At 39.0% G+C, this 71046-nt stretch overlaps 6 protein-coding genes across 7 annotated transcripts; all 6 read right to left on the reverse strand.

Moving 5' to 3' along the window:
* Positions 1–4383: 4383 nt before the first annotated feature.
* Positions 4384–16497, reverse strand: tm7sf2 (transmembrane 7 superfamily member 2). Its single transcript, XM_061055669.1, has 11 exons — positions 16358–16497; positions 14665–14747; positions 13426–13622; positions 12714–12768; positions 12075–12269; positions 10894–10997; positions 8585–8704; positions 8333–8501; positions 8165–8245; positions 7795–7917; positions 4384–5276 (listed from the first exon to the last, which is right to left on the reverse strand). The coding sequence occupies exons 2-11, from the start codon at positions 14735–14737 to the stop codon at positions 5116–5118; spliced, it is 1278 nt and encodes a 425-aa protein (XP_060911652.1). The 5' UTR covers positions 14738–14747; positions 16358–16497; the 3' UTR covers positions 4384–5115.
* A 243-nt stretch (positions 16498–16740) lies between these two features.
* Positions 16741–23836, reverse strand: vps51 (VPS51 subunit of GARP complex). The gene is made up of 11 exons (XM_061055667.1): positions 23387–23836; positions 22583–22712; positions 22354–22500; positions 22024–22243; positions 19732–20650; positions 19352–19567; positions 19169–19252; positions 18941–19075; positions 18724–18845; positions 17800–17887; positions 16741–17723 (listed from the first exon to the last, which is right to left on the reverse strand). Exons 1-11 carry the CDS (start codon positions 23564–23566, stop codon positions 17463–17465), a joined length of 2502 nt encoding a protein of 833 aa, XP_060911650.1. The 5' UTR covers positions 23567–23836; the 3' UTR covers positions 16741–17462.
* Positions 23837–24131: 295 nt separating this feature from the next.
* On the reverse strand, positions 24132–37040 carry frmd8 (FERM domain containing 8). Its single transcript, XM_061055670.1, has 11 exons — positions 36895–37040; positions 35659–35751; positions 35370–35537; positions 34755–34856; positions 32419–32477; positions 32109–32275; positions 29510–29725; positions 29285–29408; positions 29023–29172; positions 28154–28385; positions 24132–26902 (listed from the first exon to the last, which is right to left on the reverse strand). Exons 2-11 carry the CDS (start codon positions 35747–35749, stop codon positions 26790–26792), a joined length of 1422 nt encoding a protein of 473 aa, XP_060911653.1. The 5' UTR covers positions 35750–35751; positions 36895–37040; the 3' UTR covers positions 24132–26789.
* Positions 37041–39294: 2254 nt separating this feature from the next.
* Positions 39295–44019, reverse strand: rom1a (retinal outer segment membrane protein 1a). The gene is made up of 5 exons (XM_061056275.1): positions 43906–44019; positions 43444–43677; positions 40482–40912; positions 40113–40359; positions 39295–39747 (listed from the first exon to the last, which is right to left on the reverse strand). Exons 2-5 carry the CDS (start codon positions 43591–43593, stop codon positions 39541–39543), a joined length of 1035 nt encoding a protein of 344 aa, XP_060912258.1. The 5' UTR covers positions 43594–43677; positions 43906–44019; the 3' UTR covers positions 39295–39540.
* Positions 44020–51557: 7538 nt separating this feature from the next.
* Positions 51558–60467, reverse strand: si:dkey-273o13.3 (filaggrin-2). The gene is made up of 8 exons (XM_061055671.1): positions 60323–60467; positions 59606–59868; positions 55807–58774; positions 55322–55350; positions 54893–55054; positions 53826–53892; positions 53584–53688; positions 51558–53228 (listed from the first exon to the last, which is right to left on the reverse strand). Exons 2-8 carry the CDS (start codon positions 59821–59823, stop codon positions 52434–52436), a joined length of 4344 nt encoding a protein of 1447 aa, XP_060911654.1. The 5' UTR covers positions 59824–59868; positions 60323–60467; the 3' UTR covers positions 51558–52433.
* A 3173-nt stretch (positions 60468–63640) lies between these two features.
* On the reverse strand, positions 63641–68294 carry zfpl1 (zinc finger protein-like 1). 2 transcript variants are annotated; one of them, XM_061055672.1, is made up of 8 exons: positions 68134–68294; positions 66908–67020; positions 66706–66817; positions 66283–66476; positions 65218–65296; positions 64937–65131; positions 64689–64812; positions 63641–64575 (listed from the first exon to the last, which is right to left on the reverse strand). In XM_061055672.1, the coding sequence occupies exons 2-8, from the start codon at positions 67007–67009 to the stop codon at positions 64389–64391; spliced, it is 993 nt and encodes a 330-aa protein (XP_060911655.1). In that variant the 5' UTR covers positions 67010–67020; positions 68134–68294; the 3' UTR covers positions 63641–64388. The 2 variants fall into 2 exon arrangements, with proteins under 2 accessions (XP_060911655.1, XP_060911656.1); XM_061055673.1 differs by having other exon boundaries at positions 66908–67015; positions 68134–68291.
* Positions 68295–71046: the final 2752 nt, after the last annotated feature.

Consider the following 71046-nt stretch of genomic DNA (forward strand, 5'->3'; position numbering starts at 1 on the left):
AAACAGTAATACCAAAAGGATCACGTCCAAGTTTCTTATTGCCTGGATGTATGGGGTCAGTATTTTTCCAGACTGTGTGAGGAGTTCTGCAGATGGATGCTCTGCCAACTTTAGAGATGTTCTGGAGGAGAAAAATACATTTTATAAGCGAGAATAATAAGTGGTCCATTAGACAGAGTACAGAAGTAGAAGAGTCCCATCGAAGGCAGCTGTACTTAGAAGTGGTTTCAGAGACATTCACATGAGCCTCTTATAAAGGACAGAAATAACTAAATTCCCTGAAAATGCCTCAATGATGTGAAAAGAGCTTCTACTGGAGAGGTAGCACAGAGAGGATGATGGTCTTTCATTATTGTCTGCACTCACATAATACTAATATATCAAATTATAGAGCATCCAATGCATAACAAAACTAACACAGCAAGATATCACTTAGAAAAAAAAGTCACTGCAGCTGTAACACACCTACATGTTTCTGCTTAGTAATGTCTCTGTTCTTCTGATATTGAGTAAAAAATGCTGAGTATGTCTCTGAGGCGGCTCAGAGACTAATTTGAAGGTTCTGTGAGGTTTGCGAGGTTATCCCTTGTCAAAATAATGATACAGACAGAAAACAGAGCAACAACCAGGCTTCAAGCTGTCGTTTCCCCTCTGTTTGAAAAGGACATTTCATTCCCCGCTGTCACCATGGAAACTAAATTGTATTAGAGATTCATCTTGACTCACTCTGAGGCAAAACAAAACAAAACAAAACACACAAAACAATATTCAAGGTAGCTTTCGATAATTGTTTTAAAAATTCACATGTAAAAAAACAGTTTAATCTATCAGTGTCAATAATAGCTCCAATGCGTCCATGTACGACACCTGAAATACACACACACACACACACACACACGCAGACACACACACACACACACACACACACACACACACACACACACACACACACGCAGACACACACACACACACACACACACACACACAGACACACACACACACACACACTCACGCAGACACACACATGCACACACCTACACACAAACACATGCACACATCTACACACACACACCCAAATGCACACATGCGCGCACACCCACATACACACACACACACACACACACACACACACACACACACACACACACACACACACACACCCACACCTAAACACAAAGTCACAAATACAGGTAATTGCAGCACATGCATCTGTTTCTCGTTCTGTCTCATCCCACGGTTCACACCGTTCACACTCTTCATCGCGGCTCTTCCTCTTCCAGCACCCTCCACCACCATAATTGTCTCAGCTCCACTCCCCTCCCACGTCTGTGCTCTCTGAGAGCTGTTACCATGGAAACTGGCTACAACTGATGGGCCTTAAACGTCACGGTTGGCATACACAATTGGCAAGTGCTTGCACGCGCAAAGGTGCATGCACATACTCACACACCATACACACTAACACAGTTCTAATTGTTAAGCCCATGCACACACATTTAGCTCATTCATTATTATGCAAGGCACTCTAGGATGTTGCACATTATTACAGCTGTGAAGACAGGCACAGGCATAGGAAGATAATATTGCATATTAGGCTAATGCACTGTCAGGCTTTCTTTGCACAATGCCACGTCAAAAAAATACAAAAACACAGGGGGGGGGGGGGGGGGGGGACTATTAAAATTTAACAAAAGATTTAATTACTAAAAGGAAGTATAGTTGTGCAGTTTGCTCACAGAGTAAATCTAGTGAACATTTTTTTTAGATAATTTTCCCTTGCAGACTGAATAAATTAAGATAAAAAATTACACAATCATTTTTGCATATCTGTTTTGACTGGGCCAGTTTCCATTTTGTTGTTATACAATGAAAATGTTCCAGTCAAAGTGTTGCTTTTTTTTAATTCCTGAGAATAGAGAGAAGCAGATGTGATGTCTTAACAGAGCTCGTTGTGTCCAAGAATTTGTCAAATCTGTTCCCACGTATGTTTTTTATTTGGACTGTGGATCGCCTGTCCAGTCAGAGCGGTGACCGTGACACTTCTTGACTGTCAGCTGCTGTCTCATTTATCAAATCATAAATGTTCTTTTTACTACAAACCAAGCTCATTTTCATTATGTATAAAAATCAGTGCATCTCATTTGTCAGATGAACAAAAACTCCTAAAACAAACTAGACAATGTGACCTCCAAAATTGTCTTCTCCAAAAATAAAACCAAAACAGTTAGTCCATCTAATATCTGTATTTCTCATTTGTCATCAGGGTTGTATTTAGTTTTAAGGATAATTTAAGATGAGTGGTATTGGTGTTTTTGAAATATGACAGGTTCAATGAAAGGTTTTTAAGATCAAATCACAGTAAATGTTTAATGAATGAGGCCCTGAGGCTTCTCTTTGTGCTTAGTAATGATCATGACAGGGTCTAATTTTAACTCAGACTACTGAAATATTGATCAAAACCAAGGTCAAACTTGAGAGACTGTTATACTTTCCATGAGTAGAAAAGGTCACATCAACTTTTCTCAGTAAAACCATGAACTAAATATTGATGCAGTTCAGACAAGAATGTAATTTAGATAACACTAAATGAATAAAAAAATACATCCTGTTGGTTATAACACTTGGGATTTGGAGTTAGTGTCATTTTCTTTTAAAGATGAATGAGGATCAGAAGCCCAGGGCAGTTAAGTTGGATCAGTGGTAGAAAATGACTCAAAATGAATCGACTTTAAATTATCAGTACATAGATTCAAGTACTCAGTCAGTGACATGAAGTGTGTTTTATGGTCAAAAAAGGATCAAAGTAAAACTATGTACTCTGTGTTACTGTATTATTTTATCAACATATATTTTAGATTTTTTTTTAGATTGCTTTCAAGATAAGTTTTTGAAACTTGTCAAAGGTCAAAATAGACTTTCAGTTTTTAAAAAGTGTTTTTTTTTGTCACTGGATTTTATGTTTTTTGTTTATTTGAATAAGTACGGAAGCGTATTGCATTCATGTGGGGAATTTTTTTTTTGCCTGGTTTCTTGTTATAACGAGATCTTTTCTCGTAATAACTAAATCTTTTCTCGTAATAACTAAATCTTTTCTCGTAATAACTAAATCTTTTCTCGTTATAACAAGATCTTTTTTCGTTATAATGAGATCTTTTCTCGTTATAACAAGAAACCAGGCAAAAAAAAAATCCCCACATGAATGCAATACGCTTCCGTAAATAAGGGACAGTGTACAAACAAACATTAGTCTCAGTAGAGAAAAGTTGCTTTGTACCAGATTTAATTAACTAGCTAATATCCATCTGTTGTCCCTGGGCAGATGATGGCGACAATAAAATACAAATCAACCACTCATGCACGCACACAGGCATGTAGTAGTTGTAGTAGTAGAAGTAGTAGTAGTAGCCACAAATCAAATGACTTATCTCTTATGACACCATAAGATAACAAGTTATCACACTTTTTTCTACACATAAATATGAGCAATAGCTTGAGCTGTAAAACAAAGTATACACACACCATACACAAAACCACACACATATATATATACTGTATATATACTGTATATAAGCTTGTGTTTTTATGCAGCCACCATGTAGACAACAATGTGGATATACAAGTAGATTCCCAATTAGCACTCAGCATATGAAAAACAACATGAAATAGCTTGAGTGCTGTGTAGGCGAGGTCAGAGGACGGCTGAACTGAAAAATGGGCTTAAAGGTGAAATGAAGGTTTATAATTGAAAAGTGCAAATTTAATGCATCTAATGTTCAGACAAACAGCAATGCTCACTACAACAATATGTTAGTATGACAAAAATGAATATTCTATATAAGTAACAGAACATCATGTAAGATATACTACTTAGAGAGCACCTTTCCAAAACCATTTTCTCATGTTGACGCATCAGTCTGTTAATAATACGCCCACCTGTCAACTCCACGGTGAATCAACCTGCTCTGATGCAAAGTCTCAAGAAGAAACATAGCTTTCAGTCTGACACAGGAATATTTTACTGAACTAACACTCCCTTCATATCTTTTGTTCCTTCAGAGTCATTTGAAGCACTGTGTTCAAAGCTGAGGCCTGACAGACGTTAAAAGAGCCCAGAGGCTTGGTGAGCTACTGCTATTACGACCTGTGTGCTGGGGGAAAAAAAACACTTAAACAGGACGACGATAACAAATTGGAAAAGGTTATTAAAAAACTGACACAGCTATTAGCTGCCATCTCCACAGGCTGTGAAGATGGCAGCTCAAAGCTACAGTGATAGCTGCTCTTTCAGCTGTCTCCAGCATACTTCCAAAGACTGAGGTTCAGATCTTATATAATGGACAAAAGTTTTTTCTTCACATTGAATGAATGACTCCAGAGCTCCCCCTATATTAACCAAACTTTATTTTGTTACACACAATGCTCAGAGGTACAAATAACTGTCTGAAACTGTTATTAAGATGCATGATTTAGTGCAGTTTGTAGTTTTTATACATCCTTCTATCCATCCATTGTCTACACTACTTATCCTGTTAGGAGAGTGGGGGGCTGGAGCTGATCCCAGCAGTCAAAAAAAACAAAAAAAAACAACCACTCACTCCTTAGCAATTAAACGTCCCAAAATGACTTAACGAGTTCCTTTTCATCCTCAGGAAGAACATGCAAATTCCAAACATAAAGGCTCCTGTTGGCTGCTATTTTATATATTTATTTCAAATGTAAAACATAGAAAACACAAAACATCACGTACAACAAAAACATTAAAAAATGCCACTGAATTTTTTTTAATTCAAAAAAGGCACTAATGTTTGTATGGAAATGTATTTCAAGAGATATTTAAGATACTTTTTCAAGAAGTTTTTAAAAGAGTCGAGACATGAAACATTATCTTCAGATGTACTACAGCTGGAGCCTTTAAGCTGTGAGAAAACTGAATGAGGGCAAAAGGCCATGCCGGCTCATTATTCCCACAGCCTAATAGTTTCCTTGTTTCATTTTAAAGTCACAATGAATTAAAAATAATGATCCTCCAAGAAAGAATGTTCTGTTCAAGTTATTGCTAAGTTTTTTGGACTTGTGTGATAGTTTTGGTCCCATTCAACTCCTCTGCTGCGTTGCTCAGTAAATATAAGGGAAGATCCTGTAGGGCACCCGTCTGCAGTAGGTCTCCCATGCTAGTCCATATTTGGCCCTGCACTGTCGCTCATCGCGGTCCTCTCTGTGAATCAGCAGGACGGTGAAATATATAACGTAGAAGTACGGCAGGAGATGTGAGAAACCTGAAGAAAAGAACAAACAAGCAAAGACTGTTAGCAGGACTGAAGCATTATCAAATGATCAAAACAGAGTAAACATCGTCTTTTTACAATTGACATCGATGCTCATAATGTGTATGACATCAAAAGCTCTGTAATAGTTGTATAAGCACCTTGGATCTACAATATGTATGGGACAACCAGCTCCAAATAAAGCTTTTAATGTTCACACAGTTGAATCATCTCAAAGGTAATTTTTCCAGACTGCACTTTGACTGTTTCTGAAAAAAAAAAAACCTTTTTCTCCAGTCATTGTTCCTTCAGTCAGAGTCTTGATGTAACCACTGTTCCACTTTGGCAGAGCAGCTTTCATCAGTCCTGAACATGTCAGCATGATCGTTTCCCTTTTCAGTGCATAATTCAGCAGTTTGTGACATCTGCAGCAGTAATTATGGCAGAAACTACAGTACATCTCTATTACAAAGGCAGCGAGAAGCTTGAATACCAATGAGCAGAATGTGTCAGCGCTAACAAAAGTCTGACAGTCACAATTTAAGGGAGTACGCTTTGAAAACATATAAGGCAGCTTACAAAAGAACAAATAATGGAGTGTTGATGTCTTTCATTGCTTATTCTAACGTAACTCCATTCTGTAAATCCCCTTAGCTTTTTGAGTCTCTTTAGCCTCTTTTAGCTATTTGTTTTGGTTCTGTCTCAATACTCGGATACTATCTCCCTGCTGTCCGAGGCTGCTCTTCAAGTATAAAGTCTCTGAATGACCCCGTGAACAACCTGCACGGTGCAGACACGGTTAATGGCAAATATTTCAATCAGAAGTCGGTGGAGACCCAAAACAGAGCTAAAACTGAGCAAATTCTTCACTTATAATAACCAGGGCACCACAAATACAACTCAAAGACAGTACTGCTGTCATTCCATATATACTGAATGTAAAAATGTAACAACTGTCTACTTTATACTTTTCCATATTAAGGTGATCCAGTAAGTCACTGGGCCTTATTCACCAATATCTTCTTAAGAATTATGTTACGAATTTTCTTAAGTTGTTCTTAAGAAGATTTCTAAGAAGACTCTCCATCAGACTCTCCAACCTTTTTACGTAATGACTGAGTTGTTTGCAGCTGTGTTCTTATGTCTTTGTGTTTGTAAGTTAAAAGCACATAAAAAAAACACCCATAAAAGGGCATGAGTGCGGGGCCCTAAAGACAAGCAGAAACACATGCTGGTAGCAAAAAATAGCGTTGTCGAGATGAGGGCTGAAGAAGGCGCCAGCAGAGCAGCAGACTCCTAACAGTGAAGAAACTTTATCAGTTGTGAAGTGGAGGTACTTCTGCTAAAGGTCAGCAGCAAACAAGCTGTTTTATTCAGCAGTGTGAGTAACAGTTACACAGGAACAAAGAAAAAAGACGCATGGGATGCAACACACATCCTTAATATTATTGAAGTGTCTTGTTATTTATTTTAAAAGACCACTCTGATTTTTATGATCATCACAATATTTATGAAATATTTTATAAATTATGAAACAAAATATTGTAATGTAAACCTTAACATATTATAAAACTGAAGTAGTCATTTTGCCTGAGCCGGGTCAGCACTCAAATGAATGTAGAGTCAGAGTGCTCTTGAGTGTTCGTAACTTCTGTTCTCACCCGAGAACAAATCCCACATAAGAAAACATGTGTGAATCCCAGAATCTTCCTAAGAATTTAAGAACAAATTTGTTACCCAAACTAAAGCTTCTACTCTTGGTGAGAGGTTGTGTGGTAGCTAAAGTTCAATAACAGGTAGCCATGCTGATCATCTTCACTCTAAAAGGGACTATGAATTAAAAAATGAACATCGAGCTGTATTAAAGTAGACTTGAACCTTGCTACTGAGCCAAAATCATTAGAACAATGTTACCTGAGTTCATTTATCAACTCAGAGATAGTGTCATTTTTCCGTAGAGGTCTATACATTTTTCAATTAGAGGAGTCGCCTCCTGCTGGTGGTTCAAAGAACTGCAGTTTACGATTCTTGCACTTTAATTCATTTCCCAGACCTAGATGCAATGGGACTCCTTATGTAAGTATTTATTGATAATAAGTCCTTATGCTATTAGTAAAGCCGGCATGCCTATGTTGGACCTTAAAAAAAATCACATGCCTTTCAGCATCGAGCCTTTGTCAGGGAGTCTCCCTGAGGCTACCAAAGAGACTCCCTGGAAAGAAAAGCATAGACACTGGTTTGGGTTTTTTGTAACTAACTTTCTGCTTGTTCCCCTATTTACTAAAGACCACACACTAATGGACTTTATGTCCATGAAGCACTACTATAATTCCTTTCTTTTTCAAACAGTAAAAATGATCTGCCTCACGAAGCCATTCTGGTGTGGACCTTTAGGGTTATATTAAGTTATTTCTGGCATCTCTTATCTATGACCTCATCCACTTTCTCTAATGAGAGTTCATTGGTGTTACAAACTGTCGCTGCGGCCTGCTTGCAAAACAAGCTGTGGGTGGCTGTAAAGCTGTCTTACCACATGGCAGAGACCAGGCCAGGGCCATCAGGAGGTCACCGAGGTAATTAGGATGACGAACCAGACCCCACCAGCCGGACACCAGCAGACGTTTCCCTGTTGCTGTGGCGATGGTCTCCAGTCCTGCAGGGAGTCATGGGAAAAGAAGATGTTTCAGAGTAAAAATTGCAAGTCACGTCATATCAGCTCATCTTCTACCACTTCACTCCTTCCCTTACAGAGAGGAGAGACATTTTGATCCTCTTAACACATGCAGCACTAGTTCACTTTCATTGTTAACAATAAGATAGGAAAGAGTATAAGCAAGATCATTTGCTTGACTAGAAAATACACAAGTTAAAAGACACAATAACATTTTTAGAGTACCCACTTGCAACACTTGGATGTGTAGGGTCTCGTCTAAACTGGTTCTTCTGAGAGTTGGATTTTCTGAAAATATAGTATCCAATACCTGAGGGAAAAGAGAAAACTGTAGCATCTCCATCTTCAACCATGAGTCACAGCATATTACAGCCTTAAGAAAAAGAGATCTTATTACCATTCAGTGCTATTATTACTGCTGCTCCGAGTGAACTCAGGGTCTGTGGGTGCACGACCAGGAAGGCAGCCTGCAGGCCGTAAGTGAAGGGGACCCAGGCCAGGTCACCGAAGACCAGCATGAAGCCGAAACCATCATGCACAATGTCCATGGTTGTCAGAACAGCCTCCTGTTTTAAGCACAACAGAGGTTAAGGAAGAACACAGTCAAAATGGATACAAGGACAAAGATGCCTCGTGGGGGAAATCTCACCTCGTTCCACAGAGCGTCCGCCACATACAGAAGCTGGAAACTGTTGACCAGAATCATGGCGAGTGACGGGGATCCTCTGAGCTCCACCTCCTTCATCAGCATGCCCAGGTTTATGACCAGCTGAGAGATAAACAGGAGAGGTTAATGCTGTCAATCATCACTCACAAAGTGGAGAGATTTCACACTTATTTCGAGTATTGGTAGCTACATTCACTTTATGTCTGACTTGAAAGGTCAGCAAAAATGTCACAACGGCACTGTGTGGCCTGATAAAAACTTTCTGTGAACATATTTTAAAAAAGCCTGACACTTAAGACTTACATAACTAAAACCAGCAAAGAAAATAAAGTTTGTTCACATCATTTCACATATTAATTGTCATGCACACTCTAATAAAATCCTTATGTCAAATCAAACATAAATCCAATTCGACAGCTCTGCCACAATTTCAAGTTTTGTAATTCATGGTTGAGTAGAAGGATTGTTGGATGTCTATAAAGATTACTGTAAAGAGTTCGTTCTACAGACGCTTTATACTGTATGTCAAGTGACATGAGATTACTTATGTTGTGATTTGGTGCTATAAAAAATATAAAGTGATTGTGTAGTTTTGTATTTAGTAACAGTTTATTTAAAGGTGTTTCCCTGTACAGTATGCAAGGTTAATAAGCTGCACAACATTAAGAACACTTCCATATAATAAAATAGGGTTCATTGTCACCTTTAACTTTGACTTAAAAACATAGAATATAATTTATATAATATATACTTCTCCTAACACATTAATAAAAACTTAAGATTACAAACATTTGTAAAGGTAATTTATGACAGACCTTTTTCATTAAACTGTGTTCTATTACACAGCTGTATCTAAATGAGTGGCAACTTTTTGAGCATTTAGTAAAACATTTTCTATGAACGCTAAAATAACGTAAGCATGTTTCTTTACCTAAAAAACACCTGACCACAAAGTTTCCCATCTGGTAAAGAAGATTTTTTTGATGTATTAATGACTTGCATGTTGGAGAGGTTGTGATGGAGAGAGAGGGGGTTTTGATGCTTTAATAAAAGATCAAATTTGTTTGAAAAATCAAAAAACAAACATCACTGCAAGTCGTGAATAACTCAAAAATAAGCCTAGCATAGTTTGTGTACTTTAATGTGTAAATATTATAAAAGTCTACATGACTGTATTGTTAAACTATTATTTTGCATTACATATAAACCAAGAGAAGTTGTTATGTCTCTATCGAGTTGTAGACCATCATACACTATTCACAGTAACATGACCAATGTTATATATAATACTATCTCAATCCTATGATCTTGATTTATATAAAAAACAAAAAGGCCATTAAAAAATACAATTTGAAACTTTTTGGGGACCCAATTGTGAGATGTTGAAAGTAAAAAGTAAATAGTTTTAACATTCAACAGGAAGCCCAACTCTCCCACACACTGTCTGTAGTCAGTTGGTGGGAGCTTTTTCTGTCCTCTCCTACGCACCTGGCTTTTAAACAAACCGATGTGAAAAGGTTTGACTCTTTTACTGTAAATTTAGATTGAAAAAAATGTAAATTAGGACACATTACAAGTCAAGTGTGACTACATAATTTCCCTGCCTTTCTTTTTGTTTGGGTTTTGTATGTGTAGATAACGAGAAGCTTATTCTCTCTTCTTATTTTATGAACCTTCTTTGTTTCCATCACTGAAAGTTTTTAATTTGATCTCGTTTGGTCTAATGACTCAGACACATATTATCATCAACATCATTGTTTTCTAACAAATGTCTCAGTGGGTCAGCTCATCAGGAAGAGTTCCTGATTCTGTGTCAAAGAAGAAGAGTCATGAGAGAGCAACACCGCCCCCTGTTGGTGTGTTTGTGTTCTCAAACCAAAACTACTGACTAGTACTAACATATCATGATTAATACTTATTAAATAAAATATAATATTGTGGCAAGAAACAGATCATAGCTTTAGAGGAATCAGCTTATTCTTTAAATAATGTTGTGAAATTGATTTTATTTTTGTTCTGTCCAAGTTTTACATACAAATGAAGTCCTATTGTTTTACTGCATGTTTTTCCTTGTACAGTATGAGAATAGCACAAGTTGAAATAGTTCACATTTCACAATTTTAATTATAAATTAAAGGAAAAAGGTCATCAATTCATAAAATATTGCTCTTGGCCCTGGCTCAGCAACAGTTCCATACAGTGCACAAACATACTGTATATGAAAAAACATTTTTTTCTCAAAGTCAAACAGAAATATTGAATGAATTGATTGTAACTTCAGGTACACTCACCCAACCGATCAGACCTGGTCTGAGTTCACAGAAATATTTAAGGTCAAAGTTTCCAATCCGAGGGTTGAGCTCCCGTCCGATGAAGAAGTCATAAAGAGGATTTCCTGAACAAAACAGAATGAATGAGTAAAGCATCATGTTTGATGGTGACTGAAGCATGTTATGTCATGACTTTTAATCACACTCTAAATAAAATCATGTATTAGCATTCACTTAGTTAGCAGCTAGCTGCCACATATTTGTTGTAAAAAGCTGTTTAAGAGTTTTATGAAATCTACAGATAAATCAGGTGTTTTCTAACTGCAGACATTGTGCCATGTCATTCAATGAAAGAATAGCTCTATCAGAATCTCTCAGGTTTGGAACAGAGCCAACCTGTCTGCATGATACAGTAGTGTTAGTTTCACCTGTTCTTTTTCCTGAAATCAAAAGTCACAATCTTTTCTTTTATCCTATCTTTGAGTATTTGTGACCTGAAGGTCTAAATTGATCCTTTGCATATATATTTCCCCTGCCCGTCTCTGCTCTTTACAATTAGCATGCAGATACAATGAATGCTCATTTTATCCAGATATAATGCTGACAGCAAAATATCATCCTAACATTTACAATCTAGCACATAATCCAAGATCAACAAATTAAAACTGAGGCAGATGAGGATAAACGGTTTGTAGATTTTTTTTGCATGTAAGCCTGCCTAAAAATGATTCATAGGTAAGATGTTGCTTTTATTATTCATACATGCATGTGTCAATTTTCTACTTCAGAAAGGTTATAAATCATTGACTGAGGCACCAAGGAGAGCTGATTCTTTGTATGATTTCATTCTATAAACATGTTGTACACCTTGCCAGTTCTGTCTTTCCACAATATGGGTTGAATATAATAATCAGTGAGCAGGAGCTTGAATCATAATTCTGAATGCTCTCTGTTTTCCACCTTTCAGGTACAGTGGGGCACAGCTTGCCGGTGTAGCAAGGTCAGATCACTTAAAAGTGAGTGTTCAGTTGTTGCCTGATACCTGCAGGCTCCTGAAGAGCTTAGCTGTTAGATAATTACCCACAGGAGTACCAAAAATCCTCCAACAAGCAGTAAAAAAAGCCTCAAAATGCACAGTACACCTCAGGTAAGAGTTTTAAACAGTCTTTTAGAGGGCATTCTTCCTTTAATGATGTGTTCACCTGTGTTGCCCCCCAAAGCGAGAGCATGAGAAGGAGCCCAAAAGGAGCGGATGTAGAGGTAGATGGAGAACAGGAATGACACTGTTATTGCACATATGGCCAGAGGCACCAGCAGCTCAAACAGATACCCCAGAGGAGCCCCGAGCCCCAGAAACAACATGAGCAGCACTCCGCTGACGCACAGGCCATGAAAACCTGAGGGAGACAAACAAATAGAAGTAAGTCCTGCAGCCTGGGGGGGAGATGAGCTGACTGAGGCTGGTCTAAATAAAGGTAAAAGATACAAGATGTTAAACTTCAGATTATATAACTCCAGTAAACTCTCACAAGAGGTGAGTAGGCCAGTAAGTTAAGGGCCTAAATATAAAGAGTATCAAAATAAAAAAGGCATAACAGTGAAGTACTAAGCGAAGAATAAAGATATAACACTCAAACTGTGGTAAAAGTCAAACACAGGATTATCACAGCTATCCTAACATTAGTTCTTAGAATTACACTGTAATAGAAAATAATACTAAAGAGCACCATTATCGTCTACTAGAAGTTCAAGTGAAAATCCCACTTCAGATATCTAACTATTCAAATTGTGCTTTCGACACATTTATATGAACTAACAGATGTAAATAAAACACAACAGACCATTTATGGGATACTTGAGACGTTTTCCATCTCTCAGCACTAATCCTTCAGACACCTGCAGGGGAACATGTTGAACATATGTTTTATGTTTTTACTTTTTATTATCAGAAAAAAGTCATACTTTTCTCTAAGGTAATGAATTAGGTCTTATCTTATTATCCTACTAGCAGGTATAATTTAGGTAAAACGTCTACTAATAAAAATTCTAGTCATATCTGTATGAATATGCACATCATATACCTTATACCTTATATATATGTATTTTGTTGGTGGGGACGGCCTACTGCTATCATATCATCTATTTTTTATACAGTCTATGGTTTCCACCTGCGCTTCTAAGGAAAGTAAGACAAGCTCAAAAGGGATTTTTTTTGTTATTATCCCTTGTGGCCACTGTTCAGCAAATGTTTTGTAGTGCTTTAATAACACATTTAGTCATTTTTATCTCCATTTATTTAAACAGCACTAACACTATGATGACCATATTATCACAATTCCATTGAAAGCTGACAGACGACCTTTATCTCTAAATTAGTATTTACCATGACCCAGTCCTTCATCATGCAATCATGAATCAATGTTTAAAAAATGATTCCATGAATGGTTGTATCTCCAAACAGCCTTATGGCCCTAAAAAGTCTTCCAGAGGCATCTTAACTGTGTATTAGAGTAACTTTAACATGCATCAGGCCTACGAACATGCGTAATGTACCTTTCCTAGTGGCATCATATAGAGAAGTGCATGCAGACCGATCCAGCCCAGCAGAATCACAGGGGCCAGAGGGTCCCACAGCTGCTCAGTGGAGGGGAGGGAAGGTGGCCACTGGAGCACACTGGCCTCAGGGGATCGACTCACAGAGATCAGGAAGAGCACCGTCAATGGAAGAAAGATAGGAATGCACACAGCACCTGATAGACGATTACAGATAAAAGTAAGACAGACTGGTCAGGTTTGGACAACCTGGCTGACATTACAGGGTTTAAATTATAGAAAAACATTAAAGCAGCATCCCAGTGATTTACAAAACATGTTTAATAACAGCATAGTTGTAAACGGAGTAGATTAGCTGTCACTGCCGGTGAAATAAAACCTGGCTGTTCACTTTACTGTCTGATCAGTATTCTGCTGAGAGCTGAACTGTCAGCTTCAAAACATGATTTCACTTTTAAAATAAGTGGAGAGCAAATTGGCTGTGATGCTCAATTTAAAGAAGACAGCAGGGGATAAAGCACCACAACAACTTCACACACACACACACACACACACACACACACACAAACACATAGAGTCTGTGATGCATTTCTTCTATTATTCCATGTCATGTCTACAATGTAAAAGCCTACTTGGTGGTTTTGTTTGATTGTCAATTAGAGCTGTAATGAGCAGTCCTGCTGATGGCGTTCCTGCTGTGAAACTAGTGATCTTGTCTGCAGTGAGTTTTGTTATCTTATTAATTTTATAGTGACAGCAGCTTTATGAACTACCAGAATAGTGGCATTTAACAATTTTATGGAACAATACACGTGACTGTGTCTGAATATTATTCCTAGTAAATTAGTTTGAAAGCTCTTTTGTATGCTGGCTGTTAATGTCACTCTATCTTTTTTCTTTTGTTAAACTTGCTTGTTTTCAGTACGAAATACATACTGCTCTTTAACATACATAGCTTCAAATTTACCTTGGATCTACATTAGTTTAAAAAAATAAAATAAAAAAACATTGCGGAGACAAGAATTTAGACTCTGCATTTTAAATTAATAACGGATGAATTAAGAGCAAATAAGATTCACACGCACCCAGATAATAAGTGCACCAGTAAAAGACTGCTTATCTACTCATTCAAAGGGAGCCAATGTGAAAGCAAATGTTGCTGCAGAATGTGGAGAAGATGTTAGGTAAACGTCAAAATATTTCACATAAAGAAATGGAGCCTGATCTGCTGTTACTCACCCAGGGTTCCTCCAAATTCCCTCTCTGTGTCATGAGAAGATTTGTGTTTGAGCGCTTGACTGTTGGGCTTCATTGTTGGGCTCCTGAGAAAATATGAACAAATCAGTCAAATAAACGCATTTCATAAAAACACTGACAGCAACAAAGTCATTTAGTTCAAATGGCATAAGACAGACTAACTAAGCATGCTGATTATCTTTTATCCACACCATAAAATACAAACATTTTCAATTATAAACCTTTCACTGTGCAATTATCCTCAGTGTAATCTCTAAACTTATTGCAATACAACTTTGACTCTTAACATTAGCACTTAGAGCCTTAGTGCTAATATTAGCAGTCTTATGGTACAAATTGTTTCAGCATGATCTTTAACCTCAACGCATGAGCCTAATCGCAAACAAAGTGAAATCTTTGTGAATAGCAGTGATGCAGAATAAACAGTAGTACATTTACTCTCTCTCTCTCTCTCTCTCTCCACACACATATATATATAGTTCTATACCATGAGCACAACTTTGAGGTATCTCTGCTTTAAAAAATATATATTTATTAATCACGACATTTTATACTTCACTAAAAGATATAGTTACCAACCAGTGTCCTTTATTTAAAGCACAAAATATTTGGCCAAGTCTTAACATTTATTATGATGCATTATTATCCATTAAAGGAACTTCATCATTGGTGATGTTTGTCCTCCTCAGTTTGGGTCAGTGCAAAGCTGCTTGAATTGATATGAAGTAACCAAATTGTACAAACAATGATCTATACATTTGAAAGAAATATTGAGACACCTACAGTCCAACAGGTGATAAACTATACAAGTAAACATTGCAAGGAATCTGTTTTTTTTTTAACATGTTACAACTAGTCCACATTGAAAGTGAGAATGTAACGTTACATAATGTTTTCAGTGAGGATGTGATGTCCCCTCTCTTACATTGAACTAATAAAAGCATGCACTATTATTGCATTGTTCTGGCCTTCTATTATTATTATTTTTTTAAATAAACATTGAAATGAAATCTGTTCCTTTTCATACCTTTGTGTAAAGTAGTTTAAATTATTATTTACAATAATAACAGCAACATTGTGAAACGTCTTTCGTTTTACCTCCACTTACTTTAAAAGTAACAAATTAGAATTTAGTTTTTCCTTCAGTCTAGGGAGAAATAATGAATCTCTCTGTCTGGCTTTTCAAAACGTAATATAGATATTTTGAGCAGGAGTACAGCTCCTAAAATACATAATAACACTACCTTAATGAAATTCTACATATAGCTGAACACATTATGACAAAGAAAAACCTGACAAATGACACTGATACGTTGATATATTTATAGCCTACAGAATTGCAGGAGAAATAGCTCAGTGATGTCTCAGGTTCAATTAAAGGTTTGGTTTTTACTGTATATTTGACCAAATGAATATGTGCCCTTATACAGTATTCTAGTGAAAAGTTTGTGTTATTGAGATTGTTATCGTGAATAAGAGACAAAGTTCAGGTCAAATTGCTTTGAGTGTCTGTGTCTGAGTACAGCGACATTTCTATTATGAAACATGAGAGGACGTTTACCTGCCGATGCTAACATAACCTGAGCGCGAGACACATTTAACAATACACTGCGTATTTTAAGAGCACGAAGCTGTTTGTCTTTATATGTATTTACAGAGAGATACAGTATCTTACCGGTGTTTGTCATGGAGGTGAAACCGTGATAGTAATTAAGAGTCTGGTAAAGTGGATTTTTTCAGCAGCATGCAGATTGGAACGCCCTCGAAGGACGTTCCACAGCACACAGCCCTCTGAGCCAATCAGAACCCTCCATTGTCATCAGAAGAGGGTGGAGACAAAAGGGCCCAGCCAATAAGATGGGTTCATGAGGTGGCGACAGTCAGCTCCGTTCTGAAGTGAGTAGTTGTGAAATACACCTGAATTCCGTTAATACATTGTATGATATACCAGTAATATCTTCATTATGGAGGATGTAATTGCAAAAAAAAATAAAAATAATGTCCACACAGTTTTGTATTTGTCCGTTATGGTTCTGAAACAAAAGGCACGCAAATGTCTTCACATTCATACATTTTTATTGTAGACAAACATGTACATTATTCAAATAACAAACAGTTCATCTGTGGAAGACATGCACAGAGAAAACAGAGAGTCAACTAACCTGGAGGTAAAAGACACCAGCACAAATCTGTCATGTTTATGTTAGTGTTAAACACAGATTACTTAATCAGATGACATTCACAAGGCCTCAACAGCATTTAATATTAATATATGAGATTTCCACAAGACACAACTTTTTTATTCTTACTCAGTCATACTCTGTATTCACACGTTTCCTTCAAGGCATAAAAGCTTTAAAAAAGCTCCACTGGGATCATTGATAATTCTTTATTTCCTATCTTTGCAGGTAGAGGAGTGTAATGCAGATCTGACCAAATTCACTGACGGTCAAGCACGGAGAGCTTCTTGATAATAAAACAGTCAAGTGCTGTTTGGTTCTCCTTAGTGTTGAAAGATGTATTCTTATTTCTACAATAGTAAAGTGCTTATTATCAAATTAAGATGAACAAGCTCTTGTTGGGTTTAATCATTTTCTCAGTGAAGACTGACAGGAGGACTGTGAGCTTCACAAAAGTTTGTGCATTTAAACACAACAATATTTTAATTTATCACATGACTCTAAATCAATAAATTTAACATTGAACAGTGATTCCAGTGTATGTGGTTATTCTGTCTGTGTTTGTGAAACAGTGTTTGGATTTGTGCTGCTCTTTGAGCTTTAACCTCGTTCGCAGATGACCTCGATCACACTCTGCTCCATCGGGGCTGGATCGAGGCAGCGGTGGGCGGAGCTCCCCACTATCTCATCCAGAAGGAAGTGCACAAGGTTCTCATCAGAGACGAACCTCCACAGGTACATCTGCAGGTAGTGGCAGTCCACCTGGATCTGCTGCAGCCCGTAACGACCAAATGTACGCAGGCGGACGCACTCAAGGAATGTCTTCAAACTGATTTTTATAATTCCCGTCATCACAGAGACCTAAAACAATGGACACGTTTTTGGGAGAGATCTTTAAAAAAAATTGCACAACAGCATTAGAGCGCTCTTCACTCACCTTGTTGAACTCCACCGAGCTGAAGATGTCGATCCTCTCTGAAAACAGCTTGTGTATGTTGCTCAGTAGATTTGTATCCATGGGAGCGCTGCAGGCAGACAAAAGACTCACATAAATCAACAATTAAAACCATGACCTTGTTTTTCAGTTCAGTTATGATTGTCCCACCCACAGAGAAAGACAAGGAGGCAATACAGATTAGCTGCTTGTGTCTGTTTGCCTGTCACACATGTGGCTCACCATGTCACCATTTTCTTTCATGTCAATCATAGTTAGAAAATAGGTTGTTGCTCAACTTGCATCTTCACACTTACTCAACAATAAGGCAAAAAGGAGATGGTGAATCTCAAATTAACTCTGTTAACACAATATCACTAGCATAAAGAGCACCCAAAATGTTGTTTTTGGGCCTGTCTTTGGATTTCTAAAACGGAAAATCTGGCATTCCCGCCTACTCCACTTCATGACTGGTCAGCTGTGTGGAGGTGAAGGAGCAAAGGTTTAAACTCTTCTCTTTTCTCTCTTTTTAAACTTACAAAGCTATTTCTGGCAGTTTTCATGTTGCTGAGAGAGAATCCCATAAATACCTTCTAGAGAGATTGACTGGAAATGAACATGTGCTTTGAGCTGCTCAAGTTAGAGCAGTTGACCTAAAAAAAACGTTGTTAGCTAGTTAGGTTATTTATTTATTGAATGCTGTCAGAGGAAGTAAGATTAGAGTTATATTTACTCCATGAATAATAATGGACTTTTAACATCAGGGCAATTGACTCAATTAAGCCCAAGACTTGTTCATTCTATCCATGATGGAGTAAAACGTTTTCAAAATGTGAGAGCACTTCCATTGAACAACAATCAAACTAAACTGACAAGTGACCTGCTCTGAGTGTCATCACCTCACTGGTGTGTTTGCAGCTGATTTACCTCGGCGTGTAGCTGGCAGCGTAGCGGGCTTGCTGCCTCGAGCTGCTGTAGACGGAGAAAGTCCTTTTGCTGGAGTCACTGCTGTGTGCTTTCCTCACACCTTCTTCATACAAAAGACCGACCTGTGGCGGAGCACAGAGGGTTCATAAAACAGTCTATCTACACATGGTAATGGAGGCTTAATGAGCGATACAGAGGCGGCTTAATGAAGTGTCACCTGCACATCAATGGAGGTGGTGTCCTCCACCACTCTCTTCATCACAGCACGGACATTTCTAGGCTCGATTGTGTTCACCCAGTCTCGTGTTTCCACACTCTTTCTTAACATTTGGGAGATAATCAGTCCCTGGACCTGCAGAATAAAACAACAAAAAAAAGTTTTTTTTCCTGCACAGCTCTTTCAGTTTTCCCACAGTACAAAAAGTGCCAGTCAGTGAAAACCTACCTTTACATAATGGTTCAGTAGTTTCTGTGCTGCCTCCCTGGCTTCTGCACATAAACTTGTGACAGCTGTTACAGGACTGTGGTGCTGAAAAGTAAAAAAAGAGGAAGACCTGTATGTAGATGCCAGGGGAGTAACTGTTGGTTTTTACATACTGAATCTATAAAAGGTGACAAGCTGTTTTACCTGCACGAGGAACTGTTCATCTGTGAGAGTGAGTATGTAGGAGATAGTCGAGGTTTCGTAGTCCAAGCAGAGGCGGCTCAGCAGCAGCAGAAGGGCCGGAGGAGTCGAACCTCCTTTGTCTCCTGCAGTCTCACAAAACTGTCGAGAGGACTGGCACACAAACTTTATAAAACTCACCACCAGGCTCTCACGCACACCCTGGCTGCAGAATTCCCCCTGTGAGGAGAAGATGAGACAGAAATAATGTTTGCTCTCACAAGTCCACACCAATCTGAAAAAGCATCTAGTAGAGGTGTGGCGTCGTGGGGTTCATCAGAGAAGGATATTTGGGGGGCACACTGATAAATTTACTGGCAAATGCAAGGAAATGAAGTATTCACCTTGAAGTAGGGCTTATTGGAGAATGTGATGTCTTTAGCTGTGAAGAGATGCACTGATGCCAGCACTGACTTTATCTGATTGAGAATCGAGGATGACAGGGAGGAGAGCAGCTCTGGCAGGCTGGTCGGAGAGTCTCTGCTGGAGGCCATGCCCCCTGGGAATGCCCCGCCTCCAGAAACAGAAGCACTAGCCACAGAGAGCCGAGGCGTGGCCAGGGCCTGCCTCACATCTGTCAGGCTGTCCATGTAGAAGCTCTGCAGGGCTGACAGGTACTGCTTGACCCGCTCTGTTGCCGCTCGTACCACTATCTCAGTCCCCTGGTTTGGTACGGAAGAGCCTGGCAGCAGTTTTGTCACGGCCTGAAGTCTGCGGTGGAAGCGATCAAGGGCACGGACCAGGAGCGAGTTATCCGCGACTCCTTTCTCCTCTTGTATCCTCCGCTCCACCAGCGAGAAATAGCGAGCAGCGAGATCATCCACAAAGGCGTTAAGCTTAGCATTCGCCATCTGAGGAATATTTTTAGTAGCTAGCTCGCCAGTCTGAGCGTGGTTGATAAATAGTTCTTGATAGGATGTGATAACTAAGCATAAGCTGCTGACAAATTCATTGCAGCCTCGGTCGATGAATTCCAGGATGTCGGTGTTTGAGGAGGGAGAAGGAATAGCGCTGGCTTTAGGGGAGTTATCAGTGGAAGATCCAGGCGCTGCAGATGGCGACCTGCGTGCGGAAGCATCTTTCACGGAGGAGGAGGAGGCGGATGAGTACGGTCTTATCTCTGCCTCCAGACCCTGCAGGTCCGACTCCAGTCGAGAGCGTGCATGGTTCAGGAATTTATCACAGAGCTCTTCAGCCGGCTCATCCAACTGTAGCAACAGCTCCACACACTCGGATAAATCTTTGGCACTTGAGCCACCATCCCTGAGAAAACAACAGAACAGGAAGAACAAGTTGATCAACAAGAAATGGAAAAATCAACCTCAGATAAATCTGTTCCATCTTTTTTTTTTCCCAAGGAAGCAAAAAATATAATAAAAACCAAATGACTACATGACAACACATGATTGATGATTGAGGTTTCAGTTGAACACTGAATATTTGCAATAAAAAATGTAACAAAAATGTACAATATATGCTACACTGAAATGAGAAAGTGTTCTCTTGTACAATTTTCCCTCCCCAATAGAGATTGCCATACATAGACTTAAGCATGGCTGATAATGAGTACCCCTCTGCAACAATTGCTATACTAATATAATACAATTAATATAACAGCTGTGGGACCGATGCTATTTATGAATGGATGTGATATGATTACTAACATTGTTGCACTGCCTGACTCAAACCAATGAAGGAATCTAACCTAGCAGACAAGCTACACATCATGTGTCGGAGAAACCCTTCATTGGTTTCATTACTGATTTGAATAATTATTACTTTTAAAACTTTGAAAATAACGCCTTAAAGGAGATCAATTATGCTGATCGATATTTAAATACATTCATATAATGTTTTGATGTTGGACGTCCATACTAAACCTCAGCAAAGTTTTTTTAAACAAACATACACAGTTGTTGGCGTAATCCCCGGACGTGGTTTCCTCCTGAACTGAACGAGACCTTACGATACCTTTGCGAGACTTGGCCAGAATCTCATGTCAAGTCTCACAACCCCGGCAGCTCTAATAATGACTCGCACATCAGGAAGCTCACTCAAATTGCCCTGCAACTGCAAACAGAGCTGGCCAATAGGAGGAAAGTGGGCATGTGGGGAGGGGGGCCTTAAAGAGACAGGAGCTGAAATGAACCGTTTCAGGCAGAGTCTGAAATGAAGGATTTTACTGTCGCCAGTATAAGATAAATAAGGAGGTTGTTGAGCTACACATCCCACAACGCTACTCAATAGGTATCACAGACTGACATCATTAATGGTGAAAGTTAGTATAATAGATCTCCTTTAAAATCTGGAAAACACTGATTGCTGATATTTCGCTACATTTTACCAACTTAAAAGTTGACCAGCTACTGTTTGGGAGAAGAAGCAAACAAGTTTATTTATTTGAGGGCTAAAAATGTATGATATTGTATTGGTGCAGTTGACGCCTAAAATGCCTGTCGAAACTCTCCCAATAGAGGCTTAAATGCAGAATTGAAAACTCGTAGTAAAAGGACAAATGGAGGTTTTTTAAATTTCATTCACTTTACTTTAATTAATTAATTTATTTTTCCTAAAATTAGTGGTGTTTCCTCACAGAAGCCTCTGAATTAAATTTGAATGAAAGCAGTGATTCCCACCTGAACTTCTGCCGCAGCTCCTGTGCCAGCTTGTCCATGATGGCGTGACAGTCATCCTGGATCCCCTTGAAGGAGGGCAGGTGGCTGTACTGCTCCAGCACACAGCGGGCACGCCGGTGGGATCTCACTGCCTGTGCGTAAGCCTGCAGCTCCAGACACTTATTTAATCTGGCAGGCAGCTCAAACAGAAACTGAAGCTTCCTCAACAGAGTGTGAACCCCTGAGGATGGACATGGCAAGACAGAAATGTGAAAATAATCACCATGAAAACACCCTTTTCCAAAACACTCAACAAAAAAAAAAAAAACAACAAACAGCCACTTTCCTTACCTGAGAGCTTTGTGATTTGTGTGTGCTGGTCTTGAAGTGTACCACTGATGCTTGCACTGAAGTCAGTGATTGCTGCCATGTTGGCAGACAGGCAATCCATTTCATCCTCCATCTTTTTGAAATCATTCTTCATTTTTCTGATGGTGTCTACCAATAAAGAGGAAAACATTAATTAAAATACCAGAAAAGCAAGATTCAACAAAATATGCAGCGTGACACTTCCCCACACCTGTTGCAGATATGAACTTGTTGTAGTTTTCATACACCAGTGTCTGCATGTCGCTGTCCAAAGAGCGGATCTGCTTCACCATGCAGGTCTCCTGATCCATTAACTCTGCCAGAGAGCACTCCCGTCTGAGCTGAGTTTGGACACAAAACACAGGTTTAAAACAGTACATAGTAAAATACTGTTTTTCTTCTTTCATATAACAGCTGTCTTCATTACTGTGACAACCAAAACATTTTTTTAAATATAAAGTGTAAAGAGATGGAATGGTAATTCAGTTGAATGAGCAATAGCTTACCTAAAGCATGTTTAGAATTGAGAGCTGAAATTGATCCCCTTCTTGTTTGTTAGTTATTCAGACTTCTGTATTAAATCTGTGAAGGTTCTCAGTCATCCAGGTCATTGTAATTCAAAGTTAAATTCAAAGGGAATGAAAGTCCTGTTGCCTTTTGAATTACTGTTTGGATTTGATCATAAGTACATGCAACAGGTGCAAATACTCCCTGCTGGTCATTCAGTGTACCATCACAGTAGAGTAAATGCTGGATATATTATGATTCTTCCATTCCTATACACCCAGATTTCTCTAATTCATTTACACTCACATTATAGAAAATAAAACTATGAGTAATGTTGTTTGTGTGCAGTAACAAGAGACAGCTACAATCAGACTGATTATATATTGAGCTGTCTGGATTAAACACTTAGCAGCTTCAGTTATCAATAATGACACAGCATTATGAGCACATATTGAAAAGAGCATTGTGTGAGTAGTAGGATATCCTTGTGTCAGCAGTGGTCCCTCACCTTGTTGAGGAAGAGCTCAGGGTCGAAATGCGGCCCGTTGATGTCGCAGGGATCCAGAGAGTCCGGCTGCTCCTCGGCCTTTCCTTCCTCGTTCAGCCCGTAGTACATCTTCAGCATGCCGTGCACCCTGCGCCTCCTGCCGGAGTCGTCCACCATCGGACCGTCCACCTCACCTTCCATTATTACGTTACTGTACGCAGACCAGCTGAGAAATGTTCAAATGAAATGACGATAAACAAAAGATGACGAGCAAAAGAACACTGACAACCACTGCTTGAAATCGTTAATTTTCTGCTTCACAGCGACTGTTGTTCTTGAAGTTAAGCTGTCGTCTGCCAATATGATGATTTTTAGGAGTCAATTATAAGAAAATGTCATATTTCTCCGGCAACACAAGCAACTAGCTTGAAATCGTTAGTTGTTCCGGGTTTGTAACCTATCCGGTGTCACGTCGTCAGCCGGTCGTCAGACTGCGTGTAGTCACAAGAAAAGTGCTCTAGTGCGCATGTCAGGCTCTACACGGCCCATAACTACACGATGATAAGAGGTTTACATCACAACATTTAATATCTATGGTCTATGGTTTACATAGATTTATTTAACAATTGTGCATCTTTATTTAATGTTCTATATATAAACAAAAAAGCCAATAAAAACAGCTGTAACTTGACAGATGTGAGGATGGGAGACAGTTGACTTCAAAAGAACCTCTGAATGCTGGAGACTATTTTTTAAGAAAAAAAAAAGAAATTACATCAAGTTGAACCAAAGCAAAAGGGCAGCTGGCTTCAATTTTGAAGAAAATAATTTTCATTATTTTGATCAAAGACAAAAAAAAGGAATAGAATATATATTTATATATTCAATCATGGACATTAGTGTAACAGAAGAAATACCACCTGTGATTTGCTTTAGGTATTTTTTCGAGTTATTAACAACTGTAACAAATAACGTTTTTAAGGTCCATGTCAACTAGTTTTTACAGGAGAAATTACAAATGGATCAACATATAGCTTTGCACATTTATTTTATATTTTACTAAAATGAAATGGAAGATGCTGCTCTTTTAATATATTGATGTATGGTTGCAGTGCACTTGAACTGTAGGTGGTAAACACACTAGAAATGAACCCATTTTCTTATATTTGTTTAATAAAAGCACATTAGACATATGTGACTGAAGGCATAACTGACCACTTTACTGAGAGGAATCACAACACACTGTTCAACAGCAACATTGTGCCATTACCCAGAATATCAACAAACTCATAGCTGCTAGGAAAGGTGAAACACGTCTGGTTAAAAAACATGGGGGATAAAATACAAAAAAAAATTAACCATAGCAATAACACCAAGCATGTGTATTTCTTGTTTCCGGGCAACACCAGTCATTCAGATGCCAATTCAGTACAAACAAAAAGGCACTTAATGCTTCTGCAAAGTGACCGCTTGAGAAGAAGATGCTTGATATGACCTATTTCTTCACTTCATTCTTGTGTACAAAGAATATAAAAATGAAAGTAAAAGCATTCTCATAACGGCTAACACAATATACAAAAACATCTGCAGATGTTCAATAGTGTATTAGTATCAATAGTGCAGCATTACATGATGTGTAGTCTGTTGGAATGCCTATTCTACAATGTGGCATGCATAGTGTTAGTTAGCAACAGTATACTGGACTGAGTCAGTTCAGTTACAGACAGTAGCTGATAATATTAAGTGTAGAAAGGTACAAAACATTCTGTTAGCATGCTCAGGGGAATCATGAGGAATACATGACAGAGCTCAATCTCATGGACAGATTATGTTCAAGTGGAAGGCAGCTTTATAAAGATATACTCCTTCTGTCATGGCTTTTATTGAGGTGATCCTGTTGAATGTCAAGATCAAAAACTGCCAGGTGTTCGCATTAAGGTGGAGTTCAGAGGGACTCAGAGGAAACTGAAATCTGTCTCTGAACCATTTAGGTAGAACACTGTGTTGCAGCATTGTTATATAGGCTTGCTTTAAAGTACACACTCTTATTGAAACAGTAAATTTGAATGATTTTCTTGAGATGATCTTTGCAGTATGCATGGAGCACATAGTCGCCTGTAAGTAAAAACATTGTCCAAGAATTTTTTTTTTTTTTCAGATCAACTGTGGCATTTAGTATTTCTTTAGGGAGAAACACAAAGCTGTACAAGGCAACCACATCATTTGAATGTAAAGACCCTTTTCATTCAACTTATATCAACCATGATTGCTAAGATATGTAGGTTCAAGTTTGATGATGACAGATTTAGTAATGACTGTTCTATGTCATGTTAAAGGTCCAAAGCACAGTACTGCATCAGTAATATTTAGGTTGAACCTGGGCATGGCTTTCAAATGAATTGATGTTGCAGATTTCAAAGATCAACTTTGAATATCACATTCTAACCGGCCCATACCTTACATTATTATTACTAACTTCCCTATTGTATTATTTTTATTTGGCATATCCCTTCATTCGGCCCACTGAGGATACTTTGAAGTTGTACCTCCACAACAGGAGGCTGTAAAATGCTTTTTTTTTTAACATGTTTAAACCGCATCAATTCTTTTCTGTTCTTGAAAATAGGAAAATTAAATATGCACCTGGATGGCCTTCCTACAATACGCAACTGAAAACATGAATCATATCATACTTACAAGAGACTTCCGCAACACAAAAAATGTGCTCCCATAAGGACTTTACGATCACTAACAGCCACCACTCAACGTTTCTACCAGTACTTTCTCTAAAATGTTTCATGAAAACAAGGCACTGGCAGTTTGAAAGAGAAGAATAGTCGAGCACGCCCTTAGATCGTCCCCTCAAAATGTCTGTCATGGTGACTGTGAACAGTCTGTGGTAACTCAGACACATCTAAGGAGGACTTCCTTAATGTTTTAAGTTAGAATGAAATGGGATGTATTGTAAGGTGATGTTGATGTTCAGATGTCAAAAAGAGGTAATGCAGTGGTTCTACCCACATGAGGTCTTACATCTTTGAATAATAGCAGTAAAATGCAGCATCAGCGCACTGCAGAAAGGTCATAACAATTTCTCTAAGGCTTGTCTCAGACTCATGTTAAAGGTTCATCATATACTGCTCACAGAGTGTGATATGTACTGCCATCTAATAAATAGCTCACTTCAACCTCAACCTTGGAAGCATTACTGTTAGTAGATATTGTCTTTCACATTACTGTACTCTCTAAATATACACAAATTCAGAAGATAAATATTGTAACTCAACACTAAGATCCCTCACTTGGTCCTTTGCATGTTCATGTTCAGTTAAACGTCTCAAGCTTGTATAAAGTCTTTACGTATCAATCTCAGAATCAATTGTTCAGTTTTTGGTCTTTGAGAGGCGTGTGCTGATCAGGCAGTCTAACCCTGTTCCAGACTATCAGTCACCTGCACAGCAGAGTACGCAGCTGCAGACGGCTGCCGGCTGAAAAAGGATGCAGCTCTTTTTGGCTTCAAGCGTTTGATTTCTTTTCCTGAAAAAAAGACAAAAAAAAAAAACGTTATTACAATGAGACAGCATCAGCAAAGAAGTAGACAGTGACACAATAGAAAACTTTCATAAAGTGTGGTCCATGAAATGTGTGAAAGATTTCTTTCTCTCAAAGTGATGACTTTTAAATGTATTTTAAAACTTAAAGAGTCCATATTATGCCCTTTTTGGGGTTCGTATATTTAATCTATGTTCCTACTTTTGTACGTTCACAATAGCTAAAGTCCGAAAAAAGTGTCTGTTTTCATGTACTGCTCCTCCTTGCTCCCTCTACGCCCTGAGTCCGTCAGCTACGCTCTGCTGAGCCCCCACTGCAGAGCCCCACGTGGGCCAAGTCTGCTCTGATTGGTCGGCCTGTCAGCTCTGCCGTAATTGGTCAGTTGCTCAGCACGGTTCTCGGAAATGTCCAGCCTCTTTTACTATATTGGGAATGCAGCCACTGGCTCCGTCCGAGGGGAGCATAAACATTAGCACCTTAGCACTACTGTGCTGCCGCAGGCTACGGCATATCGTGGGCGTGCTACAGAAGTTAATGGGCGTACAACATGAGCTGCTGGGCTTGCCACAACAAGCCAATGGGCTTAGATCAGTGATATCACACTGACAATGACGTCGGACTGACACATTTTTATCGAGGGGGGCTAGAACTGAGCGTTACATGCGGCTAATGCTACAGCTAACAGGAGGACGTAGGAGAAGCTGCGTTTCCGCGGACTTTGAATTTTTGCACATAGATGTGCCTAAACATGCACAGGACACTTGGAAAACACACTAAAGAGCATATAAAACCAGAAAAAGCATAATATGGGACCTTTAAAATCAAATCTGGTAAGTGTTACAAAAAATAATCTAACGTTATATGCCAGAACGTTTTGAGTATGCTTGAATGCACAAATACTCTACTACTACTATTAATGTAAAAAGTATTTAATTTTTATTTCACTGAAGAATTAGCAAACAAATGAATACAGTAGTATGTTGTGCTTACTTAAAATATAGTTTATAGTCCAGTCAAGTACACTAAACTCACTGAAAGACAAGCCCTTGTTTTTATGTATGCATAATGAGTAAATACAGTAGTTGTTGAATTTTAGTACCCTGTAGGTGTAATACTTTCAGTCCTTTTATGAGTACACTTAAGTGTTCTGTAGCACACTATAATAAGTGTACTTTGTTATGGGGCACTGTAGATTACACAGCCACTTTAGTAGGAACAGCATCTCATTACACTCACCATTATCCACGTAGCTAATGGTGTTCAGAGAATGGACTCGACTGCACAGAACACTGCTCTGTCTGCGCAGCATCCCCCGCCGTCCTCCTCGTCCATTCTTGCTGCTGTCATCCTGCCCGGCGGGCTGTTGGGAACTCGCCTCGCCATCCATTTCAGCTGCAGCTGCAGCTCCGCCCTCTGACCCAGACTTCAGCTCAACGCAGAACTCAATTAAGCCACTCATTAGCTCAGCCTAACATACAGAAAATACACAAAAAAATAGTAATGATTAAGACTGATGGTCAGTATCCTCTCCTTTTGATGATCCATCACTGAACCACATTCATATGAAAGTTCACATTGCCAGCTTTGGATAAAGGCCCTTTGTGATTATGCCTTTCTTCCTCGACTATTATGTAACGTCTCTTCACTATCTGGTGGCTGGGATGATTATTTTCCATCCAACAATCACTGACCCAGGATCAAATAGACTTTGTGAGCACAAAAACATAATTTACTCTAACATCAAGAGCTGTGCTGCTTTGAAGTTAAACAGCCTCAGCAGCAGCACCTGACCCTGAAGCTCTCAGTAACACCAGGTGCAGTGTACTCTCTAGAGAAGGCAATGGATCCCCTCTCCATATCAGGACAGGTGCAATAAGACATACAGAAGATGACTTCATCTGTCACCCTCTCTCGTGACAACAAATTCTTAAGACTATCTTCAAACCACAGCAGAGTTTGTTAAGGTGTGACAAAACAGCTGATCAACACAGCATATTCAGCAGTTCTGAGGTACAGTGTACATGCTGCCTGATGACACTCAGCCAATCAGATGTTAATGGAGCTACAAGTGTGACAATGATTTCATTCCACAAACATGTTCTTACCTGTTTGGAGTAGATCTTTAGCAGCTTGTTGACAGGTGTGCCATCTTCCTCTCCATCAAACTCCAGCCACAGAATGTGTGAGTCGCCCTCCTCCTCCGGGTAGCTGTGGTCCCAGGAAAGCTCTTTGAAATGCAGCCCGAGAAGCACATGCTGCAAGACAATGAGTGTGCATGAAAATTAGGAGAGTTTCAGTATTTCTACAGTGTCAGTTTTTGGGTCATTATTTCACAGAAATGTCAACATAACACAACCCAGGGCTCACCTTCTCTTTGACATCCATAACATAAACTCCCTCGAGGCAGATCCCAACGTTGACAGATTTGCGTTTTCCCCGTTGGAGAATCCCTTGCGCTGGTTTGTCAATCTCCCCAATGAAGAAAGCGCACCTATATTTGTGGTCAATGTTAAACTAAAATGTACTGTATGCGCAGTGAGTCAAGGTAAAAAAATTTAAAAAAAAAAATTGTTTCATTAAAATTGCTTTTACCCGTAATAAGGCAGATTGTGACATGTGTTGAGGTACTGGTGTAGGAGCTGTGTGGGCTCAGGAGCGTTTCCAGCAGACGTGCTGATCTTTCTGTATGCCTCCAAGAGGTTCTGCTCCAGCCCCGTCTGACGGCTCGACTTCCCTCTCAAAGTGGAGAACAAACCTCCACTCCCCATGGCAACATGCGCCGGCACAAAAGAGGACAGCTTCTTCTCTCTTTGGGAAGCGGATGACATAAAGTGTGTATCATTTACAGGTCATGATGTTCAGTTTCATAGGCAAGTGCCCTGTTTACACCTGGTGTTAATGTGTTCTGACTGATCTGATCACAAGCACACAGATCTAAGTACGTCTGTTCACACCTGGCATTAGAATGTGTCTCAACATGTGACTCCAGTGACACTTCTGAATGGATCTCAAATAACAGCTGGAAACACAAATAAACATGTGCAACATGTCTCTAAAAAAAACATCATCTGAAACTAAATGTACGCAGAGAGAAAGAAAGAGAGAACCAAAAGGTGTATAGAGGTGAACACTTCAGCTATAACTTTATAGCTCCTATGAGGAACCTTTGGGCTGGGTCACTTTGGTGCCCCCTGTAGACAAAGCAGGGCAATTTCTCTCTTTGCTGATCTTGTCCTGTACATGTGTTAGCAGTGTTTTCTGCACTGCCGAAGTGCCCTTGAGCAAAGAACCGAACCCCCCACTGCTCAGGTGCGCTCTCTGTGTACAGCACCACTCTGACATCTCTCCATTATTGCATGTCCATGTTTCCAGTCTGTGTGTTTGAGTAGCATGTCTCTCAATAACAGAGTGCTAAACCAAATTTCACCTTCAGGATTAATAGAGTATAAAAAAATATATATGATTTTTTTACCAGATGTCCAGGCAGTGTGCTGTTTATTGCCTGGATTGACACCAACCTCAGGGGTGACAGTTAGTAGCTAAATAGAGACAATCAATCTTCTCTCTAATGATCATTTTGCTTTTGTAGCTCATATAGAAGGATCAATATAAATTTAGGTTTGTTTCATTAGTCTAAAAACTCCTCAAGAGAGCTTTAATAATAACAATAACAATAATAATAATAAAGCCTAATGTTAATCTATAGTTGTAGAATGAAGTGAAGTTTGAGACCCCACTACATACTTGTTTCTGTTCACAGTGACAAACAGACCTGCGTTAGCTACACATTTCACGTATGAAATAGAGGCTTTATCATTATTATAAAATGTGATCAACTGGTTGTCGGTCACATGTGTCTCTATTTCTTCCCTCGTCCATATTGTGAAGAAAAAAAAATTGCATAAAGATGTGATTTCCTCATGTTTCTGAACAGAGCCCACTATACTGCATTAACTGCAATTACTGGAATGACAGGAGAAAAAGGGCCTTTACAAGGAACAGGGGGGAAATACTTCATCAAGTAGCAATGAATCACATCCATAGTTAAGAGTTTCTACCTGTGATCATATAACGGGTCTTTATATAAATAAAGAAAACAGAACATGATTCTCATCATTTCGGAAGGAAGTGGTTATTTCCTTTATTTTTGTTTTGATCATTATGTCACAGCCAACTGAGAACCCTAATTTAAAGTACAAACCTGTCAAGTACTCACAGGGAAGTAGACCATAACCCCAGACCTTATCAGAGCTCGATAAGTGTAGAATCATGAGACCCCCTTGTAAATATCTGTCCTCCCTGCTATCTGTATGCAGCCTGTAACATGTGTCATGAGTATCTATTAAAGGGTTGTGGTGACTAAACTCCTTGAATATAGCAGTAGTACATTGTGCAGTGTTAGAGGAGCCCTGTCGGGTATCATTCATTCTACAAGCTTAATCACAATCAAGTCTTAAGAGGCTTTACACAGAAAAAAAGACTCATATTCCCATGATCATCCCACTCCAATCAAAAATGTCATCTCACCCATTCTTGTACTTGACACCGACTAACTAACAATCACCTGAAAAACCCCGCTGTGACACAATGTGAATGTTGCTGACGTTCAAAAAAAAAATCAAAGCTTCTAAACTCAAGAGACACTGTTGACCTTTTTCACAATGCCTGTAGATTTTCATCAAATTGCTGCTTGTTGTCGCTGATTGTCCCAAAGTACTTTAAGCTGCTCATTCTGTGAGCAACACTTAGGAGAATGTGGGTTGAGGGTCATGGATTTTTGTTGTGTTTTCAGCAAGTCTATTCTTTACAGTTTATCAAGCTGAAGAGAGGCACCCTCTCAAAGTTGGACAAAATGAGGGTCATGGGCTTATTTCTTCATTTTCTAAAAAAGGAGAACTAAAACCAGGTCAAATGGGAACTTCACAAAATGCAACTGTGAGTAAGTGGTAGAGCCAAAAAAAAGGTCTATTAGGAGAAAAAATCACTCTCATTTCTGTCAGTACAATTAAAAACTACAGCCAGGTGGTAGCTGGTTTAGCTTAGCATAAAGACTGCACGCAGGGGGGAAAAGCTGGTATCTTCAACTATCGCTTTAAAAGAAGCCAAATTGTCAGCAATGCAACCATCCACAGTATTTTTAACAAAACATTTACAACCAACGACCAGAGTATGGTCAACATTCTTGATTTACCTCACAGTAGTAGTAAAATGTGCATCGTCGAGGCCGGTTCCCTCTTCGAGAGCGAGTGACAAGGCTCCAAGACCCGTCCAGTGCTCGGGATCACAGGGGTATCGACCTGTGAGGATGTTGCTCCTGGCCTCCTCGTACAGAAGTCTCAGGACGCCATCATCATCTATCTGCTCAGGACGGAGACAGTGACCACATTTAGCTCACTCTGGATTGTGTACTTCAATACAGACTCGGAGTCCTAAATATGAAGCGATAGATACAAATGCTTTTATAATTCACTCATATCTACATAAATACATCTTTTCAGTACCTGAAGTTCTTTAGATTTAGGATAAAACACGTTTCTGCGGTACTGGAGAAACGGTTCATCTGAGGAAAAAGCAGAGGACAATGATGCATTAGGGACAGGCGACTATCTTTATTATCTTTTATCCATTTGTTACCGAGTGGGTTTTATCCCACAGTGGAGGAGTGAGAGTATAGAGACAAACACTGTGGTGGAGGGGGGGGAGGGGGGGGATCTGCCAGTCAAGCCCCATCCCACCCACTCTGCTACACCTTATTGTCCTCTCCTTTAGTGTGGGAGGAAACCCTCTCTTCTCCACACAGAAACAGAACAGTTAAAGGATTATGTAATTATTTTGGTGATTTAAAAAGAAAAGAAAAGCTATGACAGTTTTTCTAATGCACTTTGCAGACCTGTCCTACTGAAAGGACCTACAGCATCACAAATAGATAAGTGTGGGCTGATCGTCTTTTTACGCTCAAAGGCGGGACAGACAACACCACACTGAGTATATTGGACAGGAAGTTGTAGCAATAAGCACATTCAAATACATTTCTTCTTTAGAATGCCACACTATATTAAGTGTATATAACACATTGCTCAGCAAGGGTTCCTGTAAATCTTAGAGTGTCACAAGGTGAACAAAATGTTCATAAAAACAACAAGGATAATGTTGACATTGTTTTATGTCTATTTCTGTCTTCTGTAAAACCGAGAAGATGACAATCAATCAATCTTTATTTGGATAGCGCCAATTCATAACAAATGTGATCTTAAGACAATTTACAAGAGAGCGGATGAAAAACCTTACTCATTGTTTTATTATCTTCAAAGACCCAACATTAATCCATCATGAGTACCAATCAACATTTAGCAGCGTTACAGTGGCAATGAAAACACTTTGAGCAGAACCAGACTCATGTTGAACAGCTGTCTGCTGAAACTGTGCTGGGCTTGAAAAGTGAGATAGAGGAAGATGCAGGAAGAAGAAGAAGAAGAATCAAGACAAACAGATATGCACTAAGGAAAAACTTAAAGGGTGAGTCATACACCTTAAATGTTTCCAAATACTTGGCCAACAAAAAAGATTCTGATTCTGCTTTTTCAGTCCAACTATTCTTCAAAAGTCCAAAGATAGTCAGAAGTTTGACTCTACATAAGACAGAGATTACCAAGCACATAAAGCCTGACCTGTAGTAGCCCATAGTTTGGATGTTTGCTTGAAAAATGACGATTAACTATTATTAACTATGCACAATAATTGTACTGTTGATCAACTAATCCTTTTTGTTGAAGAACTGTTTCAGCTCTCTTTACATTGACTTTGATATTTTAGAACTAGACCTGAAGTTTTGCTTAAGTTACACTGGAGCCTCTGTATCATGGGCTAGTTCATTTTTAAACATACAGAGTAACTATTGAACATTCTGTTTTTTAATGCTCAGGTTTATCATTTGCACAGGATATCGTGGTCACTGCTGCATCGTATCAGGGCAGGATTGATAAAAATCACTCCTCCATGTAAGTGATTCCAATAATATTGTTAAAAAACAGATGGATTGGAGGGGAAAATGTCTAAAAAGCACTAACTACTCTACAATTCATAAATATTTAAAGATGTCTAAACGTATGTGTTCACTGTTCATTTAGGTTATTGAGCTTGACACGTCAAAAGAAATGCAGCAACTGTAAACTCTCCTTCCCTTCATACTGCTTGATGCATACATATTTCCTTGTGCTCCTACCTTCACTTTGTTTGTTAAGCAACAGGTGTTTACTGCTTAGGATACAAACTCCCTCAGTAATCTTTGATTTATTCCAAACAAATCCCACAGCTCTTTAAATGTCATTTACACTGAGAAAGCTACTGAGCAAAACAAAAATATATAAATAAGCTACAAATCCACAGGGAGCAACTGCAGAGAGAAACAGGTCTTGCTTGGCATACAGAGACACACAGAGTGTTTTACAAAGCAGGCTGCTGAGGGAATCAAAGGTGTATTTACTGCCCTTATCCTGAGCAGTATTTGAGTAACTCAAACACAACATTTCCATACTGCTAGTGACTAATCACATTTCTTACAGACACTTTTCCATAGTTTTAACCAAAGCTGGCATATTTTATGTGACTATTAGACACAGTACTACTGTGTAGTTGCACTGGAGAGTTTGTTAATTGTTTCCTGTCTTTGTTAGGCAGAAATGCTCTGTGACAAACTTGGCTGCATAGATAAGAAATTAGCAGAGTCCTCCAATCCTTACTTTGATTTAAGAATCTATGTTTCCTCATCAGATGAGTTTGGACTAAATTGCAGAACACTTAGTGCCTATAAAGACACTGACGTAATTGTCATACTCACCTTGTGAAATATCTTCCTCCGAGGCCAGAGTGAACCGATACAGTAAGTCCTGCCACTGCCGACACAGTTTGTACGGCTGATGTCTCGCTTTCAGCTGCAAATCTGAGGAGTCAGTGGGAGGCAAATGTAACACGGTGAGATGTGTCTGTTTTCCAACTCTAACTCTTGTGTTGTTATTGTTTTACTGGAGCTGCCTACACTGATGTAAGGTACAATCATCTGAAAAAAGTACATAGCCACTTCAAACTTCAAACCATAAAAAAATAGCAATTGATGTTCTGTTGCTAACATAATGTTTCAACTAAATAATACCATTTTCAGTAAAATACATTAGGTATACATATATAATTGATCCTTGTACCATTTTATAGATAATACAAGCAACACAGCACTTAGTCGATCTTAATTAAGCCGGTTCAGGCATCTAGAAGCACTTCCTGTCTTGCATCTCGCACAACAAAAATCACATTTGGTGATCTGTTGTAGCCAGACTCTGAGGTTTCACAGAGAAAGAAAACTCATATATACACATCTACATTCTTATATGATAGCACTCGAAGATAAATGTTTGCAGCTTTTATCTGAGTAAATAGTGGGAGGAAAAAAAGTACATACCGAGCAGCGGAGAACAAAGCCAGAAGGCAAAAGCATCCTGTGCAGACTCAGGAACATGGAGAGCCTCACGAACACTGCGACCCAACTCCTGCACGCTGACACTGCCAAGCCCTTCTACCGTTAAGTGTACTGCGCTGTCACCAAACAGGTATATAAGGACATCTTGAGCTGTGAGAACACAACCACACAAAATTAACTCAAAGTATGACACATCAAAAAAGAGAGAAAAGAAGAAAAAATATAATTCATGTTGTTGAGGATAGCTTTATCAAGATTTCTTGCAACCTACCACGGGAAAGTGTTGCAGAAGAAGCAACACTTCCTCTTTGCGAGTGATCGTTTGATGGATCAGGAGGAAAATTGCAGTCATCTCCTTCCATCTCTAACATGAAACACAAGTCCAAATTACTCAAGAGTATATACACAGAAACACAACATGTGCACAACATGAATTAGAAACGGCTCTAAAAATAGGTCTGGGAGCCTGGATGGGAAAAGTTTTCTAAAAGCTCAATAGCTCATATGTTTGAGATAGACTCTCCACCTACAAAAGTAAACATAAACAGCTGCCATGCAGAATTCATTTACATAGGCATCCGAAGCTAAAGTGTCTTACGGGACACATAGGGACTTCTTTGAAATATATGTGCGATAGGAAAGGATTTTTTTAACCCTTAACTTTATGATATCTTAAAGTCAGAGTTATCCATGTGACGTCATAGCTGCACAAATGTTGGCTGTTACTGAGAGTCTATGGTCTGGTTGTATGTGTTGATCACTCTGACATCAGCCCGAGCAAATGCTTCAGAGGTGACTAGACTGATATCAGCTTATTACAGTGGGCAGGTCTATCTCATACCCTTTCTTTAGCTATGCTTAATTTAACAGTAATCAAACTAATATAGCCCCTGCTTCACTGTGCACCAGCGACACCATGTGGTAGTAGATTGGAAAAGACCCTGTGTACAACAAGAAAATCTAAGTCGACTGCTGTTGACCTCACCCTATAGTAGTTAAATTATCATGTAACACCTACATTTTATTTTGGTCTACTCCAGTTCACATGGTATGAATATAATTTAAAGCATTGTTATTATAGCGTCAAGACATAGAACATGTATATACAGAGATAAAGCACAGAGATACGATATATTTTATGTAGTGTATCTTATACTGCTGGGACGAGGACTAGTTAGCAATCCAAGTAAAACTGACTTCCCCTGAAAATACTCAAACAACAACTGAAAGTCTCTGGAAACCACATAGCGTCACTTTAACTCAATTTCTTAAAGTGTATTTCAAAGGAAACCAACCATGCTAGCTACTGTCATGAAACGTTTCAGGGTCATATTTTACATTGTCCTTGTAACATTAACTTTACTTGAGGTATAACAATGATGTCAGTCATCAGTTCATAACAGTTTTCTCACCAGCTAGCTATCTTCTGGGTTTTTGCCCAACAGTCTCACATACTGTAGTGTTGATAGTAAACGAAGGAACAAAAATGTCTCTGTCGACCACCTACCTGTCACTTCTGCTTAATTCCCTCCACTTATAGCTAATACTCTGGATGAGATCCTACCAAATGTGTTAGGTAAATACAGAAGCTAGTCAGCAACCCGCTGTTATTGCCCTGACTACGGCTAGCCAGTTGTCTAAAACTAGCTTTCCGGGCAGCTGCAACAGTTAGTGAGAAACCGGCGGATGATCGGTTCTTTCTGAACGACTCTTTAATGGGCGTGACATTCCGCCTGGAAATGACAAAACACCACTCAGCTGGAAAAGTCAATGAATAATGAGCCTTGAAATAGCTTAAAGTGGATATTTCAAAGGGTTCATAATGAGATAATTTGAAGTAACAATGACGGACAGCCTGTGTACATTTCAAACGAAAGCGTTTAAAAAGGTTTGATCTTGAGAATGATTTGAACATAAAGTCTAAAATATAAAAGCGCGTCGTCGTCACGTCATGTGACCACAACGTCATTTCATCTGAACTACTCAGGCAGCGGATGTTATCTGCTGAGCAGTCCGTTCACACGCAACAACGCATATGCAATACTTTCTGGTTTAATATTCCTTCTTAAAGTATTTGATAACTGTGGAGGAATATAATTTATTTTGAGATGGGACTTTTGTGTTTCTAAACTTGCCATTTAGTTGTCGAAAATTCATCAGCAGGTCCGTCTTTACTGGAAACTGGCCTATTTACAAAATTGTACCCCACACTATTGCCCGATATGGAATAAGATGTGTTTTGTTTAAACGAAAGTCTTTATGTTTTCATGATTGGGTGGAGAGGGCTATTTGGTCCATTTTACATAGATTCAGGAGGGAATCTTCTCGAATACAGTGATTTCATGGAGAAGTTTAATATTGAATCCACAAAAACACAATATTCAACAGTTATTACGGCAATTCCTCAAGCGATCCTAAATGTGATGAAAGGCACATTAACATTTGATAAGATAATACTAAGGTTGCCTTCACTACACATAGGCCTAGATGAAATCGAGCTTTTGGAGAAGAAATATACAAATACGATTATTAGAGGCATCTAACTTCTGAACAATTTCCATTTTCATCAAAAAGAAAAAAATATATTAAAAGAATATTATAAGAATATGTTGTGTTGAAAATATTTCAAGAGTTAGGACTGAATCACTCTCCCCATTTCATCAATGACTTACACAGTTCAATAAACATGATGTGAATATGGGATCATCTACAAGTAGAAAATAGGGAAAATCTTTCATTTTCAACTGTGATTTTTTTTATATGTACAGCAGAATCCACCATATGAGAGTACTGACTTAGGTCAAGTCTTTAAGTCTGCCTATAGCTGCAGAAGGTCACTCCAGTGTGTTAAAGGACCTTTGATAAAACTCTTCACGTTTACAATTAATATATATGCCTACACTTACTATATCTTCTTTTAAGTAACATAATAGAATAGTAGTAAGTAAAAACCTCCTTAGCTAAATTCCTAAAGGAATATGTTTATCTAAAGTCACAATTGAAAGCACTTTATTTCAAACATTTCAAACAAACTTCTGCATACTGTCTAATGTGCAAAATTACATTTGTTGCAAATGTTTCTCTTTCATTTCAACATTGCAAATGAGTTAATTGCAAGTAAGACAGTGTGCAGGAGTTTGCTTGCAAATGTTTTGGACTCATTCCTATGCACCTGTCTTATGAAACTGATGTGCAAATCATAGTGTAGGCTTTTGGGATAGCACCTGGGATGGCCCGTGAGATTTTCTAGGGGAGGGGTGAGGGAAGGGGACATGCTACCACTGGCCAACACTGTGGAAACACCCCCTGACTGTATCCTGACACAGGTGTATATTTGCAAGGGTAGCAGGTTCAGTATTAACAAATGGGATTAAAAGCTTAAACAAAGGTGTCAGAACAGAGGACACACTCAATGGCTTTCACTGCATTAGGGACATTGTTGATGAATCAATCTTTTTAATCCTGCTACTTACAGTAACAGCAAGAAGAGAAAGGGGGTTGCATAAACACCTAGGAGCTCCTGTTCTAGAGGATGACATCTGACATGTGAAGCAATAAGATACTAGCATGTGCATTAGAAAAGGCAATGAGTGACTCCACTTCATAAGGCAATAAGTAACTCCAAACTTTAATAAGTTATATAATGTCACAGTCCTGTTACACAGTGGAGCATTGTGCTTTATGTCTCTCCAGTCAGCATTACATCCTGTATGATCAACATCCGTTGTGTACACTACCTCATTCTGTTTCCCTGCTGACTGATTGGTGTTGTGTTATTGCTTTTATAACCAAGACTTGTGAGAGTGATTTTAATGATATCACAGTCAAATTTATTATTGGAAAGGATTTGGTGTATTTGTGAAAGAATGTGGTGAATAATATTAAGCACAATATTCATAATAAGGGTTATTTAAAATAAATTCTAAACAGTGAAAATCATACAGTAACTTCTTTGGGTAAAGCTATATGTTTTGCAGTCAGTGTATGTAATTTGAATGTGAAACTACAAAATATACAATAATTTGACCAGTGGTGGTCATCTCAAAATAGAAAATGCTTCCCCTTAATCTTTCAAATTCATGGACACTTTCATTATTATAAAACTTTTAAAATCCTTATTCATTTCCCTCTCTGTGACTACATCATTTGTGGTTTAGGTTGTAGCTGCGCTGGTCGATTCGCCCTCTTCCACCTTGTTTGTGAACAGGAGGAACTTCATTAAAGGGTCGACAAACTCCATGACGGTTTCTTTTACTCCTTTCTCCAGCAAGTACCCCTCTGTCTCAATCTCAGTGTTTTCCTTCCCTGCCACTGCCTCCATTGAGGTCTGCAGGAACCGCAAGCTGACCAGCACAGATCCCTGAAGCGAAGGGAGGAAGGTGGAGAAAATGGAGAGTGGGTTAGAAGTCGATCAGTTTACAATAGAGAGCATCATCAAGGAGCAACTTAGACTAGTGAGTGGTGAATGATGGATTTATATGAATTGTGGCCTTTGATGCAATGCATAAATAAGTAATCAACTGATGCTCACGCTCAGCCTTGCATGCATTGCTAACTGTGATCATACTGTACAATGGTAGGATATTGCAATACAGTTTTTGACATTGCACAGACATTGCACAATGTTACATTTAGTATAGCATCTGTACCAACCCCCAAAAAGTCCATGCCTTAACTAAGCTACCCTCTGCCTTACATACTGTTGTAATTCTCATCATAATTCACCTGTAAGAGGAAGACTGACAGCACTGCGGTACCAATGGTATTCATCAGTCCCATGTAGTAGTTGACCAGGGCCTCTCTGCAGCCTCGGAGGTAGATGTTGAGCTCTTCAGTTTGGTAGTCATAGTTATAGTGAGCAGTGTTGTTGGTGAGCTGATACTGGATGCAAGGCCGTGGAGAGGTAGGGTTGCAGCAACTAAATGGGACTCCATCGACCAAGTAACGGCCGTCCACATTGCTTTTGATGCGGCTAATGAAACAATGAAGAGATATGCTTCAGATTGTGAACATGTTATTCTATTACTGTTTTTGTATGAAAGCCTGTAAAAAGATGTCCCTTTTATATTCATAAATAGTTTCTGGGAAACTTACTCTTTCACTTCCTTAGAGTTGAAATCAAGGTATCTGTTGCTGATCCATTGGACTTCAAACCAGTCCCTGAAGTCGTTGTTTCCACAGCACTCAAAAGCCATCTGCAGGTAGTCAATGTTCTGTTTCTGGAAACAGCGGCCCGGGGTGTCTGTATCCTTGTAGAAACGGATGCCATTCCTCAGGCCAAGCTTCAGGGAAAACTCCAGACTGCCTGTCATTGCAAAGCTCATGATGACTGCGAGCAGCATGAGGACAGTGAAGAAAGAAGAGATGGCAAAATATGGCTTCAGGAATTTCTTCCAGCGAGGAAATTGGTCAGCATCCAGAGCATCCTGACAGATCTTTGAAGCAAAGTAGTTGATACCCAAAGAGGCCAGACCAACAATCATGAGGGTGTTGGGCACCACATGAATGTTTGAGTTATCCATTACCTGTAAGTAAGTCACACACACATGTTATCAGTAATAATCCTATCTGTTTGCTGTAAGCAAGTCCAAAGACATGGCAAACCAGTCCAGGGTGTACCCTGCCTCTAGCCCAATGACAGCTGGGATCGAATGGGAAAGCAGTATAGATAAAAGATGGATGGATGGATGGGCTCCGGTGGCCTATGGTTCGTTCCTGCGCTCCATGTACAGAGGCCACAGTCCTATAAGCAAGGGGCTCTGGTTCAAATCCGACCTGTGGCCCCCACTCTCTTTCTCCCTGATTTCCGAGTCAATGCCTTGTCCCTCAAATAAATGGATAAATAAAAGACCCCCCCCCCCCCCCAAAAAAAGCTATATAAGCAGGTATATGTATCATTTCTGATGATTTTTGCCTAAAATCAACTGAAATATATGTTTAACATCAACTTCCAAACACTCACAAATAAGCAAAGTTATACCTATTATTGCAGCTCTTTTTCCTAACTGAAGCTGTACTGTATGTTACTAGTAATGAGAAATATTTATAGCTGCTGCAGTTATGGATGTCTGGGTGTAAACTTATAGGTGGATTGTGCCTTACTTTAACCATATGTACAAATAAAATAATACAGTTGGATTTATAATTAAAGCTTTGACAAAAAGGAAAGTCTTGAGAGCTCGTATGTTCAAACAATGTGTGATGGCAGTCCTCCTTGATGTGTAACAGAAATTCAAAAAGAGAAACGTGACTCTCTTCTGGAAAAAAGGTGAGACTACTTTACCCATTATTGGCTATTATTCTATTATTGGCTTTTTTGATTGTATAAATCAAGCTACAAAGCAACCCTCTCAAGTGGCAAAAACCGCCATCATAATTTGTGAAGAAGTCTGTGTTTTAACATTCATTCAACATGCTTTGAGATCTACACAATCAGTGTGTTGTTGAACCCTGGAAGTTAGAACAAGTTGAAGGTTAAACCTTAATTTAAACAGGCAATCTCTGGTAATCAGTCAGATAATCATTCATAATTGAGAGCCTCTCAGATGAATCAGCTTTGAGCACTGAGCAGCTCACGTCCATGATAGCTTTTTAGCTCAAGGGCTCCTAAAGTAACACTGAGTTACTGAGGAGACGTGGAGTAGATTTCTACGGTCAATTATTTAAAATGGTCAAATTTAACACTGACAGGTCAAAAATTGTTTCTCCAATGACCTGCAAATTTTCCAAAGGTTTTAATGTCCTACAACCCATTGAGGTTTCATACAATACATTAGAGTCTTCAAGAAAAGTCTTTGGAAAACAACATGCCTCTGGTTTCTGCATTAGATAGTTAAGTCAAGAATGATGATTTTAGTAAAAGTTTAAATTTGTTGGATCATTTTATAAAGAATAATAGTTGAATAACCTTACAGGGTGAAAAAAATGTGTGTAAGGTTACTAAAGAAACCCAAATTATTGCACAAAATCCGGTAGGACTAGGTTAGATGTCTAAGAGGATTTTTATTGCCCTGAATTTTCTTCATTGCAAATTGATGGGATGAACATTAGTGGTGTAAAAAAACAAACAATGAAATAGGCGCAGTGACATGACATGAAATTATTTGTTTAAGTGTTGCTTATTCGCCGATTAATTTAATTATTATTCATTATATTTACATGAAAATCTACACTTTTTAAAGGCATAATAACAGGGTGCTGTCATAACCATTGTTATTCAAACTTATGGGGCACAGGTATTGTAGTGGTTAGTGCATGTACACCAAGTACGGAGGCTTTAGTCCCCTAAGCAGGCGGCCTGGGATCGAATCCTACCTGTGGCTCCTTTCCTGTATGTCATTCCCACCCGCTCTCTCCCCTATTTCTGCCTCTATCCACTGTCCTATCTCTAAAATAATGGCATAAAAAGCCTAAAAGTAAAACCTTTAAAAAAAATCTAAAATAACAATTAAATCAGATTACAAAGAGCTTCTTCAACTCAAAAGTTTAAAAAATGAACAGTAGGTTTTTTAAATACTTTCATTTGAAATGACAGTGTTCTGAAATAGAGAATTAGTTTATTTCAACTGACAAAGCCTGGTTTATTAAATGATGAGTGGGGACATAAAAACAGGTCACAGGTGTAACTCACTCTTTTACATACTCGATTAACAAGGGACTTTCTAAAACATTATCAAATTTAATTTATCCTTTTTTACAGTTTTTCCACAAATTCTCCCAGATGGTTTTAATCAAGACGGACAACTTGTGTCTGTCAGCTGAGCCACTCTAGGGTATAATCAACTACGTCACTTTTCAACATAAAAATATTACGTTCCTCTCTCTCTAAGTATCTACAGGCTACTACTGTATTAATTATACTTTATCTATCAGGTATGTTCTGATTATGACAAGCTATGCATTTGAATTTACTTCAAGGTAGAAACTTAGTTTGGACTACATACACTACTTCAGAGTTGCAGTTAAAAATCCTCATTTCATGTCTCTCACTTTTGCAGGTAAACTGTAAAGCATTGATAAAAGTGATAGTAGTCATAGCATTAGACTTAGAAAGTACCTCCGCTCTCCTGAGCAGCTCTGTCTTGAGGATGCAGCCCAGGCTGAAGGTTAAAGCTCCAGCCACTGTGCCACTCAAGGAAAGGAGCCATAGTCCCTTGGCGAGCTGCACTCTTTTCTGGAAGGGGAACTTCATCTTCATAACCACCATGGTGGCAGGGAGGGAATCTGAGTCTCACCAGGGAAGTAGGGGAAGGAAAACGATGGGGCAACGACAGACGATGATGTCGTTTGCCTGCAAGGACGAAGACGTGATAGGCAGGACTTCAAAAGCCTTCAGGATTAAGATGAAAAAGTGGAACTCAACACTTCTAGTACACAATGAAAAGAGACTGCACAGACTTTTAGAGAATAATTGAAAAGTTAAGAGAGTTTAGCGTCAATTCTTGCTGAAAAATTGTTGAGCTTCACAATTCACGGACAGCATCTGCAACTGTTCAGACATTGGTGTATCAAAGCTCACCTTATTTTTGTCCCAAAACTGAGCTGAAAAAAGTCCAGTTATCTCCACTGATCACTACGTACCCTCCAGTGTGCCACACAGTAGATTTGGCACACTGGATTTGGCAAACCTGGATTCTGGGAGCGTCTTACCTCTATCCTCTTAATCCATAAATCCAGGCCATTGTGTGCTTAGCACCCATCACTCATACAAAGGGACACGTAGGTGACAACACAAATTAAATCTGACAGAGAGATGGATATACACTCACCGGCCCCTTTATTAGGTACCTTACTAGTACCGGGTTGGACCCCCTTTTGCCTTTAGAACTGTTTTAATTTTTCATGGCATAGATTCAACAAGGTGCTGGAAACATTTCTTTAGAGATTTTGGTCAATATTGACATGATAGCATCACACAGTTCCTGCAGATTTGTCGGCTGCACATCCATGAGACGAATCTCCAGTTCCCAAAAGTGCTCTTTTGGATTGAGATCGGGTGACTGTGTAGACCATTTGAGTACAGTGAACTCATCGTCATGTTCAAGACACCAGTTTGAGATGATATGAGCTTTGTGACATGGCGCGTTATCCTGCTGGAAGTAGCCATCAGAAGATGGGAAGACTGGTCATAAAGGGTTGGACTTGGTCAGCAACAATGCTCAGATAGTCTGTGGCGTTTAAATTATATTCAATTAGTACACAGGGACCTTGGTCTTAATGAGTGGTTATTTGAGTTACTGTGGCCTTTCTATCAGTTCGAACAAGTCTGGCAATTCTCCTCTGACCTCTGGCATCAGCAAGGCATTTTTGCCCAGAGAACTGGCACACACTGGATATTTTCTCTTTTTTTGAACCATTCTCTGTAAGCCCTTGAGAAGGTTGTGCGTGAAAATCCTAGTAGATGAGCATTTGCTGAAATACTCAGACCAGCCCGTCTGGCACCAACAACCATGCCATGTTCAAAGTCAATTAAATCAACCTTCTTTCCCATTTTGGTGCTCATTTTGAACTTCAGAAGATCGTCTTGACCATGTCTACATGCCTAAATGCATTGAGTTGCTGCCATGTGATAGGCTGATTAGATTAGATTAGATTTGCAATAACAAGCAGTTGAACAGCTGTATACAAAGTGGCTGGAGAGTGTAAGTCATTAATTTTGTAACACCGATCCTCACAGCACAACTTTATGGATGAAAATACATACATCAGCTCTACTCTTGGCTCCATACAAATGTTCGAGCTCCTTACCCCATCTCCAAAGCTAAGCCAAGCCACCCTACGGAGGAAACTCATTTTGTCCGTTTGTTTCCATAATCACTTGACAGCTAGAGGTCCCAGCATGATGACGGCAACAGAACTACATCATGGTAACACTTAACAATAAGGCACACTAATTTGCATATTTACTGGGGAATGAAAAAGGAACTACCTGTTAACTAATGGTTAACTAGTGGTTAACCATTAGTTAACAGGTAGCAAATGTACTCAAAAATTAATAAGGGGCCTCTCCAACCAGCGTTCATCACGATTAAGTCTTTGTTCCTCTTTCTTTTTTTACCAGCAAACAGATAATTATTTTGCATTTTCCTTCGGCCCCATTTTACAGCACTCGTGCATATAATATAATTGACTGAATGATGCTTGTGTAAAGGGTTGAAAAATGTGTTTTGTCTTAAGCTAAAAAACAAAGGTTAAAAATGGATCACAAGATTTAAATAATTGCATAAATATAGGTTCAAAGCCATTGGGACATTGTAAAAAATGTTTTACATACAGGTGGGTTTATTGTCCTCAAAACCACATGCATAAACACCAGTATAATGGTTAATAGTGTTAGGAATTTTGTCAGTAAAGTATAAGGTTTGAAACCGAGTATTTTTACAGTTATGTATGTGTGAAAAGTAGAAATGTGAAGATGTACACTAGCATGCTAGGCTAGCGCACCTGTTGCTAATGCATATTAACATTACAGAGCACGTGGAAATGCTGAGACACATTAAAGGGGTTTTTTATGTTTTGATAATGATTCAGAAATCACACAGAGAGCTAATGTGAACATTTTATGGTCTAATTTATGTGTGTATGTTTCTGGTTGACTCAAGAAGAGACATTAGTTATGTGTGAATGTGTAATATCTGAGACTGACAGACCACTGCAGGGTAAAGACACACTCCTCCCTGGCACCCCTAGGCCAGGTCAGGGGAGCAACACTTGTCTAGCCCTAAATATCGGAGAGAGACACTTTAATAACAAAACTGTGTTTGTTGGTGTCAGATTATTTATAACATAATGGGGATGAACACTGTTTAGAGGGGAATTTCTGCTGGGCCCCAACTGACCCAAGAGTCCCCACTGAGTGTTCTGGGGCAGTAATATGAGTTACCAGGTTTTTAATATTTTCCTCAAATGAACACTATTTTATGGCAGGATGAAGAGAAGTCCTTCTTTTGTTTCCTGGATTGACAGTGATGCATCTAATGACATTCCCAGTCCCCTCCTCTCTGGGTTTTCTTTCTCAGATAGGGTTCTGTATAAAAGAACATTGGCTTGTCCCCTCGACAGTAAGTGCAGACAATTGATCAAAACATTTGACAATGTTTAGAAAATACAAAATAAAACTGGTTAAACCAAGTAGGCAGCAACTGAGACCTGCAACTTCCTGATAGCGTGCATAGAGACCGCTAATGAAATAGCCAATGAATAGCAGGCATCTATAGCCACCCGCCAGGTGGTGTGTTACGAATTAGTTGTCATGACAACCACACAATTTATGAGCTGGTCGTTTGGAATGCTACAAGATAAAAGCCTGGACTTCAGTTACATTCTTACACTGTTGCTTGTTGATGTTCATAAACATTGTGTATTTTAGGCAATTTGGAGGATTGAAAACCACTTCAAAAATGAATCTCACAGTAATTATGAGTGAAATAGAAGAAATGGAAGACTACTCTACATCTACAATGAAGGAATCTGAAACTAGATTACAAAGACAATCGGCCAATTGTGAAAAACAGATGGAGAGATCAGCCAAGAATGATGAAGATGGAGAATATGGAGACACTCTCAGCCAGAAATCAATTGAGTGCATTGACTGCCTTCCAGGTATCAAAGTTTCAGAGGATGCTAGCATACAGAAAGTCACAGAAGAAATGCAGAGGCATAGCAAGACAAGTAACCAGAAACAACGTAGTTGCCAAAAGTCTGTCACTTTTGAAAAAACAGACACAATAGCTACCTCACACTTCCCTACAGAGCCTACGTGCACTCTGCCTTCTGTAAACAGAAGTAATTCCATAGTTACAGTAACTTCAAGCACTTCTGCTACTCAGTCAAACCCATCGGTAAAAAGTGCCACATACTACAAATGCCTGGTGTCCCTGGTGCTTGTTAAGTTGATTACACGTATTACTGAAGCTTCCATTATACCACTTACTCTGAGGGACTTTAGTGATATCATTGAGGATTTGGCAGACAGGACAGTGAACAAAACTTTTGGTATAGATACTGTTATTAATCCTGATTATGAATCCATTGAGAAGATATACAAGACTCTGTTCGAAGACCTACGCAAGCAGTTTGGCCCTGAAAACATCCTCCAGGCTGCAATGACGTCAAGAGACCCAGATTTTTACAGTGCAATTGTCAAGTGCTTAACGTATCACCTGATTGTCCACTCTTCCCCACCAAAGAATGTTTTTTTCCAGTGTTGCACATCTGTGTCTACAGCTATTACCAAAACCTTCCGAGCCTGCAGGAAGACAAAAATACATCCTCTCATCTCTGACAAAGAGAAGGACGAGATCATTTTGACACCAGAGGAAGTCAGCTGCGATGTAAGGAGCAAAGCCCCGTTGAACCTCAGTCAAGACATTCAGAGCCTGATGCTTCATCTGCAACATCGCCCGAAAATAACAAAACATGCAACAACTTGCTCTCTGCTGCTTGCAGGATTGCTTACAGTCACAGCTAAAGAGTCAAAGACATCGCTGCTCGAGCTAGACTTCCACCAGATCATAGAACACATGTCGCATAAGGCACTGGAAGACAGCAATTACATCAACTCTGTCATCGACTCTGACAGTCGAAGGTTTACGAAGATGCCCAAGGCTCTGTTCAGGGATCTGAGACAAAAACCCATGATAACACAAGATCCAGCTGTTGCCAATGATTTTGTCAAGGCCTTGAGAACTAACCTGGCTTTGTTTTCCCTGACAAAAAAGAAGAACGCCATAGTCAAATTCTTCACAGCTGTGTCCAAAGCTATTGTAAAGCCGTTCACTGCCTGCTGTGGACTTAGTACTGATACTGTCTGACAGAATCCCCCCCATATATCAAACCTGTCTTTTATTTAATTAGTTGTCTTAGTGTTACTGTGGGTTTCCCCCGGGTGCTCCGGTTTTCTCCCACACATTCCCATAATTGTTCAGGGTGATTGCATGTAAACTTGCCATAAATGTACTTACTGAATTTGGGTCATGAATAAAACTTTTAAAGTAAATTCTAATCCTATGTTTTATTAATACAGTACCATTTTAGTTTCCAGATAATGAACAGAATATACTAGGAAGTCAGTCACCAGTGGGTCTCTGCTGAATAAGAGTCGGCCACTAGATGTAGACAAATAACTATTCACTGTATCTACTCATACACATCAGAGAAGTGTTGCTGTTGTCAGTGCTAACGTCGTCTGGATGAGAGGTAGGCCTGATCATGAAAAAGCTGTATTTGACAGAGCTTTTTTTAACCAGAATTTAAGATGCCACAGATTGAACAACTGTTCTTTAAGTTTGTCTACTTTCTTTTTTTGTCATTCTGCAAAACCTGCGCTTTTCACATTTTATCTGATCATTGATTCGGCCATTCAGCTCTTTCCAAAGGTGTGTACCCTTTGTGATTACAAATTATGACATAATGTGTTTGCCCACCTCCTCATATTGAGGTTGAAATTCTTATAAATATTAACTATCTGTCTTAAATTAACCCATGTGCCTTCAGTTTCCGGCGTGTAGCCTAACACGTGAAAGGACCCCGTTTCAACCTTAAATGTTACACCACTTCGACATTTTAAAAGAAAAATATTCAGAACGAAATTATCACCAGGAAAAGATGACTACCAACACATAATAACTCTATATCTATTTTCATTTAAAGCAATCTATTAGCTAAGTTACTTTGATCTAACTCTCAACTCTTTTCTCACCACGAGTTAGGCCACAATGCAAATTTTGTGCCACATCTGCCTCAAAAAAGCAATTCTTCATGACAGTCTAACAACAGTTACAATTATCCACCTTGTTCTCGTTGGCGCTACTGCAGAAGTGATTATGGGTGGAACTTCAGGTGATACAGCAGAAGTAGGGAAAAGCTAGTTTCGTACAGTGGCTAACCGTAGTGGCTAATCATCAATGGCAGTTCTTTTGAAAGGAATCGTCTTCTAATTTGCAAATACTGCTTTTTTTGTCAGATGTTTTACTGTTATATATTAATTTAAGTTATATTGTATGTCACAAGTTATTTATATCTGAAATGTCCCTGCGGAGTTCTGTTACCTGTTGCGCCATTCGCGGTTGTACTAATAACCAGACTTGAACAGCGATGTACTGAACATGCACTGAAGACAAAACGGGATTGTTTCTGTGACACATGTTACAGTTTCCATCGCTTACCTGCAGATGATGAATCCCAAAGGACGTGGTTTAAAACTTTTAACCTGAAGGGACCACCAAAAACTTTGTACACTGTACCTGTGTTCATTACATTATGTGGGAAGGAAGCCAATGAAGGAAAACTCTTATGACAGACCAGTGGAGAAGAAACGTTGTGTCTTTAAAAAGAGTGACAGCAGCGCCAGGAGGACATCAGGTACCGTTAGGATTTCAGGCACGGGGACGTTAGTTTTATTGTTGTCTTTACAGTTTAATGTAACATGAGGGCGATTCATGGCTGAGTGCAGGGCAGCATGAACTAAACATTTTAAGCTCAACTACCTGTGTGTAGAAAAATGAAATTATCTGATTAATGATTAAAAAGGCCAAATATTTGACAAATGTTCTAAATTGTGTGCTAACTTGCTCAAATTCACACATGGATGATGATCACATTATCTCGTTTGAAGTGTAACAAATGATGTTCCAACATTTTTATCTCCGAGTTGCTCATTCAGAATACGTGTCCCATTGCTAATAATAAACACCAGTTCCGGGTTCAGTGACAGAAAACACCAGAAGTGACGTCCATAATTCACACATGTACCATGGGGGCTAGGAATAAGGTGGATAGATTTGTATTTTTACTTTTTTGCACTGAGATTTCAGAGCCTCATTCTGTTTTTCATGGTCTAAAATTTTCTGTCATGATAACAGGCTATTTAATTGTAATGTTCTGTTATGGAGTTAACACAATTAATGTCCTCTCCATATAGGCTACTGTACCTTTCCTGCTTGCACTGGCTACTACAGATCTAGCTACGCCACACACAGCTTTTGTCCAATTGTCAATGAAAGATCAGAAGCAGCCAGGGTTGTAGTTTCAATAGGTTGTAAATTTGAGTACAGATTTGGTTGCAATTTGAGCACCACCTAGCCTACCTACTGGAAAACAATGGCACAGCTGGCAAAGAGCAATTTGGATCATAGACTGTAAATATTAAGGTTTGGAATCACCCCCTTAAGGTCATATGAACCGTTTTTTATCTTAAACAACTTTTACGTACGGCTCATTATCTAGTTAAAATCAGTCCTATCAGTTAAAGATGTGGTGGGATAAAATACAAGAGCTAGATTCGGTTGCTGACAGTAATCTGCTTTTCAGTGCTGTCTCTTACAGCATTGAGTAGTACTGACCATAGACTGTAAATATGGTACTGACCACATTTACAACTGACTGTTTAGACAGTATCACCGTAAAACTTACAGCAGTACCGTCGGGGAACCGAGCCCCTATCTCCCGCACCAGTAGCCTAATTTAGCATACCTTTCCTAACAAAACCGTTCATTCTCTACGTAGTTCTTCTTATCACTACGGGTGTCATATATTTCTGACCACAAGTGAGATTTTGGTGGCGCTGTTTCACCCTTTTGGTAAAGGTAAGGAGACCCCGTTTTCAACATTTGAGTGAGATCCAACCCCCACCAGGTGGTGATCAGCGCTGCTCCTCTCTTTTCTGTAGTGCTCAAGATATATGGCTGCATGTTTGATGATACAAGAACAAAGTCGATCATCTAGGGTATACTAGTATCAGTTATTATCAGTTATTTTTTCTCATTTTGAAGGTATTTTGACTTAACAACAAATTAAAATATTGACCTATGGCGCCAGACAAGAACGCAGTGTATCACTGGAGTTATTACTGTTTCCCTGAGAGACACAGGAATGTCAGTTCAATTGTTGTTGACTATGGCATCCTTATTAACTGTGACACAGCAAAGGCCTTATCCACTGCTCTGCAGAAATATTGGCATCCTCTGTAGCTACTATCTCATTCTTATCTGAAGAACTTCCTTTGATGAGATGGCCTCAGACTACATAGTGCTTTATCAATTTCTTGTTTACTTTACATTTCTACAGTTTCTTCAGTGAATCTGAAAGTAAAGCAAATCCTCTCTAGATCTCTCTTTGTCTGAATCTGTTCCTTTGCAAGAAAAGTCAATAAGTAATAAAAATGAAGACGGTTAAATGTATGTCTTTTTATTTCTTCAAGTGGTTTATTGGACAAAGAGTTACATAGGGGTTATTTTCATGTTTCAGAGGTCTGTGCAAATACTCCAGTTTATTTAAGCAGGTTTACTAATATTGTTACCAACAGAAATAAATTGAGAGGACAATATTTCTGCACATACACAAATTAAAAGCTATTCCATAACTGTACTAATATACAAGAATACATTAAACTATAGGTAGATAGATTAAATAAATACTGTATATAGTTCCTATAATAATTTGTATAATGCATGCCTTTTAGGTTTTTCGATTCTCCTAAACACGAGCAGTATATGACATTTAACATTGCACATTTTAACAAACTACGCAAACATTACATAAATATATACTTTTCAGGCAATAACACCAACAGGTAACCTAAATAACTACATTTTGTTTGTCACAGAGAAAGGACAGGAAAAATGAATGCCTACATTATATCCTTATATAACAAAAACACACATTTACATTTCACCAATACATGTCTAAATATAAGCAGGGTGTTTCAAGGTTCAGTATATATCTATATATATATATATTATGTGCTGCAATTTGGCAAGGAAATGTGTATTTATTTGATTATTTACAGGTAAAAGTTGTACTTTGAAGTAGTAGTTCAAACTTGTAGTTGAAAGTTTGTAATATGACTATATATTTCTCACTTTGATTTTAATTGAGAAAACAACAAAATGTTATTAAGACACAGGCAATCACAGTCTTATAGTTTGAAATCAAAGTTTAACACTTCTTAGACCAGATGTTAATAAGTGGTGCTGAGCCACCTTCCCTTGTGAATTAAGATGAGTGTTAATTAGTAATTTACACCATGAATATACTTTCAGGTTTCTGTCACAGCTGAGTGCGCTCCCCTGTCCACACCTCGTCTGGAATCCCTCCAGTCCAGCTGTGTAACTCAGCCCTGCCCTGAACGTTACCTTCACTGGTCTGATGCTCACAGATGAAGTGGTTGAGCATCATATCAGCTGACTGGAGACTGGCCAGGCTGTTTTCTGCCTCTGACATCCTGCTTTCTATCGGCCTGGCAATAGCTATGTCGTTGCTTCCTCTCCAGTGATGAATGATGTGGTTGTCTAAATCCTCCGTAGCTGCGTCCCCCTGGTGGTGAAGGTTCATCATGGCCTCCATGCCTCTTAGCTCCTTCTGCATTTCATGGTGTGCATGAGGGATGTCCTCCATGCTAGCTGACCGGATCAACATGGCTGAGCCATGGGTTGGACTTTTGGCGATCCTGTAAGTGCCATCGCCTGCCATGCCATCAGATATCTCGCTGTGGATACTGAACTGGAGGTGAGGTATTGGACATGGACAGTGTCGACCAAAAATGTCCTCTCCCCCAGACTCGCTGTCTTTGTCCATGTCTCCTTCCTGGTGTCTCCAGACAGGACCTCTGTTAGATCCTGTCAGTATGAATCGTGGTGTCTCTTCTCCTAACTCTGACCAGTCAGACTCCTCTTCCTCTGGAACTGACCCCAGAGGAAGCTCCTGCCCTCCTCCGGCTTGGACCTTTACATAGTTGTGGTTGTCCATGAACTCAATCGGAGGGGGAGTGATGGGGTGAACCACCTGGTTCACAATGTCATCTGGCTGAAAATCGTGTTCATTTCTTTGCAGCATTAATGTTCCCTGCAGTGGGGAGAAGATAAAAGTTGATCATCTATAGAATAAATGATGACATTCAAACAATGATGTAGATTTCACATTATTATATTTATTATATTGATATTAAAACAAATTACTGCTAGACTCTGTATGTGTGCTAAACAATTTGCCAGAGAATTTTTTTGGAATTTCACAATCTTTATCTGTTCATCATGATCACTGTATTCATGCACCTGCTGAAAATTAGATTTCATAAAGAATACCAGAATCTTTTTCTGACATGGTGGCACTTCCCTTACTGATTTTGCTCCCCTGCTTTTGTATGTGCATAGTGGTGTTACTGTATGCTAAGAATCAGGAAAAAATATAAAGATCTTACACTGAATGTTTCCACACTGTTAGCAAGTTTTGCATCAGCAAGCTTCTCCGTCAGTGCTGAAATACGCCGGTTCAACCTCTCACGTTCTCCTTCCATACTCTGGGCCTGACAGAGAGAGACATATTTCAAGTTATCTATCCCCTCACTTATTCACAAAAAATGTTCTCCTACCTGTCACAAAACATTTTCCTATAACAAGTTTTCATCTTTCTAACAAACTTTGGAAGTACTTCCACGCTCACCACTAAGTGAAGCCTTTGCTCGAGAAGAGAGTTGGTTTGTTGTGTGGAGGAGCAGTTGTTGTGTAGTCTAGAGAAAAGCAGACAGGGAGAGAAGTTAATCAACAATAACAACATTGGAGCTCACCATCATCACTTAAAATATTGAGACGGCTGGTGAAAACATGAATTTCCTTGCTATGCTATCTAGCTTTCTTTGTGAAATTATATCTATTTATTCATTTATTTAGGGAAAACAATAAATGACAGGGTTGAAGCTTTGGAAACATAAATATGGCTGGAATTCATTGCTTGTCAAATGTTGTCATTTCTTTCATTCATCATTGGTAATTTTTCTTTTCACTTTTCATCTTTTACTTTGAATCATCTGAACAGCATTGTAATTTCAGAGCAGAACATGTAAATCAGACTGTATTTCCTTTTTCTTTCTTTCACTTTTTGCCAATTAAAGGTGGACTATGGGGTTTTGGTAGATAAATTTGAAAGTTGGAGAAATGTACAGATTCTGTGGTTTATGTTCATAACTCTATACACAAATTGTCCTTAGAGGTCCCTGAAACACTGTTTGAAGATAAAATGCTATGCGAGAAGTTATGGTGGGGGGCCCGCAACAGTGAAACCGTAACTCTCCTGGTAGCTTTTAAGCTCTAAACAGTGTTCCAGGGATCCTTTTAAAAAAAATAATAATAATGTTTGCGTACTTATATAGCATAGAATTGTTTCACTTCTCCAACTTACATAGTGCACATTTAAGACTGAAAAGTTTCCACAAGAAATCCCTGTAGTGATCTTCCTTCTTGAGCATCTCTTAACTAGCTATATGTGAGAGCATGTCCTTCTCCATTGAAGCCTTATTCAAGCCAACCCCAAAAAAGTATTTGGCCCAGCAACTTTGAATTCATTTACAGCAATAGCATATAATAATATAGAAAAATAACACATGCAGTATGTTGTCGCTATTGAACTTCAATTGTTGACTAAACAAAAACTCCAAGACAAGAAAATGTGTAGATACGTTTCCTATGCTTGTTTCCTATTTGATGATTAGTGTAAACTGAGGCATAGTTTACCTCTTAAACCTCTCTGTGAGGTTGTTGAGCTCCATACGTGTCCTCTGAAGTTCTGTCTCCAAAAGCTTTTGGCTGCTTATGAACTCTTCTCCCAAACACTCCATCCTCACCGCAGTCTTTAGCAGACTCTGATGCAGACCTTCATTCTGCTCTTGAAGTATCCTACCAGGAAAGATAAACAAATGGAAATTAAAATGAGTGAGGGAAAGGCCATTGGCTTTTCATGAATTTATTGTTAAGACAACAGAATCTCGTTCATATTTTAACCATTGGGTGTAAAATTACAGTGGTCAATGATTTATGTGATACTGGCAACAAAAAAAATCTAAAAATCTAAGTGTGCAGCCAAATATTTGACAATGTCATTGTTATTTGGCATCCCTTTACTTTGAATTTGAAGTAATCACACTAAAAATACTCTACACTTACATGATTCGACCCAGCTCATTCACCTTCTCCTGTTTAAAAAAAAAAGAAGCATTATGAAAAGAAGAATTCAATTCAGAAAAGCATTTTACAATAAGAAGACACTAGACAAGAGATAACAAAGAACATCAATTTGAAATGTCAATCTAATTTGGTGTCATAAAATAATCTATTGTTGTGGAATATCCACAGTGACGAGCACTCTGCTGTCAATGAGTGGAACATTATTACATAACTGTTAATGAAATGTGTGTGAGAGTGTGAGTATTGACTGTCATTGATGACTTTATGGACACACTGTAATAGGATTGTGGATGAGAGAGGTCATACTTTAGATATATGTGCATATACAGTACATGTGCAAACACATATATACACATATTTTATGTGTATACATATATATATACACATACATACTATCAACATCATAATGGGTATTATCATCATACATATAAACTTATATCATTATACTATTATTATAAACATACTTTATGTAATGAGGGGCTGAAGCTCATCTGTTCTTCTTCATGACCTGAAGGACCACTGCTCCCTGAGTCTGTTTTAACTGACTGACAGTCACTTTGGTGATCACCACTGTGATGATGATGGTTTGGACTGTGGTGGTCTCCATGGTGATGTTGATGGTCTGGACTCTGGTGGTCTCCATGGCGATGTGAATGGTCTGGAATCTGGTGGTCTCCATGGTGATGCTGATGGTCTGCACTGTGGTGGTTGCCGTGGTGATGCTGATGATCTGCATTATGGTGGGTGCCGTGGTTATAATGGTGGGATGGACTGTGGTGGTCACTATGGTGGCGCTGATGGCCCAGACTGTGATGGTCTCCATGATGTTGCTGAATGTCCGAATCAAGTTGGTCTCTATGATGATGTGTATGGTCAGCACTTGGGAGTTCTCCATGGTGATGCTGGTGGTCTCCTGTGTAATGCTGGGTATCTCCATGGTGAAGAAGATGGTCTCCATGGTGATGCTGATGATCTTCACAGTGAAGCACATGAGCTTCACTTTGGTGATCTCCATGATGAGAAATTGCTGGGCTTTGCTTGCCAAAGTGATGCTGATGTTCTGCACTTTGGTGGTCACTGTGGTTATGCTGGTGGTCTCCATGGTGATGTTTAATGGTTGGGCTGTGCTCATCATGGTGATGATGAGTGTCTGAACTTTGGTCATGATGGTGATGCTGGTGGTCACCATGATGATGTTGGTGGTCATCATGGTGATGCTGGTGGTCATTATGAGGATGCTGAATTGTTGGGCTGTGCTCGGCATGGTGATGCTTGTGGTCCGAACTTTGGTGATCACCATAGTGATGCTGGTGGTCACCATGGTGATGCTGGTGGTCATCATGGTGATGCTGGTGGTCATTATGAGGATGCTGAATTGTTGGGCTGTGCTCGGCATGGTGATGCTTGTGGTCTGTACTTTGGTGATCACCATGGTGATGCTGGTGGTCACCATGGTGATGCTGGTGGTCATCATGGTGATGCTGGTGGTCATTATGAGGATGCTGAATTGTTGGGCTGTGCTCGGCATGGTGATGCTTGTGGTCTGTACTTTGGTGATCACCATGGTGATGCTGGTGGTCTCCATGGTGATGCTGATGATCTCCATGGTGATGTTGAATGGTTGGGCTTTGCTCTTCATGGTGATGCTGGTGATCATTATGAGGATGCTGGTGATCATTATCAGGATGCTGAATTGTTGGGCTGTGCTCGGCATGGTGATGCTTGTGGTCTGAACTTTGGTGATCACCATGGTGATACTGGTGGTCACCATGGTGATGTTGGTGGTCTCCATGGTGATGCTGAATTGTTGGGCTGTGCTCAGCATGGTGATGCTTGTGGTCTGAACTTTGGTGATCACCATGGTGATGCTGGTGGTCTCCATGATGATGCTGATGGTCTCTGTGGTGATGATGCTGATGTAGTGCACTGTGTTCATTACCATGGTGATGATGATAGCTGCGAGGCTGTGTTGTGGTATGTTGGTCACTATGGTGATGATGAATTGTGGGGCTGTGGTCTCCATGGTGAAGTTGTTTAGTATTTGGATGGCTGATACGGCGATGGTGACCTGAACTGTGTTGATCTCCATGGCGATGTGTTGGGCTATGGTAATCCCCATGGTGATGGTGATGAGTTTTTATATGATGGTCTCCATGGTGAGAAGCATGGCCATGTTGGTGCCCATGGAGCTGAGTTGTGTTGCAGTGGTCTCCATGGTGATGGTCACTGTAGTGATGGTGGTGATCAGTAGGATGACAATCAGGACTATGGTGGTGTCCATGGTGATGGTGGTGAATTTTGTTGTGGTCTCCATGGTGATAGGGATAATTGGGGCTGTTGTGGTCTCCATGGTGACGGCGATGAGAAGAACGGTGCTGATCTCCACGGTGATGGTGTAGATGCCGTTTGTGTGTCTGTTGTCTTGGTGAACAACCAATGTCAGTGCAGCTCCTGGCTCTGTGTGCCATGTGACAGGTCAATTGGCACGGTGAGTCTGCAGCTCTGTGACCATGGTGATGGTTATGTAAAGATTTAGAGTGAGAGAGCATTGTGCTGTCGTTGCTGGCCCTGGTGGTCTTGGGGGTCTTGCTGGACCTTGCAGAGTCTGCACTGGTAGGTCTGCTCCTCTGCAGCCTCTCTAAGCTGCTCTCTGCTGTACAGGATGATCTCACAGAGATCTGAGCTGGACTAGAGGGTCTCTTAGCATCTGTGACCCCCAGCGTTGTGAGTCTCATTGGGCTGAGCACCTGTCTAGTGATCTCATTCAGAAATGCAGAGAACTTCATCTTTTCCTTCATCAGATTCTTCCTTGCTTCAGTCTTCTCTTTCTCTGTCTCTTTTTCATCTTTATTCTCTTCCCACTCTCTCTCTCCAGGCTGTGTCAGAGCCTCCATTGATTTGGCTTTACGAAAACTTCCACCATTTACCCCTAATTCAATTTTGGTCCTCCGTTTGTTCTTCAGGGTTCCATGAGCAGGTCCAGAGGCAGAAGACTTGGCTTTTACTCGATCTAGTTTATTCATATTCTGATTACCTCCTTTATCAATCAGAGGAGCGGTGTCATCACCGTCCTCCAGGTACCTGTACTTCCTGGAAATGTCCGAGCAGGACTGTGAGTGCTTCATACTAGGACCTCTCTCTGATCCTCCACTGCTGGATTCAGAAGACAGACAGGAGGAAGAGGAAGATGATGTAGAAGAGGAAGAAAAGGAAGAGGAGGAAGAAGATGAGGAAGATGAAGAGGAGGATGAGGGTGAAGAAGAAGATGAAGAGGATGAAGAAGAACTAGTTGAGGAAATCTCGGATAGAGAAACATGGCGATGGCTCTGCTTGCGGTGGTAATGGTGAGAGTGGTGGGTCTGGTTGTTTTCAAAGTGACGTGGATGGTTTGGGTGATCACTGAAAATGCTGTCCTCTGCTGTTGAATGGATGCTATTTTAAAAAGAAAATATGGTTGTTAAAGATGGATTACATTTTGACACAAGGCTGAGTAAATGAAAACATAATGATATTGAAATACAAACAATGTAAGACAAATATGACAAGCTCAAAAGCTTACTTAATGTCAGAAAAAAGTGAAATGATTACACTCTTTGGACAATTTGGTGATTGGGTAGTGGTCTTTGATTTAAAAAAACCCAACCAAAACAATACAGAAAGAGGGGTTTCTAAGACATGAGCTTTCCCTATTTAAAATGTAAATAAACCATAATTTGCTACAACCTGTCTTTATATATATATATATATATATACATATATAAACATAATATAAACAACTTGTGAATGTGGTTTTGCTGTACTATATAGTTGGGATCTGTCTTTCATGTTTTTTTTCAATATGCATTGTCTAACACTGCAGTCCTTTGCATTTTTTTACTTTGAAATTCTGCTTTGGAGACAGTTTGAATGTTTTAAGTAGATGTTTTGCAAACTGTGCTAACACACCTACCTTCACAGTGCTTATCAGCCTATTGGTGTGCAAGTCTCTCTCCATATTTAATTTTTTGTGGCATTGAGTGAGTGTACAGACTCTGTTTTATATTGTCGTGATCCTGTGTGATGTGCATACTGTAGGATTGCCCTCCTACTTTAAAAATCATATGTTTCATGCAAATAAACTCAGAGGGGCAAACATCTTGTCTACTTTTTACATTCTTTTGTAAATACAAAACAAAATTCAAAGAGAAAATCTACGTAAATATCTTAGAGTTATATTTAAATGAAGCACAGCCTTTATTCTGAGATTTACAAACTTAAACTTACTCTTGGCTATCATTGTCATCTGACTGATGGGACTTCTGCTGGTTCCGCTGATGACGCTGTGCTTGATTTTGGTGATGGTGCTTCATTTGTTGAGTTTTTGAGTTCCCAGTCTTTCCACGCTTGCGGTCTCTTTCTTGATGGTTGTACATTTCAGGTTTGTGCCCTTTGACTCCCTTGGTGTCCTGATGAGGATCTGAAGGCCTTATATATTCCTCCATCAATGGCGGCTGAACTGTAGAGTGGCCTTAAGAAACTATCAAGATCTGTCCCCGGAGAAAAATATATTTTATTATTCACCTTGAGACGTAAATTAGTCTGCTAAACAGAGTTTTCATAGTATTACCGAAATTAAGGTTCATATAAATAAAGCAGAAAATTCAGAAAAACACGTTGATACTATTTGATAATCAACCACAACTTTAAAAATCGCATATGACTTAGTTTTATGCACAACATACAAAAAGGTTTGAACTAAAAATATGAAAAAAAAAATAATAATTTAAGATACCAAAATAATGCAGGGCTACAAGCAGTAACAAATAAAAAGAAAAGTCACATGCAGATGTTTTTGTCTAAAATACAGCTATGGAAAATTACAGGCACTGCTTTTAAACATAAAATGATTAAACAATTTCTAGGTTTTTAGTTGAGTCTTGAAGCTATAGCTAATTCATGCATTAGTTTGTAATCAACCACACGACAAACATCAGTACTTACTTTCTCAGAGGTCCCCGGGAGAACACAGGCAGTAGTGTTCATTCCCACAAAATGAGTCCCTCTCAGTGATGCACCTTCTAATTGAACTGGGAAGCACATGCATCACACACATGCACTCACACATCAATAAGTACTCCTATGTCATCCAATGACAGAGGGGCCAGTTGTCGCTCGCAGCTACTTTGAACTTTGTTAAACTCTGCTGTGTGTCGCCCTGTTAATAATGACTCATGCATACATTTTAAAGATAACAGGATAAATTATTAACACACTGTGCTCTGCTACAGTACTTCAAACAAATGCACACTGTATATTTGCGTACACTACATACACAGACCTTGATTTATTCTCATGTGTATGTTGTTAAAAAAAGATGCATTTGAGGTTTTTTTGGTTGGAGAACAGATTAGATAAACCTTCATCCCACATTGGAGAAATTGACAGTGTTACAGCAGCAAGAGCAAAGACAGCCAACAAAAGAGAGCACACAGTGCACAATTAAATAAAAAAATAAAAAAGGTGAGGAGCCAAAAGCAGAACTGAAGTTAAACAACAATAGTGTTAAAGATATTAAAGTGAAGCTATTCCAAATATTTCATCAAATCCACAATTTTTTTTTGAAGGATTTGATTAATACACCGCTTAAACTGACACAAATTAATGCTAAAGACACAACCACTTTTTCAGCAGCTTGGTATCGTGAGAATTAAGTCTGTGCCAATGATTTTTTTTTATATGCCCCAAGTGTCTGACTCACTGTACCAGCCAAGAACACAGGCTCCCAGCATTCACTCCTCAACTCGAACATGGACCCCCTCACTGTGACACATCAAAAGTAGTATAGAAACAGAGGAAAAAAAATGTCAGAGGCAAACTCTGCTCGAGCCTGTATAACTTGAGGCAAGGTAGTGGGTGGATGTTAAATGTCACAAACTATCTTCTTATATTATTGCAGCTTTTAAAATAAACACACAAGCCCCTTGCACTTGTCAGAACGTATCAGGGCCTGCTTCGTGCAATGATAAAACTTTAAAGTAAAAGAAAGAGGAAAAATCACTCCAGATGTCACCAGTTCATCACAAAGATATGTTCTTTCCGCCTGTGATTGTCATCATAAGAACAGAGCAGAGGTACAAAAACACTGTGCTGCTTGCACAGTGCCTGATAACAAAAAAGTGTCACCTATTGATCAGAATGTCCCTATTATGTCAGTGCAATGGGCAATCTAATAACTCAGAGTTACTGACAAACACATTGAATTCCAATAGGCGACAAAGCCAATTATGCATTACAAGACTTTGTCATGTAATATCAAACCTCTAATGACTTAAACCCCTATCATATGACAACAAGCATATCAGAGAATACCTACCACAGCTTTGTGGTGTGTGCAAATGCAATATCTGTCATCCTAATTGTAACTTTGCAGCATGTATCTTCATTGCCCCAGGCAGCTTTCCCTGCATCAATGTCATGTGGCTCGGATCCACTGAAAATCATTGCATAACCTACACTGCTGTGACTGTCTGGCAAACATAATGGAAAGTTAGAAGAAGCATCTAACACATGCCAACATGAGACGTACTAGTGAATATTTATAACTCTGATATCAACTCTTAAAGGGGGTTATTAAGAGAATTACTAAGGACAAGATGTTACATCTTGTCCTTAGTAAGTTACATCATACAAAGATGTCACCATACACCTCATTGTGACGCAGTACTCTCCATGCTGAAACACTGACACACTGCTTTTGTACCATGGAGATAGTTACAGACACTTAATTTCACATTCCATGTAATTGTTAAATCTTTCCTTCAAATAAATTACAGTTTTAAAGGAGTAAACCTGTGCATCTGTTGAGGGAACATTTATCCTTCACAGTTATACCTTTAGGTTTCTCAACTGGCAAGTTGAATTTAAGAATAAGGTTGAGGTAGAAGCACAAATAACTGCTGTTCCTGGTCTGGCCACTTGAGGCTGGCTCCAAAAGTTGAGTCCATTTTCATTAGGCCCAATGTTAAAATGTGCAACTTTACAGCAGAAATTAAAATGCAGCCTGGTTTAAGAAAGAAACAGGTTAGATCTGTGGCTCTGTGGCTCATCTGTTTTATTAATACTCAGGCTTAAAGTAACGCACATTATGAGGCATCCTCGCCCTTTGAGTGTTAGCTGTGTGCTGCTAGCTGTCTGCTAGTGACTCAACCTTTCTGCAGTGTTTGTGTGTTTCTTTTCTAACTGCTGTCCACAGGCCAGTAAGTGAAAAACTAGTATAGTTAGCATTAAATAGCATGTTATATGAGTCTGAGCTCACTGCACCCGGCTTGTTAGCTCCTTCGGTGGTACACTGAATTATCTGGTTAGGTTGTACCTGGGAGTCAGGATTGTTTTAGCTCTTCAGCAGAGAAGATATGTTTTTTTCAGTTATGTTACCTGTTTTTTTTTTTCACACTCGCTGCTAATTGTCCAACCAGAGATTTTGTCCTAAAGTAAGTGCTACATTCTAAATATTCTCTTAGCTTCTTTAGTCTGATTAATGTACAACTCAGTTCTCAGTTGCCACATTGTTAGAATTTGATGGTTTTCTGGCTCATTTGTCAGCTACATCTTAACCTTTGCCAATGTTTATCTCCGGCACTTGAGACCTCTTGTCCAAAGATGGTCACTCAAGGAAGAAAACCCAAAAAGATGAACCGACAGACCCAGTATGAACCAGTGAGTCCATTATTTATTGTCTATGGTCATATTTAGCATGATGATAGATAATGTAGATAATGCTGCTGTGGATAATATGATGACAGTACAGAAGCACTGACTGAAAAACCTCCAAATACAATTAAGAACTTCTATCATAGAAAACGGGCACTTTCAAGTCATTCAAATTGACTGAAGGAAACTAATGACTTCTATAAACTTTGAGGTTTTTCAAAATAGCTCACCTTTGCCTAATCCAAGTTCACTCCCATCACTGAGCTCAAGCAGAGGTCCTGAACGTACCACCAGGGGAAGCAGTGTGCAAAAATAATTGAATGATGGTGTCATGGCTGAGCCTGACAATAAGTCCTTTCATCAGGTTGTTATCTGGTGACTTACTTTCAGTGGAGTGTTATTTTGCTGCTTTTGCCAGACGCTGCTATACAAAAAACAGAGCACTAGAATAACATTTTGAATATATACTTGATTACTTTATGCACTGATCATATCCATAATCAAATAAACTGTATTACACACCTGGCAGTTCAGAAACTAGTCATGTTTGATTTTGCTCAGGCAGGCCAGTAGATAACTTCCATAATTAATTAACTTTATCATACACAATTCTGAGTTATTCCCATTTAATAGACAGTAAAAGAAACATCAGAAAAAATACATACAGCATGTGTGCAAAATTAAAAAGCAATGCACTGAATTCAAAAGAAATGCTGACACCCTTAAATAGTTGTGTATTTAGTTTGTGTGTGGTTTATCTGGTCTCTGAATTGAGTCATTTCAGCAGGAATAAAATGCACATAGGCTCCTCAAACCAAAGAAGAGTAATCAGCTTATAAACTAGTAGTTGTTCATAAATGTTGTGTTGTTGATAATGTGCATTCTGATGTTTCTGCAAGCTAAAGATGTTCTTAAACATCAACAGTGTTTAGTTTCTACTGAAATTAAGATTCAACTTTAAAAGTTCACCGACAATTGTTAGCTGGAATTGTTAAACATAAGAACTAACTCTCCCAATCATTAGCTTTTCAAAGCAACAATTGGTTGATCCTTCACCTATCAGCACAGGGCTTTGGTCCCCTTTGGACTTAAGGGGTTGATTTACCAGAATAGCAGGGAAGATCCTGAATGTAATAACATCTAGTTTGTGAAGGGCCCTGGCATGTTCCTACTGAATGGAGGCAGAGATTTCCTCTGTTCTAAAGAGATGCAATGTCTCTTTCTCTTCCCCATTCAAATTGGGTAAATGGCTCCCTCTGTTGGGCTGACAGTGAATCGGAAAGTCCCATTTCAGCTAAGCCTTTCCAGGCTTATATTGTGTAACACAGAAGGAAAAAAAAGGAATCAATGCTTGTTATCAGTTTTTCCCAACACGGATATTGGGGTTGAGAAGAGGATCTAAATTTGGGTCTGAGCCAGCAGAGGCACGTCCAAGTTTAGCCATGATGATTATCAGCGTAAAGAATCCAATAACTCCAACCAGGAGAAGCATGAAGACGCGCTGTTTCCAAGACAGAGATGTCCGTCTTCCACCAGTGAGATTTCTGAAAGAAAGAAAATTAAAAATCAGACATTAAAATAACATTTATAGCGTGATTAAATCATACTGAAAATGTATTAAAGGAGGTCTAGTTCCCAGGTAGATCACAATACTAACTTGAGAATTTGAGCAAACCAACTTAATGTTGGTCTTCTTCTGTACTTGTCATCATCAAAGTCAATCTGTGTGATGGAGCTATGACCAACGTCTCTTGTGTCGTAGACCTTTCTTGGTGATGATGCTGGAGATTGAAATCAAACTACGTGTTAATCTTTCCACACAGAAGGTAGTTTAGCTCACTTAAGTAGTCGTTTTTATGTTTAGGCTATTTAAGAATAGACAAAGCTGTACTTTCAAAGCATTACCTGTGTGTACTGTGATTGTGTCGCAGGTAGAGGCAGCAGTAGTGAAGTTCATCACAGAGTGATCCTGCATAATTTGATCCCCGTTTTTACGGGGACCTGCATGTTCCTCCTGTGCTGGAGGTGAGACAGAATGTGCTGGTGGGCTGATGCTGGTGTTGTAAGAGTGGCTAGGGTAAACGTTACTTTGATCTTGTGCTGGGAAAGATAAGAAAAAGTATTAATTTAATAAACCACTTAAAAAGCTATAAAACATTTATTTACAAGTAGGCTTGAATGCTCACCACCAAATGTTGACCAGTCAGTATAATCAGTTACGTCACTAGCTGTGGTCTCCTCAAGGACCCCAACAGGCTCCTCAATCTGTCAGTCAGAGAAGACATTTTTTATAATATTAAAACTGGGCCAGTAAAAATGATCAGTACATACATCATGTTTTCTTCAGAGTTTCCTCAAATGATTCAAATCTAAAAATATCTATCACCTAAAGTTAATGCAATTTTATTACATACAATTACTTCACCAGAATTTTTCCCAATTGAGATCTAAAATCTCACCGCCATATTTAAAAGTGTAGAAATAATGGATGTTCTAATTCTTATAGTTTTTAATGTAGATCACATGTATGCAGGATTATGCTAACAATTCCCTGCTACCTCTCCTGTTGTCTGTTTCGTAGTTTTGCTTTCTTACTTTTATGATATATTTATTTTATTTCTTTATTCTTTATGTGGATTTTTTGTTTTGATCTGGTTTCATAGGTTTGTGTTTGATCCAAAAGAACAGTTTATGTTTTATTTTACACATTTCCCAACTTCAAAATAAAATAATCTCATGAACGTCTTTTATTTGACGAAAATGACAACTGATTATATATAACCAAAAGATGTTTTGTTTTTTCAGACCACAAATAAGGCAACAAAAACAGGTTCATGTTAATTTTTTAAGCAGAATACCATTATTTTCACTAAAGAGGATTTAGAAAATCAATATAAGGTGTAATAACTGATGATTTTTAATAACAACTTTCATGCGTCTTGGCATGATCTCCTCCAGTCTTTCACACGGCTGTATGGTGCCTCCTGGTGAAATAATTCAGTCTACTTAGCTCTGTGCAATGGTTTGTCAGGTGATCATCAAGTACCAGTACCTCATTAAGTAGAATGAGGTGTTCCTGTGTCAACACAGATACTGGAATAAAATGCATTTCTTTCCATGCATGTAGAGATGCTGATTTATTGAACATTTGGAGTGGTTTCTTAATTTTTTCAGAGCTGGGTGTTTTTCATTTAGACTGTCTAACGGTTGTGATGTCAGCAAATAAGTGTTTAACAATAACGGGATCTTACCAGTGGCAGCCCTAAACCAGCTCGAGCCCAGTTGACAGATGACAGCTGCTCCTTTAGCACATCAGCGATAGGGCTGGCAAGGTTAGAAGGGGGGAAAACTGGAGTCTGACAGGAGGGACACTGGTATCCAGCTGGAGCCGTGTGGAGGGGCAGCCGAGATGCCAAGTTGTTGAGACACGACCAATGAAACACATCTATGGAAGGGAAAAGAAATAGATTAATGTTACCACAACAGAGGTGGGAGACAAACCTGTGTGTGTACAAAAATCAATCAATTAATCTTGATTGTTATGCATTTAAACCTAAAACCAAATCCACAAGGAAAACACAGTTTTTCGATATTCCGTTGTACTGTATCTTCATATACAAGCAGCTTTGCTTGACAGAGAGGAGCATATATTCCTACTGAATTGATAAACTTACCATAGCAGACGAGTCTTACAGTGTCCTGAGCAGTCAGAGGAGTGTTACACAGAGTACAGTTGGGGTTGTAATCGCTGTCCTGAAGCCATTGCAAATATGACTGCACGATACACTGAAAGGCAGCAAGTGGATATGTGGAGTTATTACCTTGATATTACATCACTGTCACACCTTAAATCATGTCATTTTTTCACACGCTGACCTTGTTGTGGTTGGAGACGAGGCAATGCTCGCACACATTTACACGATGTTCAAAGCAGAATAAATTGGTGACCTTTCTCTTCGGGCACTTGCAGAGACCCATAGTCACCTGCGCTGTATGGAGCACAAACAACAAATGCATGTTTGTTATAAATGCATACAACTACCAGTAAGTTATACAGACATGAGCAACAACAGCTAAAGATAGACAACAATCAAATCCCTTTTTTCCTCACAGCCTGCGTATCCATAAGCACACTGGATGTGTCTGTTACCAGTCTGAATGTGCTGAAATTCACAGACTTACAGTCCGAATAAAAAGTAAGTGAAGCTTGGAGTTTTTCCACAGATATCAAATCTCTTGTGTGACACCAGTTATGGGAAAAACTACCATAAACTGAAACTCGTGAAATTATTCACAATGTGGACTGGAAAATAATGAAAAAGGCAATGCGAGATAATATGCAAATGTAGCCCAGCCATATAATGGCTTATTGAAATGTCAGCATTGTAGTCAATGAAGTAAAAATAAATGTCTTCACAGTTAACAACGTGATTCTTTTAGGCTACAATATTGTAGATGTGAGATGAAGTATTGTGCATTGTCAGCTTCCTCTTTTATGTCAACCAGCAGCTCTGCAGTGAATTTGAATTGATTATGATTTAATTTAATACACAGCTATATTATGATATTAAACTATTTGTACTATAATAAATAATAATTTGCCACCTCGTCATTTTTTTCTGCGGGGGGCTACGTCATCATAATTTAAAGTATTACTTTACTTGAGTGTCATTTTCTGTGTTTGTCATTCTAGTTTGTTGTATGTAAACAAACAAGAGCTAAACGTGTTTACCTACTGATGATAACATATTGACATGTCACGGGATGAACAGTGCCAAACCAGGCTAACTCAAGAGGATATACTAATTTAAGAGAAAAGACAAATCATCCTGCACTATGATGCCCAAATAAACAAATAAACAGAGGACGTGATTTGTACTTTTCCTGAGTGTAACTGGCTACACCTCTTATATTGTGTTACAGACACTTAATTAAGTTATTTCATGTATTTATTTCAACAACTGACCCGTCAAAGATTACACCTTTGGGTATTATTCATAAGAGCTACCATTAGCTTGTACCACCTTAGCTGGAAGTTACCAGGTGACGTTACAGTAGCAAGCTGAGGTTGTTACGATGCAAACAAAAATAAAACACGTTACCTGTCACACAGACGTTTCTAAAGTCGCGTTTGTTTCAGGTAATGTCGTACTGTCATTTAAGCTTCCGTGTCAGATTCAGGTGAAAGGCAGCTCCTGGAGCTGTCATTAGGAAAGTTGACTGCTGCTAGCTGGGTGCTTCCTCTGTCTGTTTATCTGCCACGTCTCTTCCGCTTCTGATTCTTCTTCGTGTGTTTTTGTAACAACCCAACAGTTACAGTCTGCCATCTACTGCGCCGGAGGACCCTTTACAGTCTTTTTTAATAATGTTAACCATGAAGTGTGAGGTGAGGACGACGGTAACAAATCTACTCAATTTACAAATGTTTAACGGATCAGTTACAAGCATAAAGAAGAGAAACATATTTATTTGTTTTTCATCTTTGCATCGCTATTTTGTATTTTTTTTTTCAACTTGAGCATGTCCTAAATCGTATTCACGCTCGCACTCGCTCTTATTTACATTTACATATATATTTTTAGGATGCACAGGTGCTTGAAAGTATCTAAACTGTATTTTATGGACACACACGTTTACATATGAATTACAGAAATTACCAAAATAACTTATAACTAAATAAAATATGATGACCCAGATACTTATTATGCTATAGTAGCCTATCTTTACCATGTTAATCTAGTATCATATCCATGGGTGATACACTTCATATTTACCATCTATAGTGATACAAGGTATTAAATAGGTTGGTTTTTTTTTTTACATAAAAAACCCCAGGCTCGGCCTTTACTTTTAGCACACTGACAACAGACACTGAGAAACTTAGAAGTTAATCATTATTGATCCAATGCACTTATTAGTTTGGTAGTTGACTTTTTAGGAAATTGAACTTGGGCTTTCATCCCTGATCTAATCTTCCTGATGTTTTGCTTTAGAGTTTGTGGAAAACTTTCATTTGGCAAAGCTTCTCTTACTTTAACAGCATGAAGGCTAACATCTGATCAGATGAAATATAATAATGTGAGATGAACTTCACCGACCAACAGGAGAAAAGGTAAGCACAAGCGCAGATACATAATATAAATAAGTAACCTTTAAACTAATAAAATTCCTCTATATGTATTTATTTTGAATAAACAGTATATATCAGAATATATGTATATTTTTATTCATGGAATGAAGAAAATAATCTGTGCAGAAGCGTTAAATTGTGGAGGAGAGATATCGAGACAAGGATTGAAACTGTCATGATATTTTATTTAAGGTAACTCAGTGTTTTTCTTTGCTGGAGGGCAGCAAAAAAGGTTTCTTTTTCTTGTTTCTTTCCCTTTTTCCTTGGCAGGTTAGTGTCTAAATGCAGTTAGTGTGTTCAGTCAGCAGATGGTGTACAAACTGACAGCCAATAAAGTGTTGGCTATGACTAAGAGTACACATAATGCTGGGTCCAATGATTCACCAGTCAGCACTGTGAGTGCAGATAAAGATATTAACCTTTCATAAGCAGAACACACTCTTGAATGCTGTTATCGCAGGTATAGATTATTGATCTTCTTTACGTACAGATCTTTAATACATAGGATCAATGACTGTGGGGCCTATGATCTTAAGATTGTCGATTAATGCAGGGACTTCATTAAAAAAGAAGAATTTAAAAAATGTGTAATCAGCAGATCACTAGGATAATATGTTGAGAAATGTTTTCTATTTTCTGTTTTGATTTGGTCTGTCATTAATGTATACACATGATGTAATAAAAGATATTCAATGGACTGTTAATGTGGGAAATGATGGTCACAAGAGCCTCACTCACCCTTATAGTCAGCAACACTGTTAAGATTATTCATGCTGCTACTTTATTAAAGTTTTCTAGTCAATGAGCTTACACATGCAGGCATGATAGCTCTCAATCCAGCTATGACAAGCATTTTTCGAATGCATGGTAATGACATCGACGTGTGCTCCATGCTGCCCTTTCATGCATGATAATGGCTTTTTTTCGTCGTTACAATATGCATATATGCTTGTGTGTGTAAATGGCCATGCATGTATTTGAGAATGAGGGTACACATTTTTTCCCTTCACAGTCGACTGCACGTGTGTACAGCCTGTAGAGGAGAGCATGGAGCCAAAATGGGGATATGAAAAGGCAAAGGAAAGAACAGCCACTGTCCAATAGGCACAAAGGAGGGAGGCAGAGATGTTCAAGATCTAATGCACTGAAGCAAATTATGTTCTTTGAAAGAAAGCGTTGTTTAATGCAGCATGGAGTGTAAAATCCAGCATAATGCGTAGCTGTGGAAAACAAGACATTTGTGATTGATTAACCTATTCTAATTAAACAGATAGGGAAAAGTAGCTATTACTATAAGGCAATACAGTTGTTACTGCTATGTTTTTCTTACAACATACCATTATGACCTATTTACACCAGTTTGTGTCCAACATAGTTTTAAGAAGCCTACCATTTAGAAATAAAAAGATTAGATGAAGATGAATATTAGTTCTGGTGTTATACTGCTTTGATTTTCTACGCTGTGTTTAATTTTTCCCTTTGTGTGCATGTGTTTCTATTGGCTGTTATTCTGTTCAATCAGATGACATAATTCTACATCAGATCAGGGTTGTATCTCTTTTACAATTAACATCAATGAAAACATCTCATTTAGGTGTAATTGATGAACTTGTGACCAAAAACTTAAATCGTCTTACCAGATGCTTATGAAATCAACATAGAAACTGTTGCTTGACTGAAATATTGTTGATTTGACAAGAAAGCAAATTGTAGGTGCGCCGGTGACCTAGTGGTTAGTTCACACGCCCCATGTACAGAGGCTGTAGTCCTAATAGAATGCGTCCCCGAGTCAAATCCGACCTGTGGCTCCATTCTCGCATGTCAACCTCCACTCTTCCCAATTTCTTACTCAATCTATTGTCCTGTCTCTACAATAATGGCATAA

Source organism: Labrus mixtus, chromosome 14, assembly GCF_963584025.1.
Source record: "Labrus mixtus chromosome 14, fLabMix1.1, whole genome shotgun sequence".
NCBI classification, from domain to species: Eukaryota; Metazoa; Chordata; class Actinopteri; order Labriformes; family Labridae; genus Labrus; species Labrus mixtus.

Coding starts and splice junctions, on each gene's coding strand:
- tm7sf2 (XM_061055669.1), bottom strand. CDS start 14,737: ATGAAGCCCAACAGTCAAGCGCTCAAACACAAATCTTCTCATGACACA. Junction 12,270..12,713: donor TCTCAAGTATCCCATAAATG/GTCTGTTGTGTT, acceptor TGTCTCCCTCAG/GTTTTCATGGCCTGTGCGTC. Junction 7,918..8,164: donor TACACATCCAAGTGTTGCAA/GTGGGTACTCTA, acceptor GACTCCCTGCAG/GACTGGAGACCATCGCCACA.
- vps51 (XM_061055667.1), bottom strand. CDS start 23,566: ATGGAAGGTGAGGTGGACGGTCCGATGGTGGACGACTCCGGCAGGAGG. Junction 22,244..22,353: donor ACAAATCACAAAGCTCTCAG/GTAAGGAAAGTG, acceptor GTCCATCCTCAG/GGGTTCACACTCTGTTGAGG. Junction 19,568..19,731: donor CCAATAAGCCCTACTTCAAG/GTGAATACTTCA, acceptor TTCTCCTCACAG/GGGGAATTCTGCAGCCAGGG.
- frmd8 (XM_061055670.1), bottom strand. CDS start 35,749: ATGGAAGGAGATGACTGCAATTTTCCTCCTGATCCATCAAACGATCAC. Junction 29,726..32,108: donor CATTTTACTACTACTGTGAG/GTAAATCAAGAA, acceptor CGCTTCCCAAAG/AGAGAAGAAGCTGTCCTCTT. Junction 26,903..28,153: donor CATTAGCTACGTGGATAATG/GTGAGTGTAATG, acceptor TCTTTTTTTCAG/GAAAAGAAATCAAACGCTTG.
- rom1a (XM_061056275.1), bottom strand. CDS start 43,593: ATGGTGGTTATGAAGATGAAGTTCCCCTTCCAGAAAAGAGTGCAGCTC. Junction 40,913..43,443: donor AGCTGCTCAGGAGAGCGGAG/GTACTTTCTAAG, acceptor ACTTACTTACAG/GTAATGGATAACTCAAACAT. Junction 40,360..40,481: donor AACTCTAAGGAAGTGAAAGA/GTAAGTTTCCCA, acceptor TTGTTTCATTAG/CCGCATCAAAAGCAATGTGG.
- si:dkey-273o13.3 (XM_061055671.1), bottom strand. CDS start 59,823: ATGGAGGAATATATAAGGCCTTCAGATCCTCATCAGGACACCAAGGGA. Junction 58,775..59,605: donor GATGACAATGATAGCCAAGA/GTAAGTTTAAGT, acceptor TTTTTAAAATAG/CATCCATTCAACAGCAGAGG. Junction 53,229..53,583: donor ACAGTGTGGAAACATTCAGT/GTAAGATCTTTA, acceptor TCCCCACTGCAG/GGAACATTAATGCTGCAAAG.
- zfpl1 (XM_061055672.1), bottom strand. CDS start 67,009: ATGGGTCTCTGCAAGTGCCCGAAGAGAAAGGTCACCAATTTATTCTGC. Junction 66,818..66,907: donor TCGTCTCCAACCACAACAAG/GTCAGCGTGTGA, acceptor GCTGCCTTTCAG/TGTATCGTGCAGTCATATTT. Junction 65,132..65,217: donor TGACTGGTCAACATTTGGTG/GTGAGCATTCAA, acceptor TATCTTTCCCAG/CACAAGATCAAAGTAACGTT.